Here is a 72,089-nt window from a genome sequence, read left to right as displayed (position 1 = left end):
TAGGTGTCGCTAGCTTACTCATAACAAAAGGCGAATCAAGTGCAGAGCTAGATGGCAGTTCCTTACCTCCCCTCGTAGTTGAGGGATAAATTGTTGTCTTAGCATCTTTCAAGTTCTTCATAGTGTCCAGCAGATATAAATCCCAAGTGACTCAAAGAATAGAGCTATGCACCTCGACAACGGCGCCAGAAAAAGGTCTTGATAACCCACAAGTATAGGGTATCGTAACAGTTTTCGAGGGTAGAGTATTCAACCCAAATTTATTGATTCGACACAAGGGGAGCCAAAGAATATTCTCAAGTATTAGAAGCTGAGTTGTCAATTCAACCACACCTAGAAACTTAGTATCTGCAGCAAAGTGTTTAGTAGCAAAGTAATATGATAGTGGTGGCAATGGTAGCAAAATAGTAGTGCAAGAAATAGTAAATATTTTTGGTATTTTGTAGTGATTGTAACAGTAGCAGCGGGAAAGTAAATAAGCAAGAACCAGTATATGGAAAACTCGTAGGCACCGGATTAGTGATGGATAATTATGCCGGATGAGGTTCATCATGTAACAGTCATAACATAGGGTGACACAGAACTAGCTCCAATTCATCAATGTAATGTAGGCATGTATTCCGTATATAGTCATACGTGCTTATGGAAAAGAACTTGCATGACATCTTTTGTCCTACCCTCCCGTGGCAGCGGGGTCCTATTGGAAACTAAGGGATATTAAGGCCCCCTTTTAATAGAGAACCGGAACAAAGCATTAGCACATAGTGAATACATGAACTCCTCAAACTATGGTCATCACCGGGAGTGGTCCCGATTATTGTCACTTCGAGGTTGCCGGATCATAACACATAGTAGGTGACTATAGACTTGCAAGATAGGATCAAGAACACACATATATTCAAGAAAACAAAATAGGTTCAGATATGAAATCATGGCACTCGGGCCCTAGTGACAAGCATTAAGCATAGCAAAGTCATAGCAACATCAATCTCAGAACATAGTGGATACTAGGGATCAAACCCTAACAAAACTAACTCGATTACATGATAAATATCATCCAACCCATCACCGTCCAGCAAGCCTACGATGGAATTACTCACGCACGGCGATGAGCATCATGAAATTGGTGATGGAGGATGGTTGATGATGACGACGTCGATGAATCCCCCTCTCCGAAGCCCCGAACGGACTCCAGATCAGCCCTCCCGAGAGGTTTTAGGGCTTGGCGGCGGCTCCGTATCATAAAACGCGATGATTTCTTCTCTCTTATTTTTCTCTCTCCGAAAGAGAATATATAGAGTTGGAGTTGGCATCGGAGGGTCTCCAGGGGGCCCACGAGGTAGGGGGCGCGCCCTAGAGGGGGGGGGGCGCCCCCACCCTCGTGGACAGGGTGTGGGCCCCCTGGTCTTCATCTTTGGCGAGGATTTTTTATTATTTTTTATAAGACAACCCGTGGAGTTTCAAGTCATTCCGAGAACTTTTGTTTTCTGCACATAAAACAACATCATGGCAATTCTGCTGAAAACAGCTTCAGTCCGGGTTAGTTCCATTCAAATAATACAAGTTAGAGTCCAAAACAAGGGCAAAAGTGTTTGGAAAAGTAGATACGACGGAGACGTATCACACCACCCTTATGAAGTGCGGAACACTGCACTTGTTACCTAATCTATGAGCTTTGCTCCTAGCAATAACACGTTTTGATTTTCCTCCTTTATTTGTAAGATCAACTAACTCGTTATCCAATGAAAAATCATCTTAATTAGCACACTTAGATCATTAACAAATTTTCTTAACAATGTTACCTCATGATATGTACTGCAATTGTGGGTCTTGGAGGTATGTAACTATAACCTCATGCAAGCCATGTGCGATGTACAACTAACGAGAGAACTCCTCTATCACCCCGACATATCCAGCCATCATTGTGTGGGGTTAGGTGCACACCTTTCGCATGACCATACCACTAAGTGACGAAAAGAAAAGGAAAAAATAGCTTCTATTCAAACTTTTTAGCCCACACAACACTAGATGTACATACCCATGTGAACATGTAACTGCTATTGCGCTTATCGAAGATGTGTACAACTATACTTTTGTGCTAGGCATGTAGAATGTACAACTAAGTGGAAAACATTTGCTTATGTATCAACCCATCTCACACATGCAAAACAAAAACCCTCTAACCATGGAGCCCAAGGTCAATGGGTTTTAGCCACCATATTAGAGGATTTCAGCGGTGTGCTCGGGTTATTGGATACCTCTCATTCAATTTAGAGGCTTGAAATGCTCAACATGGCCCAAGGTGTCATCTGCGCAGATCAAACAAATCAACTTCTGCTTGATGCATGGGTTCCGCCCTTGCGTGAGGTGCCCCATGTGAGTCATCTCTGTGGTGAAAACCCACGATCTAGCTACAATGGTTGGGTCTAGCGATGGTGATGCTCGTGCATTGTTGAAGCACTCATTCTTTTACCTGAGGTTGTCATCATTATTGGTTGTTGATGTTGTTTGCTGCAGTTGTTCTGTTGGTCACTTTTTTCCTTTTGCAACAATTTGATCATGTGCCCTCGATGTCTGGAGTAGCTTTTGAGTTAGTTTTGTGCAGAGGCTCGGTGATTGATATCTTCTCAATATTAATATATTCCTTTATCATATTCTTTTGGTTTGCAGGGTTCATTCAGATTGCACTTGTGTGTGTGTGTGTGTTTTGCCTTGGCATTGTTACAAACAGTGTGTGCGTGCGTGCGTGTGTGCGTGTGTCTTCAGTGCAGCTAGCTAGCACCTTACATTAACTCTGCGATATATGTTTAGTTACCATGTGTGCATGAGCACTGCATATGCCTGCCTGTTGAGGTGGAATATTTGAGAGGTGGTGTTATTGCAACTGATTAATGCAATTGAAATTGAAATGGTTCATGTTTGTGCTGGTGGAGTACATTGCCAGCCTGCCTGCCATTGCAGATTCAAACATTTTGCACTCGCGACTGGTCTGACCAAATGACCATGCCATGCCAACTTTAATTTGGTGCAAAAAGTCTACTACTAATTGGTTGGCACGTTGTGCTTTATGGCACAATACAATGGCCCCAATACAATACACGGATGCTCATCACTTGTGAAATGCGAGAGAACAGAGAAGTCTGAAGAGTTGCAGCAGAGCAAGAGCAGCAGGGCTCGATGGGCGCCTGTGTGAGCAGATGCTATCCTTGCTCTCCTCTGTCAGGACCCCGATTCCAAGTCACGTCGATCTAGCCGGTAACACTTCATATCACTTTGCGGCCTCACACACGGTATTCACACGGGTGTCATCTTACCATGGCCCGGGACCGTTTGTGCCTTTTGGCTCACGTATATGATAGTGTCGCTAGCATCCATATGACAGAGAACCCGGACCGACATGACTAGTCGTGAACCCAAAGTGGCACTAACTTACGGGGACAGGCATACATGAATCAACATCGAGCATGTCGGTCAGCAGTGTGCGAATCCAGGCTGTAGCACTGGGCTAACAGGACTTCGGTGAACCGGGCTGTAGCAGGCTAGGCAGGACTTCGGATGTCACCATGTGACATTTCCCCGAAGGGACAGACACAGGAATGAAGTGAATCACATGCCGGCCAGTCAAGTGTTCCGAAGCAGTATTGCTAGGCTACCAGGACTCCGGTGAACCGGGCTGTAGCGGACTACTATGGCTCATGGAAGCACAAGACTACATTTCCCCATAAGAGAGGCTACCAAGGATGAACAACTAGGTTGTCGGATCCCACACATACCAAGCATTTCAATCATACACACAATATGCTCGATATGTGTAAATACAAGATGGCATCACATCATAACTCTATGACTCAAGTATTTATTCATTAGGCTCCGAGGAGCCAAGTATTACAAACAGGGGTCTCATGACCCAACATTCAGAGCATACAAGCAACAAGCGGAAGCATTACATGTCTGAGTACAGACAACTACAAAAGAAAAAGGCTGAGAAGCCTGACTATCTACCAGACCCTCCCAAGGGTACAAGATCGTAGCTGAGGTAACAAGCTATTCGTCGAAGTCCATGCAGAACTACTACTAAGATAGAAGTATCATCTGCAAAAACATAAATTAAGCAACATGATTACAAAGGTACTCAGCAAGACTTACATCAGATCCTATCATACATGCATTAGTATCAAGGATGCAATGTGGGGTTCAGTTGCAGCAAGCCAGCTTTGACTCAGTGGCTAACCTATTCTACGACTATGAGTAACTTCTTTGAGGTAAGAAAGCGCACACGAGTCCACTAATCACCACCTCAATACACCACTATGGATTCATTCCCGTCTCACTACGAGAAGCCATCCATAGCACTCACACTTATCTTGAGCATTTTAGAGTATTGATACGTCTCCAACGTATCTATAATTTTTGATTGCTCCATGCTATATTATCTACTGTTTTGGACATTATTGGGCTTTATTATCCACTTTTATATTATTTTTGGGACTAACCTATTAACCGGAGGCCCAACCCAGAATTGTTGTTTTTTGCCTATTTCAGAGTTTCGCAGAAAAGGAATATCAAACGGAGTCCAAACTGAATGAAACCTTCAGGAACGTGATTTTTAGGAAGATTATGATCCAGGAGATTTGGACCCTACGTCAAGAAATAAAAGAGGAGGCCACGAGGTAGGGGGACGCGCCCCCCCAGAGCGCACCCTCAACCCTCGTGGGCCCCTTGTTGCTCCACCGACGTACTCCTTCCTCCTTTATATACCTACGTATCCCCCAAACGATCAGATATGGAGCCAAAAACCTAATTCCATCGCCGCAACCTTCTGTACCCACGAGATCCCATCTTGGGTCCTGTTCCGGAGCTCCGCCGGAGGGGGCATCCATCACGGAGGGCTTCTACATCAACACCATAGCCTCTCCGATGAAGTGTTAGTAGTTTATCTCAGACCTTCGGGTCCATAGTTAGTAGCTAGATGGCTTATTCTCTCTTTTTGGATATCAATACAATGTTCTCCCCCTCTCTCGTGGAGATTTCAATGTAATCTTCTTTTTGCATTGTGTTTGTTGAGACCGATGAATTGTGGGTTTATGATCAAGATTATCTATGAACAATATTTGATTCTTCTCTGAATTCTTTTATGTATGATTGGTTATCTTTGCAAGTCTCTTCGAATTATCAGTTTGGTTTGGCCTACTAGATTGATCTTTCTTGCAATGGGAGAAGTTCTTAGCTTTGGGTTCAATCTTGCGGTGTCCTCTCCCAGTGACAGTAGGGGCAGCAAGGCATGTATTGTATTGTTGCCATTGAGGATAACAAGATGGTTTTTTTTATCATATTGCATGAACTTATCCCTCTACATCATGTCATCTTGCTTAAGGCGTTACTCTGTTTTCATGAACTTAATACTCTAGATGCATGCTGGATAGCGGTCGATGAGTGGAGTAATAGTAGTAGATGCAGGCAGGAGTCGGTCTACTTGTCTCGGACGTGATGCCTATATACATGATCATACCTAGATATTCTCATAACTATGCTCAATTCTGTCAATTGCTCAACAGTAATTCGTTCACCCACCGTAAAATATTTATGCTCTTGAGAGAAGCCACTAGTGAAACCTATGGCCCCCGGGTCTATATTCATCATATTAATCTTCCAACACTTTGTTATTTCCTTTGCTTTTATTTTACTTTGCATCTTTATCACAAAAATACCAAAAATATTATCCTATCATATCTATCATATCTCACTCTCGTAAGTGACCGTGAAGGGATTGACAACCCCTTATCGTGTTGGTTGCGAGGAGTTATTTGTTTTGTGTAGGTACGAGGGACTCGCACGTAGCCTCCTACTGGATTGATACCTTGGTTCTCAAAAACTGAGGGAAATACTTACACTACTTTGCTGCATCACCCTTTCCTCTTCAAGGAAAAACCAACGCAGTGCTCAAGAGGTAGCAAGAAGGATTTCTGGCGCCGTTGCCGGGGAGTCTACGCAAAAGTCAACATACCAAGTACCCATCACAAATCCCTTATTTCCCGCATTACATTATTTGCCATTTGCCTCTCGTTTTCCTCTCCCCCACTTCACCCTTGCCGTTTTATTCGCCCTCTCTTTTCCGTGTTCCTCTTTCTCACTTGCTTGTCGTTATGGCTAATCCTCTATCTTCTCCGTTTTCTCCCAAGAATGAAGTCCTAAATTTTAAACAAAGGGGGGAGAAAATCTAAAAGACGCCTGGTACAGAATTTGCAATGCTCAAAATAGATCTACCAGGAAGCAATCTACTTCCGTTCTTCTCCGCAATTTTTATGTAGGTGCTAATCCTTGGTATAGATATATTCTCGATACCATTACCGGAGGGAATTTCTTGGGTAGCCATACTTTTGACTCTTATAATGCTATGATAGATTTATTTGGCTCACCACCTCTTTTGGTTAATGGAACTATATTAACTTTGGAGCATGTAATCCAAAGACTTGAAATTATTGAAAATAAAGTTGCTACCGTAGAGTTAATTGAAAATCTGGATAAAAAGATCCGCAACCAAATTACTCAATATGGATCTAAAGTAGGAGTTACTTTGAAAAATATTAAGGAGAAGGAACCCATAGTTAATGAGAGAATAAATCAAGATTCCACTAGAATCGATAAAATTGAGGGTATCATTACCAACTTGGGAACCGACTTTTCTTCTATAAAGAATACTCCAAATCCTCCTACTAAAATTTCCAAGCTTATGTATGTTCCTAAAAATAAGGGTGAATCCTCTAGTAAGGAAACTGCGGATCTTAAATCTATAAGTATTCATCCCAATCTTTTTGCCATCATTAAGGAACCATTTGCTACGAATGAATTTTTCGATCTTGTGCCTAAAAGTTTGATAATTACTAAAAAGAAAGAAATTCCTAAGTATGATAGATGTCTCATTGAAGAATTTCCAACCAAAGATGGCAATACCTAGATCTATCCTTGCTTTTATGGCTAACTAGGGACGTTAAACGATGGCGCTTGTTGGGAGGCAACCCAATTTTATTTTTAGATTTTTTTTGCTTTTGCTTCTGTTTAGGAATAAGTATTTGTTCTAGCCTCTGGTTAGATGTGTTTTTATGTTTTAATTTGTTTTTGTGCCAAGTTAAACCTATAGGATCTTCTTGGATGATAGTTATTTGATCTTGCTGTAATTTCTAGAAACTTTCTGTTCACGAAAACAATTGTTAAAAATCACCAGAACGAGATAAAATAATGATTACAATTGCTGCTGATCAATAAACAAATTTCCTAGGTCTTCCTATTTTGGCTGATTTTTTTGGAGTTCCATAAGTTTGCGTTAGTTACAGATTACTACAAACTGTTCTGTTTTTGACAGATTCTGTTTTTCGTGTGTTGTTTGCTTATTTTGATGAATCTATGGCTAGTAAAATAGTTTATAAACCATAGAGAAGTTGGAATACAGTAGGTTTAACACCAATATAAATAAAGAATGAGTTCATTACAGTACCTTGAATTGGTCTTTTGTTTTCTTTCGCTAACGGAGCTCACGAGATTTCTGTTGAGTTTTGTGTTGTGAAGTTTTCAAGTTTTGGGTGAATTTTTTTTGATGGATTATGGAACAAGGAGTGGAAAGAGCCTAATCTTGGGGATTCCCATGGCACCCCAAGATAATCTAAGGACACCATAAAGCCAAAGCTTGGGGATGTCCCGGAAGGCATCCCCTCTTTCGTCTACTTCCATCGGTAACTTTACTTGGAGCTATATTTTTGTTCACCACATGATATGTGTTTTGTTTGGAGCGTCTTGTATGATTTGAGTCTTTGTCTTTTAGTTTACCACAATCATCCTTGCTGTACACACCTTTTGAGAGAGCCATACATGATTTGAAATTTGTTACAATACTCTATGTGCTTCACTTATATCTTTTGAGTTATATAGTTTTGCTCTAGTACTTCACTTATATCTTTTAGAGCACGGTGGTGGATTTGTTTTATAGAAACTATTGATCTCTCATGATTCACTTAGATTATTTTTAGAGTCTTAAATAGCATGGTAATTTGCTTAAATAATCATAATATGCTTGGTATTCAAGAATAGTAAAAACTTTGAGTGTGTTGAATACTATGAGAAGTTTGATGCTTGATAATTGTTTTGAGATATGAAGATGGTGATATTAGAGTCATTCTAGTTGAGTAGTTGTGAATTTGAGAAATACTTGTGTTAAACTTTGTGATTCCCGTAGCATGCATGTATGGTGAACCGTTATGTGATGAAGTCGGAGCATGATTTATTTATTTTTTTGTCTTCCTTATGAGTGGCGGTCGGGGACGAGCGATGGTCTTTTCCTACCAATCTATCCCCCTAGGAGCATGCACGTAATACTTTGCTTTGATAACTTGTATATTTTTGCAATAATTATATGAGTTCTTTATGACTAATGTTGAGTCCATGGATTATACACACTTTTCTTCCATCCACCATTGCTAGCCTCTCTAATACCGCGCACTTTTCGCCGGTGTCATACACTTACCATATACCTTCCTCAAAACAGGCACCATACCTACCTATCATGGCATTTCCATAGCCATTCCAAGATATATTGCCATGCAACTTTCCACCATTCCATTTATTATGACACGCTCCATCATTGTCATATTGCTTAGCATGATCATGTAGTTGACATTGTATTTGTGGCAAAGCCACCATTCATAATTCTTTCATACATGTCACTCTTGATTCATTGCAAATCCCGGTACACCGCTGGAGGCATTCATATAGAGTCATATTTTGTTCTAAGTATCGAGTTGTAATTGTTGAGTTGTAAGAAAATAGAAGTGTGATGATCTTCATTTTTAGAGCATTGTCCAAAGTGAGGAAAAGGATGATGGAGACTATGATTCCCCCACAAGTCAGGATGAGACTCCAGACGAAAAAAGGGAAAGAGGCCATAAAAAAAGAAAGAGAAAAGGCCCAGATAAAAAAAATGAGAGAAAAAGAGAGAAGGGACAATGTTACTATCCTTTTACCACACTTGTGCTTCAAAGTAGCACCATGATCTTCATGATAGAGAGTCTCTCATTTTGTCACTTTCATATACTAGTGGGAATTTTCCATTATAGAACTTGGCTTGTATATTCCAATGATGGGCTTCCTCAAAATGCCCTAGGTCTTTGTGAGCAAGCAAGTTGGATGCACACCCACTTAGTTTCTTTTGTTGAGCTTTCATATGCTTATAGCTCTAGTGCATCCGTTGCATGGCAATCCCTACTCACTCACATTGATATCTATTGATGGGGATCTCCATAGCCCGTTGATACGCCTAGTTGATGTGAGACTATCTTCTCCCTTTTTGTCTTCTCCACAACCACCATTCTATTCCACATATAGTGCTATATCCATGGCTCACGCTCATGTATTGCGTAAAGATTGAAAAAGTTTGAGAATGTCAAAAGTATGAAACAATTGCTTGGCCTGTCATCGGGGTTGTGCATGATTTAAATACTTTGTGTGGTGAAGATAGAGCATAGCCAGACTATATGATTTTGTAGGGATAACTTTCTTTGGCCATGTTATTTTGAGAAGACATGATTGCTTTGTTAGTATGCTTGAAGTATTATTTTTTTTTATGTCAATATTAAACTTTTGTCTTGAATCTTTCGGATCTGAATATTCATACCACAATTAAGAAGAATTACATTAAAATTATGCCAAGTAGCACTCTGCATCAAAAATTATGTTTTTATCATTTACCTACTCGAGGACGAGCAGGAATTAAGCTTGGGGATGCCTGATACGTCTCCAACGTATCTATAATTTTTGATTGCTCCATGCTATATTATCTACTGTTTTGGACATTATTGGGCTTTATTATCCACTTTTATATTATTTTTGGGACTAACCTATTAACCGGAGGCCCAGCCCAGAATTGCTGTTTTTTGCCTATTCCAGAGTTTCGCAGAAAAGGAATATTAAACGGAGTCCAAACGAAATGAAACCTTCGGGAACGTGATTTTTAGGAAGATTATGATCCAGGAGACTTGGAGCCTACGTCAAGAAACAAAAGAGGAGGCCACGAGGTAGGGGGGCACGCCCACCCCCCAGGGCACGCCCTCCACCCTCGTGTGCCCCCTGTTGCTCCACCGACGTACTCCTTCCTCCTATATATACCTACGTACCCCCAAACGATCAGATACGGAGCCAAAAACCTAATTCCACTACCGCAACCGTCTGTACCCACGAGATGTTGGGTAACGTAGTAATTTCAAAAAATTCCTACGCACACGCAAGATTATGGTGATGCATAGCAACAAGATGGGAGAGTGTTGTCCATGTACCCTCGTAGACCGAAAGCGGAAGCGTTACCACAACGCGGTTGATGTAGTCGTACGTATTCACAATCCGACCGATCAAGTACCGAACGCACGGCACCTCCGAGTTCAGCACACGTTCAGCCCGATGACGTCCCTCGAACTCCGATCCAGCCGAGTGTTGAGGGAGAGTTTCGTCAGCACGACGGTGTGGTGACGATGTTGATGTTCTACCGATGCAGGGCTTCGCCTAAGCACCGCTACAGTATTATCGAGGTGGATTATGGTGGAGGGGGGCACCGCACATGGCTAAGAGATCAATGATCAATTGTTGTGTCTATGGGTGCCCCCTGCCCCCGTATATAAAGGAGCAAGGGGGTTGCAGCCAGCCAGGGGAGAGGCGCGCCGGGAGGAGTCCTACTCCTACCGGGAGTAGGACTCCCCACTTTTCCTTGTTGGACTAGGAGAGAGAGGGGAAAGAGGTGGAGGAGAAGAAGGAAGGGGGGTGCCGACCCTCTCTCCTTGTCCTATTCGGACTAGGGGGGAGGGGGCGTGGCCCTTGCCCTGGCCGCCTCCTCTCTCTTCCACCAAAGCCCACTAAGGCCCATTAAGTCCCCGGGGGGTTCCGGTAAACTCTCGGTACTCCGGTTATCCAAACATAGGATTCCAATATAGCAATATTCATGTCTCGACCATTTCGAGACTCCTCGTCATGTCCGTGATCACATCCGGGACTCCGAACAACCTTCGGTACATTAAAACATATAAACTCATAATATAACTGTCATCGAAACATTAAGCGTGCGGACCCTACGGGTTCGAGAACTATGTAGACATGACCGAGACACGTCTCTGGTCAATAACCAATAGTGGAACCTGGATGCTCATATTGGCTCCCACATATTCTACGAAGATCTTTATCGGTCAGACCGCATAACAACATACGTTGTTCCCTTTGTCATCGGGATGTTACATGCCCGAGATTCGATCGTCGGTATCTCAATACCTAGTTCAATCTCGTTATCGGCAAGTCTCTTTACTCGTTCCGTAATACATCATCCCGCAACTAAATCATTAGTTGCAATGCTTGCAAGGCTTAAGTGATGTGCATTACCGAGAGGGCCCAGAGATACCTCCCCGACAATCGGAGTGACAAATCCAAATCTCGAAATACGCCAACCCAACAAGTACCTTCGGAGACACCTGTAGAGCACCTTTATAATCACCCAGTTACGTTGTGACGTTTGGTATCACACAAAGTGTTCCTCCGGTAAACGGGAGTTGCATAATCTCATAGTCATAGGAACATGTATAAGTCATGAAGAAAGCAATAGCAACATACTAAACGATCGGGTGCTAAGCTAACGGAATGGGTCATGTCAATCACATCATTCTCCTAATGATGTGACCCCATTAATCAAATGACAACTCATGTCTATGGTTAGGAAACATAATCATCTTTGATCAACGAGCTAGTCAAGTAGAGGCATACTAGTGACACTCTGTTTGTCTATGTATTCACACATGTATTATGTTTCCGGTTAATACAATTCTAGCATGAATAATAAACATTTATCATGATATAAGGAAATAAATAATAACTTTATTATTGCCTCTAGGGCATATTTCCTTCAGTCTCCCACTTGCTCTAGAGTCAATAATCGAGTTGACATGACCATTTGATTTAATACCAATAGTTCACATCACCATGTGATTAACACCCATAGTTCACATCGTCATGTGACCAACACCCAAAGGGTTTACTAGAGTCAATAATCTAGTTCACATTGCTATGTGATTAATACCCAAAGAGTACTAAGGTGTGATCATGTTTTGCTTATGAGAGAAGTTTAGTCAACGGGTCTGTCACATACAGATCCGTATGTATTTTGCAAATTTCTATGTCAACAATGCTCTGCATGGAGCTACTCTAGCTAATTTCTCCCACTTTCAATATGTATCCAGATTGAGACTTAGAGTCATCTGGATCGACGTCAAAATTTGCATCGACATAACCCTTTACGACAAACCTTTTTGTCACCTCCATAATCGAGAAACATATCCTTATTCCCCTAAGGATAATTTTGACCGATGTCCAGTGATCTACTCCTAGATTACTATTGTACTCCCTTGCAAAAATCAATGTAGGGTATACAATAGATCTGGTACATAGCATGGCATACTTTATAGAACCTATGGCTGAGGCATAGGAAATGACTTTCATTCTCTTTCTATCTTCTGCCGTGGTCGGGCTTTGAGTCTTACTCAATTTCACACCTTGTAACACATGCAAGAACTCTTTCTTTGACTGTTCCATTTTGAACTACTTCAAAATCTTGCCAAGGTATGTACTCATTGAAAAACATATCAAGCGTCTTGATCTATCTCTATAGATCTTGATGCTCAATATGTAAGCAGCTTCACCAAGGTATTTCTTTGAAAAACTCCTTTCAAACACTCCTTTATGCTTTGCAGAATAATTCTACATTATTTCCGATCAACAATATGTCATTCACATATACTTATCAGAAATGCTGTAGTGCTCCCACTCACTTTCTTGTAAATACAGGCTTCACCACAAGTCTGTATAAAACTATATGCTTTGATCAACTTATCAAAGCGTATATTCCAACTCCGAGATGCTTGCACCAGTCCATAGATGGATCGCTGGAGCTTGCATATTTTGTTAACACCTTTAGGATCCACAAAAACTTTCTGGTTGCATCATATACAACTCTTCTTTAATAAATCCATTAAGGAATGCAGTTTTGTTTATCCATTTGCCAGATTTCATAAAATGCGGCAATTGCTAACATGATTTGGACAGACTTAAGCATAGATACGAGTGAGAAACTCTCATCGTAGTCAACACCTTGAACTTGTCGAAAACCTTTTGCGACAATTCTAGCTTTGTAGATAGTAACACTACTATCAGCGTCCGTCTTCCTCTTGAAGATCCATTTATTTTCTATGGCTTGCCGATCATCAGGCAAGTCAACCAAAGTCCATACTTTGTTCTCATACATGGATCCTATCTCAGATTTCATGGCCTCAAACCACTTTGCGGAATCTGGGCTCATCATCGCTTCCTCATAGTTCGTAGGTTCGTCATGGTCAAGTAACATGACCTCCAGAACAGGATTACCGTACCACTCTGGTGCGGATCTCACTCTGGTTGACCTACGAGGTTAGGTAGTAACTTGATCTGAAGTTACATGATCATCATCATTAGCTTCCTGACTAATTGGTGTAGGAGTCACAGGAACAGATTTTTGTGATGAACTACTTTCCAATAAGGGAGCAGGTACAGTTACCTCATCAATTTCTACTTTCCTCCCACTCACTTCTTTCGAGAGAAACTCCTTCTCTAGAAAGATTCCAAATTTAGCAACAAAAGTCTTGCCTTCGGATCTGTGATAGAAGGTATACCCAACTGTCTCCTTTGGGTATCCTATGAAGACACATTTCCCCGATTTGGGTTTCAGCTTATTAGGATGAAACCTTTTCTTATAAGCATCGCAACCCCAAACTTTAAGAAACGACAACTTTGGTTTCTTGCCAAACCACAGTTCATACGGTGTCGTCTCAACGGATTTAGATGGTGCCCTTTTTAACGCGAATGCAGTTGTCTCTAATGCATAACCCCAAAACTATAGTGGTAAATCAGTAAGAAACATCATAGATTGCACTATATCCAATAAAGTACGGTTATGACGTTCGGACACACCATTACGCTGTGGTGTTTCAGATGGCGTGAGTTGCGAAACTATTCCGCATTGTTTCAAATGAAGACCAAACTCGTAACTCAAATATTCGTCTCCGCGATCAAATCGCAGAAAAACTTCTATTTTCTTGTTACAATGATTCTCCACTTCACTCTAAAATTCTTTGAACTTTTCAACTATTTCAGACTTATGTTTCATTAAGTAGATATACCCATATGTGCTTAAATCATCTGTGAAGGTTAGAAAATAACGATACCCGCCGCGAGCCTCAACACTCATCGGATCGCATACATCAGTATGTATTATTTCCAATAAGTCAGTTGCTCGCTCCATTGTTCCGGAGAACTGAGTGTTAGTCATCTTGTCCATAAGGCATGGTTTGCAAGCATCAAGTGATTCATAATCAAGTGATTCCAAAAATCCCATCAGCATGGAGTTTCTTCATGCGTTTTACACCAATATGACCTAAACGGCAGTGCCACAAATAAGTTGCACTATCATTATTAACTTTGCATCTTTTGGCTTCAATATTATGAAAATGTGTATCACCACGATCGAGATCCGACAAACCATTTTCATTGGGTGTATGACCATAGAAGGTCTTATTCATGTAAATAGAACAACAATTATTCTCTAACTTACATGAATAACCGTATTGCAAAAAGATGATCCAATCATATTCATGCTCAACACAAACACTAAATAACATTTATTTTAGGTTCAACACTAATCCCGAGAGTATAGGGAGTGTGCGATGATGATCATATCAATCTTGGAACCACTTCCAATACACATCGTCACTTCACCCTTAACTAGTCTCTGTTTATTCTGCAACTCCTGTTTCGAGTTACTAATCTTAGCAACTGAACCAGTATCAAATACCGAGGGGTTGCTATAAACACTAGTAAAGTACACATCAATAACATGTATATCAAATATAGCTTTGTTCACTTTACCATCCTTCTTATCCACCAAATACTTGGGGCAGTTCCGCTTCCAGTGACCAGTCCCTTTGCAGTAGAAGCACTTAGTCTCAGGCTTAGGTCAGACTTGGGCTTCTTCACTTGAGCAGCAACTTGCTTTCCGTTCTTATTGAAGTTCCCCTTCTTCCTTTTGCCCTTTTTCTTGAAACTAGTGGTCTTGTCAACTATCAACACTCGATGTTTTTCTTGATTTCTACCTTCGTCGATTTCAGCATCACGAAGAGCTTGGGAATCGTTTCTGTTATCCCTTGCATATTATAGTTCATCACGAAGTTCTACTAACTTGGTGATGGTGACTAGAGAACTCTGTCAATCACTATCTTATCTGTAAGATTAACTCCCACTTGATTCAAGTGATTGTAGTACCCAGACAATCTGAGCACATGCTCACTGCTTGAGCTATTCTCCTCCATCTTTTAGCTATAGAACTTGTTGGAGACTTCATATCTCTCAACTCGGGTATTTGCTTGAAATATTAGCTTCAACTCCTAGAACATCTCATATGATCCATGATGTTCAAAACATCTTTGAAGTCCTGATTCTAAGCCGTTAAGCATGGTGCACTAAACTATCCAGTAGTCATCATATTGAGCTAGCCAAACATTCATAACTTCTGCATCTGCTCCTGCAATAGGTCTGTCACCTAGCGGTGCATCAAGGACATAATTCTTCTGTGCAGCAATGAGGATAATCCTCAGATCACGGATCCAATCCGCATCATTGCTACTAACATCTTTCAACATAGTTTTTCTCTAGGAACATATCAAAAATAAAACAAGGGAGCTAAACACGAGCTATTGATCTACAACATATATATGCTAATACTTCCAGGGCTAAGTTCATGATAAATTAAAGTTCAATTAATCATATTACTTAAGAACTCCCACTTAGATAGACATCCCCCTAATCATCTAAGTGATCACGTGATCCAAATCAACTAAACCATAACCGATCATCACGTGAAATGGAGTAGTTTTCAATGGTGAACATCACTATGTTGATCATATCTACTATATGATTCACGCTCGACCTTTCGGTCTCAGTGTTCCGAGGCCATATCTGCATATGCTAGGCTCGTCAAGTTTAACTTGAGTATGCATCAAAGATAAACATCACATGCAATCAATATAAGTGATATGATATGGCCATCATCATCTTGTGCTTGTGATCTCCATCTCCGAAGCACCGTCATGATCACCATCGTCACCGGCGCGACACCTTGATCTCCATCGTAGCATCGTTGTCGTCTCGCCAATCTTATGCTTCTACGACTATCGCTACCATTTAGTGACAAAGTAAAGCATTACAGGGCGATTGCATTGCATACAATAAAGCGACAACCATATGTCTCCTGCCAGTTGCCGATAACTCGGTTACAAAACATGATCATCTTATACAATAAAATTTAGCATCATGTCTTGACCATATCACATCACAACATGCCCTGCAAAAACAAGTTAGACGTCCTCCACTTTGTTGTTGCAAGTTTTACGTGGCTGCTACGGGCTTAGCAAGAACCGTTCTTACCTACGCATCAAAACCACAACGATAGGTTGTCAAGTTGGTGTTGTTTTAACCTTTGCAAGGACCGGGCGTAGCCACACTCGGTTCAACTAAAGTTGGAGAAACTGACACCCGCCATCCACCTATGTGCAAATCACATCGGTAGAACCAGTCTCGCGTAAACGTACGCGTAATGTCGGTCCGGGCCGCTTCATCCAACAATACCGCCGAACCAAGTATGACATGCTAGTAAGCAGTATGACTTATATCGCCCACAATTCACTTGTGTTCCACTCGTGCATATGACATCTACGCATAAAACCAGGCTCGGATGCCACTGTTGGGTAACATAGTAATTTCAAAAAAAATCCTACGCACACGCAAGATCATGGTGATGCATAGCAACGAGAGGGGAGAGTGTTGTCCAGCTACCCTCGTAGGTTGAAAGCGGAAGCGTTAGCACAACGCGGTTGATGTAGTCGTACGTATTCACAATCCGACCGATCAAGTACCGAACGCACGGCACCTCCGAGTTCAGCACACATTCAGCCCGATGACGTCCCTCGAACTCCGATCCAGCCGAGTGTTGAGGGAGAGTTTCGTCAGCACGACGGCGTGGTGACGATGTTGATGTTCTACCGATGCAGGGCTTCGCCTAAGCACCGCTACAGTATTATCGAGGTGGATTATGGTGGAGGGGGGCACCGCACATAGCTAAGAGATCAATGATCAATTGTTGTGTCTATGGGGTGCCCCCTGCCCCCTTATATAAAGGAACAAGGGGGGGGGGGTGCGGCCGGCCAGGGGAGAGGCGCGCCGGGAGGAGTCCTACTCCTCCCGGGAGTAGGACTCCCCCCTTTTCCTTGTTGGACTAGGAGAGAGAGGGGAAAGAGGTGGAGGAGAAGAAGGAAGGGGGGCGCCGCCCCTCTCTCCTTGTCCTATTCGGACTAGGGGGAGGGGGCGCGGCCCTTGCCCTGGCCGCCTCCTCTCTCTTCCACCAAAGCCTACTAAGGCCCATTAAGTCCCTGGGGGGTTCCGGTAACCTCTCGGTACTCCGGTAAAATCTCGATTTCACCCGGAACACTTCCGATATCCAAACATAGGCTTCCAATATATCAATCTTCATGTCTCGACCATTTCGAGACTCCTCGTCATGTCCGTGATCACATCCGGGACTCCGAACAACCTTAGGTACATCAAAACATATAAACTCGTAATATAACTGTCATCGAAACTTTAAGCGTGCGGACCCTACGGGTTCGAGAACTATGTAGACATGACCGAGACACATCTCTGGTCAATAACCAATAGCGGAACCTGGATGCTCATATTGGCTCCCACATATTCTATGAAGATCTTTATCGGTCAGACCGCATAACAACATACGTTGTTCCCTTTGTCATCGGTATGTTACTTGCCCAAGATTCGATCGTCGGTATCTCAATACCTAGTTCAATCTCGTTACCGGCAAGTCTCTTTACTCGTTCCATAATACATCATCCTGCAACTAACTCATTAGTTGCAATGCTTGCAAGGCTTAAGTGATGTGTATTATCGAGAGGGCCCAGAGATACCTCTCCGACAATCGGAGTGACAAATCCTAATCTCGAAATACGCCAACCCAACAAGTACCTTCAGAGACACCTGTAGAGCACCTTTATAATCACCCAGTTACGCTGTGACGTTTGGTAGTATACAGAGTGTTCCTCCGATAAACGGGAGTTGCATAATCTCATAGTCATAGGAACATGTATAAGTCATGAAGAAAGCAATAGCAACATACTAAACGATCGGGTGCTAAGCTAACGGAATGGGTCATGTCAATCACATCATTCTCCTAATGATGTGACCCCGTTAATCAAATGACAACTCATGTCTATGGTTAGGAAACATAACCATCTTTGATCAACGAGCTAGTCAAGTAGAGGCATACTAGTGACACTCTATTTGTCTATGTATTCACACATGTATTATGTTTCTAGTTAATGCAATTCTAGCATGAATAATGAACATTTATCATGATATAAGGAAATAAATAATAACTTTATTATTGCCTCTAGGGCATATTTCCTTCACGAGATCCCATCTTGGGGCCTGTTTTGGAGCTCCGCCGGAGGGGGCATCCATCACGGAGGGCTTCTACATCAACACCATAGCCTCTCCGATGAAGTGTGCATAGTTTACCTCAGACCTTCGGGTCCATAGTTAGTATCTAGATGGCTTCTTCTCTCTTTTTGGATCTCAATACAATGTTCTCCCCCTCTCTCATGGAGATCTATTTGATGTAATCTTCTTTTTGTGGCGTGTTTGTTGAGATCGATGAATTGTGGGTTTATGATCAAGATTATCTATGAACAATATTTGATTCTTCTCTGGATTCTTTTATGTATGATTGGTTATCTTTGCAAGTCTCTTCGAATTATCAGTTTGGTTTGGCCTACTAGATTGGTCTTTCTTGCAATGGGAGAAGTGCTTAGCTTTGGGTTCAATCTTGCGGTGTCCTTTCCCAGTGACAGTAGTGGCAGCAAGACACGTATTGTATTGTTGCCATCGAGGATAACAAGATGGGTTTTTTTAATCATATTTCATGAATTTATCCCTCTACATCATGTCATCACTACAGGAATCAACTACTTTGCCCTCTGCCACAGCAGACGGCAAAGGCATGAACGGCGGACGGCAAAAGGCTCTGGCAAAGTAAGGTCCGGCAAAGAGCTACTTTGCCGTCTGCTTTGGGCGGCTAACGGCAAAGAAAGCAGGCGGCAATAATTGCGTTGTTAGTCCGTTAGGTGGCTAACGGCAGGCCTTTGCCGTCCGCCGCTGACGGCAAAATTTGTCCTGCCTTTGCCGTCCGCCGTATGATGTCAGCTAGACGTCACTACACGACAGGCCTTTGCCGTCCGCCGCTGACAGCAAAATTGTTTACTCTTTGCCGTCTGCCACTGTAGGACTGACCAAATGGGTCAGCTCCCAGGAAGTACAGTTGGCTGCCACGTGGCTTCTTTGGCGTCCGCGGCTGATGGCAAAGAGCCTTCATGGCTCTTTTTCTGTTTTTTTAAATCCAACAATTTTCACAACAAATATATATGACATATATAGATATATTTCACAGGGCTATTTAATAGCAAACATATCACATATCCAGCACATAAGTTTCATCGTACATACATATATAGTTCCATCCATTCATACATAACCAAGTTCCATCAAGTTGCACATGGATACACTTGTTCCATCCATACATATTACAATGCAAAGTTTCATCAAGATAGCAAGTTCCATCATAGCAAGCTAGAAGAATACTTGAAGAGAATGAAAGAAAAAACAAGCACTCCATCATAGCAAGCTAGCTTCCATAAGTGAATGAAATCTGCAAAATGGCAAATAAGAAAGTTAGAAATAGGTGACTAGAAGAAGAAGACTAGAACAGGAAGAAGACTAGAACAAGAAGAAGACTAGAACAAGAAGTATATGTCATTTATGAGCTAACTTAGGTGAAATGGATCAAATATGAGCTAACTAAGTTGAAATGGGTCGTTTATGAGCTAACTAAGGTGAAATGGATCATTTATGAGCTAACTTAGTTGAAATGGGTCGTTTATGAGCAAACTAAGGTGAAATGGATCGTTTTTGAGCTAACTAATGTGAAATGGATCGTTTTTGAGCTAACTTAGGTGAAATGGATCATTTATGAGCTAACTTAGTTGAAATGGATCATTTATGAGCTAACTTAGGTGAAATGGATCATTTAAGAGTTAATTTAGGTGAAATGGATTGTTTTTAGCTAACTTAGGTGAAATGGATCGTTTATGAGCTAACTTAGTTGAAATGGATCATTTATGAGCTAACTTAGTAAAAGCATCATTTTAGAGCTAACCTAGGTGTGATGGGTCATTTTGGAGCTAACCTAGGTAAGATGGGTCATTTTGGAGCTAACCTAGGTGAAATGGGTCATTTTAAAGCTAACGTACGTAAAATGGATCATTTAGGAGCTAATCTAGGTAAAATGGGTCATTTTAGAGCTAACTTGGATAAACTGGATCATTTATAAGCTAACTAAGGTAAAATGGGTCATTTTAGAGCTAACTTAGGTAAAATGGATCGTTTATGAGCTAACTAAGCTAATTATGCAATTTTTGACATAAGTAAGCTAAGTATAGATCGTTTTAGAGCTAACTTAGGTAAAATGGATGGTTTTGGAGGTCAGAAAGCTTATTAAGTCATTTTTGAGGAAAAGAAGCTAAGTCTAGGTCATTATGGTAAGCATATTGGAGGAAATAAAGCTAAGTCTAGGTCTTTATGAATTTGTTAAGCAAAACACTAGAGAAACTTACCGTGATCATGGAGGTGTAGGAGCGGGTTGGATCATGCCGGTAGCTGGAGAAGGATCGTGCGATGCTTGTCTGGAGTTCCGCTGCACCAAAGATCATTTCCAATGTCTCGTTAGCATGATGACACTCAAATGTTAAGACTAGCAAGTAATGTCCATTCAAATTAAACTGACCGTGGTCCTAGGAGCAATCACTGGCATCGGCGGAGCGGTCTGACCAAACTTCTCGCACACAGACTGCACATTTGGTTTAGACAACACAATCATACTAGTTAGTAATGAGACAAACACTACATGAATGTTTTGGCTAATCTGTAGAAGAAACTTACCACAAGGAGCTCGTACATGGCCCTTGCCTGCATGTCATTCCGTGCCCTCTCCTCCTCCAACATCTTTGTCGTCCTCTCCTCCAACTCCCGCTGCCTCTCCGCCGCCTCCGCCAGAAGTTTCTCCGTTCTATCTCTCTCACTCTATATAGCAGCCTGCAACACCACTCACATGACCATTTGTAATTATTGATGGAAGCGCACACAATGTAATGGAGAAAGATAGCTGAGTACGTATAACTAACCTTGAAGGCGAGTTGGACTGGCCATTCACGAGGCCTTATCTCAGGAGCGGAGCTTGACTAGCGTGCCTTGATCTCCGGGAGAGTGCTAGGACAACGGATAAGTCAATCTCCCATGGCTATGGAGCCATGGGACCTCCCGCCACCAGATATCATTAGCAGCTCTGTATCAATGGGACCCTGGCTCGGGTTAAAGTCCTCCCCTTTCCTCGCCTTCCCCTGATCTCTATAGTGCACGAGCTTGTCGTGGGAGGAGATGTTGGTGAAGCTCTTTGGATCATCGAGGTCAGACGCAGAGAATGCCTTGACTTTCTTGTAAGGGCTAGTGTGGGCCATGACATACAGGTCGTACACCTCTGGCACCTTATCCGTCTTATTGTAGCGTGCCTGAAAGAGAGAAACAAAGTAAATTAGTAATTAAAGGGCTAAAGCTAGCATGATGAATGAATTGCATGAATCATGAAGCAAACCACATACCCAGTTCCGCCCGAACTGATATAAGTTGGAGCTGCCTTGATGGTGTGGCACGCCTTCCATTTTGGGCACGTTTGTCCTTGGCCTTGTTGTGGAGGGCTAGCCATTCTTTTGAGCACCACTCATTGACCAACACCTCCCAACAATCCATCCGATCCGCACACCATCTCGGAGGGGCCTAAGTTAGCAAACAGAAACTTGAGCGCTACAGCTATGAATTACTAAATGAAGGAAGTAAGTACAAGGCCTTAAGAATTACCTTCATGTACTGCTCCTTACTCAAGAACTTCTCGCGGCACGCCGGCTTGGTCTTCTTGATACCACGCGAGGCGTAGTAGTCTCGAACAGCCTGCACCCGAGCCTCGTGTCGTAAGTTCTGTAGTAGGCGCTTGCAGACGTTATCGATAACATTTGCCGCTTCCTCCTCGTATCCCTCCTCACACCTGTAGAATGTCTGCAATCAAATGAGACAATATTGATTAATACAATTAATAACTAGCTAGTTGAAGATTTTTAATTGTGTAAAGGAGAAATTACCTAGAACTTTCTGATCACCATGTCTGCCCTCGTCTTGCACAAGACACCGTCGATAATCTCACCCGGTGGGGCCGAGGCAGCCAAGTAGTGCTCCCAACTCAATCCAAGCTCTGGAAGCCGACCCTCACCAGGCAATGTGACAAACCCCGGGATGTTTTGCCGACAAAGAACTCCAAGGACAGAGTTGGGCCGGCGAACACTATGATGGTGCTCCCAACCCCTACAACATGACAAGGCCAACACATTAGTTATTTGAAGAAACATGAATGCAGAAGGTACAAAAATATTATATGCACTTACCTCTCCCCATCAGGGAAAATCAACCACCTCTACTCGCGGGTCGCCGGCACGGACGAGAGCCGTGTACAACCACGCTGGTAGATGGTGCCCCCTCCTCCTCAAAATCAGTCGGCTCCCCGCCATCATCAGCATGGCCACACGGCTCCTCAGGATGATCCGGTCAGGTACCCCATCCAGACGTGTGCTCCTCCGGGGTCTCGTGGGCCGAAGGCCCGTCGACCCGAGGCTCATGGGCGGAAGACCCGTGGACCGGAGGCTTGTGGACCGGAGTCCATGTAGCCTCCTCCTTAGATGACTCCACCCTAGCAGTCATGGGCTCGGGTGAAACAACTGTGGGTGGCGGCGAGGAAGGCGCCGTAGCAGTCACCCTACCTCCTCTCCCGCGACCACGTGCTCCAGCTCCTCTCTTCTTCTTACCTCGTCCCCTGCTGGGCACCGCGGTCGACGAAGAAGGGCCCGGCGGTGTCGCCATACTTTCTAGCAACGCTCGGCGGAGAGGTGCGTGTGGAATGGAAGACCTCACACCACGCGCCGACGAAGAAGGGGCCTCGGTGTGCTCCCGACCAGCGCCCACCATCTTTCAACACCTGCCATGACAAAGATTAAACGAAATTAGTATAACATAAAAAAAATACCGACATGAATAATAATATGTATATCACTTAAGTACAACATAAAAATATTGAATACATGACACTACTAATAATCTCGATCAGTATCATCAATAAATGCATAATCATCATCATAACTATAGTCAATGACGGGCTCATAGGGTTTAGTGGCATCAACATGTGGAAGGCCACCTTGACGTAATCGGTCAAGCATTGACAGGTCATCCGCAGCAGTAACCTCTTATTGTTCCGGCTCTTCTTGTTCCTCCTCTAGGGTGATGTCGGATTCACTGTCACTGTCTACTTCAATGTTTTAGGGTGAAGTATAGCGGTTCTTGAAATGCTTTTTTGAAAGACGTGTCTCTTGGAAGAATTCTCCTTCATATGTGTTTGGGTTAATGTGAGGTTCATAATCCTCTTCCTTTGGGGGAGATAGTCTAGCACATGGTGGCACTTCATAAACGACATCCCAACCTTTCAGATTTGGATTAGTTTGGCAGGCCCACGGTAGATAGAATACTTGGGTCACGTGTTGAGCCGTAATATAGACATCAGGAACATCTAAATGGGTGCTTTGGTTGATTTCAACTAGCCCTATATGTTCATGAGTCCTTCTAGTCTCCTTCGGCTGAAACCAATAACATTTGAAGACTACGACATTCGGTGGGTTTTCACCATAGAATAGGAGTTCATAAATTGTTTCAACTCTCCCATAATACTCGGTACCTCCTTCGCCGATAGCAGATACTCAACAATTTGTAGACTTTCGGTCGGCCATAGATAGCTCTTTGCCATAGGTACGAAAGCGATACCCGTTGATGTCGTATTTGTCAAATGAATGGACCTTATAGTCAAAACCATTAGTGACTTGTCTCAATTCGGCGTCCATAGACTCTGAATTAGCCTACAAGTTTCATATGAAAGGATTGTTGCATTACACACAAATTAGCGAATGAAATGAAATTGTCTAATAGAAATTACCGTTTGTTTGAACCAAGAGATGAAACCGGGATAGCCGCCTCCTTGCTTTGCGAGAACCTCATACTCTTCGACGGAATCCTTTTGGATCACCGCTCCATACGAGAATATGGCGACGTATCGACTATATGAAGTATCCAGGAATAAGAGCAGTTCAAAGGAAATAGAAGTTGCGAAACAATGTACCGAGAACTTACTCGATGTACGGCCGCACTTCTATCGGGTTGTTGAAGATATACAACGAAATGGTCCGCCATTCTTCGTTATCCAAAGATACTGGATTTGAAACACTGGCTAGTGCGAGATTCCCTTTGAATAGGCTGAGGTTGGATCCACCCTTTTTAGGGTCGTCAGCATTGTACCGAGGCTTCGGATTATGCAAATGACGATTTTTGGCTTCGCAGTGTGCTGTCACGAAGTTTGCCGCCTCCTCAATGATGAATGCCTCAGCCATCGATGCTTCAATTCTACGTTTATTTTTACATTTTTCTCGAAGCATCTTTTGCATCCTCTCAGTTGGGTAGCACCAACGATTTTGCATGCCCCCCCCCCCGATCTTGCCTCGGTCGGGAGATGCAAAATCAAATGCTGCATTGGATTAAAGAAGCCTGGTGGAAAGATCTTCTCTAACTTGCAGATCAACTCCAGTGCCAACTCTTCCATTTCTTCTAGCACGCCAGGCGATAGTTCTTTCGCACAAAGAACACGGAAGAAATAGCTGAGTTCTGCCAGTACTAGCCATTCATCCTCAGGGATGAAGCCATGCAACATCACTGGCATTACCCGCTCAATCCATATGTGCCAATCATGACTCTTGAGACCAAATATCTTCAATTTATCAAGACTCGCTCCCCTCTTTAGATTCGCTGCATACCCATCGGGGAACATCAACTGCATTTTCACCCACAAGATAATTTCCCTCATAGCTGGCCTTCCAAGATTGAACCATGCCTTTGGCTTCGTCCAGTTCTACTTTCCTTTCGGTTCTTTCATGTTTTGTAATGGCGTATCACATGGCGCCTCCAGATCGACTCTAGCCTTAGTATTATCCTTTGACTTCCCATCTATGACGAACAATGTACCAAAAAGTGCCTTGGCGATATTCTTCTCAGTGTGCATCACGTCGATGTTGTGTGGGCAAAGGAGGTCTTTGAAGTAAGGCAGGTCCCATAAGCATGTTTTGTGAGTCCAGGCGTGCTTATAGAATTATACCCCTTGAAGTACCCTGGACGCTCTGGATCTGGCTCGAGAGCATTTAACTGATCCAGGGTCTGTTGGCCTGTCAACACAGGTGGTGCAGAGTTTTTGACAACTCTACCTCTGATGAAGTTCTTCTTGTCTTTCCTGAACTTATGGCGAGGATCTAGGAACTGTCTATGCATGTCGAAGCAAGAAAACTTGCGACCGGCCTGAAGCCAACGAAACTCAAGAGCTCCCTTGCATGTTGGGCACGGGAACCTTCCATGCACACACCAGCCAACGAATAGCGCATACGCCGACAAGTCATGCGTCGAGTACATGTACCAGACACACGCATTATGAAGTTCCGTTTTCTATATGCGTCGTATGTCTTGAACCCATTATCCTAGGCTTCTTGCAATTCATCCTTAAGCGGCTGCATGTACACATTCATATTTTTCCCCGGATAGTTGGGCCCTGGAATTATCAACGTCAGGAAAATGTTCTTTCTTTGCATAATCTGTCTGGGGGGAGATTGAGTGGAAAGACAAATACGGGCCAACAACTGTATTGAGCTGCCATCATACCAAACACACTGAACCAATCCGTGCTGATGCCGACTCGAGGATGCCTCGGATCTGCCGCTTTGTCAGCATGTAATTCATCAAACTTTTTCCACGCAACACCATTCGATGTGTGTACCATTATCAGATTCCCATCTGCATCTATTTCGGTTCTTTTGCCTGTTTTGTGCCATGTCATCTGTCTGGCCGTCTCTTCCACCATGAAAAGACGTTGAAGTCTTGGTATGATTGGCATATACCAAAGAACACTAACGGAGATTTTGGTCTGTGTCTTCTGACCCATACCGTTGTCTACCACAACATACCTGGAAGACTTGCAAATGGGATAATAGTTCAAGTCCGCATAGTCAAGCCTAAATAAGGCACATCCTTTCTCACAGGCATGTATCTTCTCATAGGGCATCTTTAGTACACGGAGGATTTTGTCCGACTGGTACAGGTTTGCAAGCATTACATGGCCTTTGGGTAGAAAGCGTCCAAATACTGTCATAATTGCGTCCTAGCATTCTCTGCCCAAGTTGAACTGAGCCTTCAGAGCCATTACTTGTGAGATGGCATCCAACTAACAAAGCTCAGTGTGCTTGTGGAGCGGACGTTTTGAAGACTCCAACATTTCATTGAAGGCATTTACAGATTCCTCCATCTCCTCGTCCGAATCCCGAGCATCATCATAGTCTTGCACCATGTTTTCCATCCCGGTACCATGCTCATCGGTGCGACGACGATCCACCTCAGCTCGTTCACGTTGGGCAGACTCACCATGAAATGTCCACACCGTATAATCGGGCGTAAAACCACTCTTCTGCAGGTGTTTGCCCATTTCAGCCTCTGTCCTCTTTTCCCAATTGCCGCACCAGAAATAGGGGCACCAGGTTTTCCTCTGGCCATTTGCAAACGCGGCTTGCACAAACCCCTTGGTTTTTGTGAACCATTCAGCGCTCCATTTGTTCTGACCAGTGTGACCGGTATACATCCGCGCACGATCACTCATCTTGACTTTCAGAGCTACTAGACACACAACAAATATATATATAATTCACCATGTATATATTCATTAGTTGATCTACTTTGCCAATTTTATTACGTCCATGCAACCTACACTCTAATAGGTAATGATAGGTCCTAATCCCACCAGAGTATGTGTAGATTGGGTTCATTTTCCCATGCTATGCTCCAGATCCGACGCAAAATTTCGGCAGCACCTCCCCGCTGTTCTCCTGATACACGTCTCTGCAATAAACAGAGAGGATGTGTACCCGAAGAACAACAGGGGAGGCACTGACGAAATTTATGCGTCGGATCCGGAGCAAAGCATATGGGAAAACTAACCCAATCTACACATACTCGGGCTTTCCATGGATAGCGTTGGACAATTCGAAAGAATCAAGGTTATAAATATGCAAATGCATGCATATTTATAACTATGACGCTTTCGAACAGGAGACACATATTGGTTACGCATACTGATGATTCAAGACACATATATAGCTAGCTATCAAGTTTCATCAGCACGAACACCGGACAGAGCAAATAATTAATGGGGGAGGAGGACATGTCATTTGTGCTCACCCACGAATGAAGGGGCAGAGCTCGTCAAACGCATGAAGAGGTCGTCGAACACCAAACCTCACAGCGATGAAACAACTGCACATTTAAATCTACCCGATCAACACAATTATATATGATGTTTTTATAACAAAATCGAAAAATATATGACCTAACTAATAGTTCACAAATATATGACCCCGTCGGCCTCTGGAAGGCCAAAGAACACCTTTTCGGGAGGTGTCGGGGTCGGGGTGCTGTTTCGGGGTCGGGGGGTCCGGGTGTCGTGTCGGGGTTGGGGTGTCGGGGTCAGGGGGTCAGGGTGTTGGGGTGTGGTGTCGGGGTCGGGGTGTCGGGGTGTGGTGTCGGGGTCAGGGGGGTCAGGGGGTCAGGGGGTCGGGGTGTCGGGGTGTCGTGTCGGGGTTGGGGTGTCGGGGTGTGGTGTCGGAGTCGGGGTGTCGGGGTCAGGGGGTCGGGGTGTCGGGGTGTGGTGTCGGGGTCGGGGTGTCTGGGTCAGGGGGTCGGGGTGTGGTGTCGGGGTCAGGGGGTCGGGGTGTTTCCTTCTATCCTTCTTCTTTCTTTCTCTTCTTTTTCTTCTTCTTCTTCTTCTTTCATCTTCTTTCTACTTCTTTTACTTCTTTTCATTTCTTCTTTTCTTCTTCTACTACTTCTTCTACTTCTTTTCTTCTTCTTCTATTTTCATCTTTTTTCTACTTCCTTTCTTTTCTTCTTCTTCTACTTCCTCTACTTCTTCTACTTCTACTTCTCCTAATTATTTTTTAACACTAACACTAACACATATCTAGCACTAACAATTAAACATAAAAAAAATGAAAAAACAAAAGAAAAAAAATATATTGTCCCTCACCGGAGCAATGGGACGGTCAGGGCAGTGGGGCGGGTGGGCCGGCGATTTGGCGGCGCGCCGAGGCAGTGGGCGGTCGGGGCAGTGGCCGGGGCGGCAGAGCAACGGGGCGTCGACGGGTGGGGTGGGGGCGGCAGGGTGGTGGGGCGACGGGGCAAGCGGGGGCGATGGCGGGGGCAGCGCCGGGCGGCGGGTGGCGGGGCGACGGGGCGTTGGTGGGTGCGGTGGGGGCGGAGGGGTGGTGGCGCGACAGGGCAAGCAGGGGCGGGGGCGGCGCCGGGCGGCGGGGCGGGGGCGGCGGCGGGTGGCGGGGGCGGCGCCGGGCGGCGGTGGGTGGATCTGGTGGCGGGGCATCGGGGAGGAGGGAGGGAGAGAAGAGAGAGTAACAGGCGGGGGGGTGGGGGCCGTTAGTTAGGCTAGCCTTTGCCGTCCGTCGTGGCTTTGCCGTCCGCCTTTTTCTCTCTTTGTCGTCAACTAGCAGACGGCAAAGAGGGGGGCATTAAGTTTTTTCTAATCGGCTCGTTAGTGGGGGCCACCTCTCTCTTTGCCGTCAGCCAGCAGATGACAAAGAGCTGGCAGATGGCAAAGGCCTGTTTTGCCATCTGCTTTTTCATAGCTGATAGCAAAGACCTTCTTTGCCGTCCGCTAGAAGACGGCAAAGAGCTGGCAGATGGAAAAGTAGCTGATTCTAGTAGTGCATCTTGCTTAAGGCGCTACTTTGTTTTCATGAACTTAATACTCTAGATGCATGCTGGATAGCGGTCAATGAGTGGTGTAATAGTAGTAGATGCAGGCAGGAGTCGGTCTACTTGTCTTGGACGTGATCCCTATATACATGATCATACCTAGATATTCTCATAACTATGCTCAATTCTGTCAATTGCTCAACAGTAATTCGTTCACCCACCGTAAAATATTTATGCTCTTGAGAGAAGCCACTAGTGAAACCTATGGCCCCCGGGTCTATATTCATCATATTAATCTTCCAACACTTTGTTATTTCCTTTGTTTTTTACTTTTCTTTTATTTTACTTTGCATCTTTATCACAAAAATACCAAAAATATTATCCTATCATATCTATCAGATCTCACTCTTGTAAGCGACTATGAAGGGATTGACAACCCCTTATCGCATTGGTTGCGAGGAGTTATTTGTTTTGTGTAGGTACGAGGGACTCGCACGTAGCCTCCTACTGGATTGATACCTTGGTTCTCAAAAACTGAGGGAAATACTTATGCTACTTTGCTGCATCACCCTTTCCTCTTCAAGGAAAAACCAACGCAGTGCTCAAGAGGTAGCAAGTATCCACTTCAAGTTGTCTATGTACCACGCAAGCATCCAAGAAGTCCATAACCGCGGACCCGGCTATTCGAATAGATCATGTTAACCCTGCAGGGGTGTACTTCTTCACACATGCTCTCGCCACTTACCGCCATGTACACGTCATGTATCTCAGCAACCTTCAAGCGGAAGCCTAGCGAGGGAGTCAACCACGACCTAACTAACCACACAAGACTCTAGTCCAGGTTTATCGCCTATTCGGATTCCATCCGCAAGGAGATTCGGCCGGGGTTTCACTCACGGCCCCAAACGATGTGTGCAGGGTTTCCAAGCCCACCTCGCCGGATGGATCTACGCTTGGTACACCGTGCCACTTGTGCCTAGTCTGTCCCAAGCCCACCTGGCCAGGTGCCACTTGGTAGACTACTAACACTACCTACAAACACAAGAAACTATTTGCAACTCCTGGACCGAGATCAAGTTGGTTAATAAGTCGAGAGGGGCACTTAAGCATTCCAATGCGTGGTAGTAGCTAGTCATTGGACAACATACACAGAACTCAATGCTTAAGGGCGGTTCTAGTGAGACAACCCACCATGTACTCCTACATGGCCTCTCACCGCTACCTTTACCAAATCATGTACACACACTTAACTCTCAGCACCAGAACATATCATAACACTCCAATTCATTCCCGATGAATCAGACCTGACACAACTCTAAGCAATAACAGGCATGGCATGGTAGGAACACAACATGGCTCAGTCAACTCCTACACATGCTAGTGGGTTTCAACTATTTACTATGGCAATGACAGGTCATGAAGAGGAATGGGTTCAACTACCACATCATAAAGTAGCAGTTGAATCATTGTTGTCCTAATGCAATAAAAAAGAGCAGGAGCAAGAGAGTGGGATTGTATCGGAATGAACAAGGGGGGTTTGCTTGCCTGGTAGATCAACAGGGGGCACTGCTCCACAAACAGGTACTCTGGAGCACTCTCCGGAGCAGAACCTATCGAGAAGGAACGGTGTCGGCAATCAGGCACAAGCATATGCAACAATATTATGCATGAATATGGCATCAATATGTGATGTGTTTTGAGCTAATGCATTTAGCATTCAACTTGGAAGAGGTCCATTTGAACCAAAGGTTCAAATGCAACTCTAATTTAAGTCCCTTTAAATGCCATAAGTGTGTTTTCATATATACAGCATGTATAGGTTGGTTTGTCATGCATGAAAATGATACAGATGGATAGATTGAATTTTTCTGATCATTTTTCATATATAAATTATTTCAATCTGAGCTACGGTTGAATTTCTATGAATTTTTGAAGTTTATATCATTTCCTGGAATTTCCTGACTAAATAAAATCCAGGAAATGAATAACTGTGTCAGCACAATGTCATCACTACGTCAGCGAGTCAACATGGCTGTCCAGGTCAAATCTGACGTATGGGGTCCACATGTCCGTGTCATAGTTAGTTAACAAAGTTAATTAGTTGTTAAACTAATCCTAAACTAAAAATTAGCAGGGCTGGGCCCCACATGTCACTGACCCACACAGGTCAAAGCTGGGTCAACAAGGGAGTTAGACCCGGTCAATCCTGCCGGCGTTTAGCCGCCTGCGAGGCCAAACGCGGCGGAGGGGCTCGAGATCGTCGCTCCGGCGACCATTTGGGCGGCGGAGACCACGGGCGACGAGCCAGCACTCGTCCGCGTCATCTGGAGCAACTGGGAGAGGCGGGGACGGTCGGAGCTTGTTGGAAGCGAGCTCGAGGCAGCGGCCGGAGTTCGGCCGAGTGCGCGTAGGTGCTGCAGGGCACGACAGGAGCTGCGGGCCGCGGCGTTGGCCTTCTGGGAGGCTGCTGAGCGCGTCGGCATGTGCAGGCGCGGGCTGCGGTGGCTCTGGCCACGACGGGGAGGTACCACGGCGGCGCGACCGCTCGGGTCCAGCGGCTAGCGTGGCTACGGCACGAAATCGAGCGCGGGGAAGGAGGGGAAGTGGAGGAGAGCTCATGGTGGTCTCGATAGCGTCGTGCGTGAGCTCGGGGAAGCACTGGTGTGGCCGGAATGTCGTCGGCTATCTCGAGCGGCAAGAGGTGAAGACGACGTTGGTGGCGGCGATGCAGGCCATCCGGAGGTGCGTGGCTCGATGGAGAGGATGAGGGAGACGCGGAGAAGCTTCTGAGCTTGTCGGAGAGGCGAGGCCGTGGCGGTGGGCGAGGCAACGGCGAACGGCGGCGACGGTGGTGCTCGGGCGTCGCGCGAGAGAGTGAGGGAGAGGAGGGGAATGGGCACGGGAGAGTGAGAGGGGTATGGGGCGGCGCGTGGCTTCGTGCGGAGTATCCAGAGCGACGAGGGGAAGGACATGCAGGCAGGAGGTGACCGGACGCGTGCATGTGCGCCACGGGCACACGTCCCTATCCTGATGGCGCGGTGGAGACGACGACTGGCACTGGTGAGGGAGTCCTGGATTAGGGGGTGTTGGGCTAGCCGAACTATACCTTCAGCCGGACTCCTGGACTATGAAGATACAAGATTGAAGACTTCGTCCCGTATCCGGGAGGGACTTTCCTTGGTGTGGTAGGCAAGCTTGGCGATACGGACATGCAGATCTCCTACCATTGTAACTGACTCTATGTAACCCTAACCCTACCTGGTGTCTATATAAACCAGAGGGTTTTAGTCCGTAGAACAACATACACATCAACAATCATACCATAGGCTAGCTTCTAGGGTTTAGTCTCCTTGATCTCGTGGTAGATCTACTCTTGTACTACCCATATCATCAATATTAATCAAGCAGGACGTAGGGTTTTACCTCCATCGAGAGGGCCCGAACCTGGGTAAAACTTCGTGTCCCTTGTCTCCTGTTACCATCCGGCCTAGACGCATAGTTCGGGACCCCCTACCCGAGATCCGCCGATTTTGACACCGGCATTGGTGCTTTCATTGAGAGTTCCTCTGTGTCGTCGTCGTCAGGCTCGATGGCTCCTACGATCATTGATAGCGATGCAGTCCAGGGTGAGACCTTCCTCCCCGGACAGATCTTCGTCTTCGGCGGCTTTGCACTGAGGGCCAATTCGCTTGGCCGTCTGGAGCAGATCGAAAGCTATGCCCCTGGCCGTCAGGTCAGATTTGGAAGTTTAAAGTACACAACTGACATCCACGGGGACTTGATCTTCGACGGATTCGAGCCACTGCCAAGCGCGCCGCACTGTCACGACGAGCATGATCCAGCTTTGCCGCCGTACAGTGCCCTGGAGGCCGCACCCGCATCGGCTCCGACCCATAATTCAGAGCCGACTGCGCCGATCGAGGATGGGCGGTTGGACGCCACCTCGGGGGCTGCGACCCCAACGGTGATTGAGCCAAGCACCAGCCCCGTACTCTGCGAGACTTGTGACTCCAAGGAGCCGGACTCCTCTCCGGACTCCGAACCCTTCGCGCCCCTGCCGATCGAATCTGATTGGGCGCCGATCATGGAGTTCACTGCCGCGGACATCTTTCAGCACTCACCTTTCGGCGATATCCTGAAGACACTGAAGTCTCTCTCTTTATCAGGAGAGCCCTGGCCGGACTACGGTGAGCAAGGTTGGGGTACGGACGATGAAGAAATTCAAAGCCCATCCACCACCCACTTTGTAGCCACTGTCGACGACTTAACCGACATGCTCGACTTCGACTCCGAAGATATCGACGGTATGGACGCCGATGAAGGAGATGATGAAGAACCAGCGCCTACTAGGCCCTGGAAAGCCACCTCGTCATATGACATATACATGGTGGACACCCCAAAAGAGGGAGATGGCGATGGAACAGCGGAGGATGACCCCTCCAAGAAACAGCCTAAGCGCTGGCGTCAGCGGCGCCGCTCAAAATCCCGCCAAAACAAACACGGTGATTCCAGCACGGGAGATAATAATACTCCGGAAAGCGCCGAAGAAAACCCCCTCCAGCAAGATTTAGCACAGGAGGATGGAGAAACCAGCCCTCATGAGAGAGCGGCAGACAGAGAGGTCAAGGACGATAATTATATGCCTCCCTCCGAAGACGAGGCAAGCCTCGACGACGACGAATTCATCGTGCCAGAGGATCTCGTCGATCAAAAGCGTTTTCAATGCAGGCTTATGGCCACGGCAAGAAGCCTCGAGAAAAAACAGCAACAGCTTAGAGCTGATCAAGATTTGCTAGTCGACAGATGGTCTGAAGTCCTTGCGGCCGAAGAGCATAAACTCGAATGCCCCTCCAAGATCTACCCAAAGCGCAGGTTGCTACCCCGATTAGAGGAGGAAGCACTTGATGCGGCCGACCGGCCACCTCATGGTCGCGACAGAGAGGCCTCTCGGCCCTCCACTCAAGCCGCACCCCGTACCAAGGCACGGGAATATGCGCCGGACTTAAGAGACATGTTGGATCTACGGACCGCGTGGGCGCCCCACGGCTCGAGACGGTAACCGTCATGCCGACCACAAATTCGGCCGGGCCGAACACAGTAGACAAGGCTCATTGGAGCTACGTCACGATATAGCCCAGTACAGAGGCGCCACACACCCACTCTGCTTTACAGAGGAAATAATGGATCATCAAATCCTCGAGGGTTTCAAACCCGTAAACATCGAATCATATGATGGCACAACAGATCCTGCGGTATGGATCGAGGATTATCTCCTTCATATCCACATGGCCCGCGGCGATGATTTCCATGCCATCAAATACCTCCCACTCAAGCTTAAAGGACCAGCTCCGCATTGGCTTAACAGCTTGCCAACAGGATAAATCAGTTGTTGGGAGGACCTAGAAGCCGCATTCCTCGACAATTTCCAGGGCACTTATGTGCGATCCCCAGACGCCGATGACCTAAGTCACGTAATTCAGCAGCCAGAGGAATCGGCCAGGCAATTCTGGACACGGTTCCTAACAAAGAAAAATCAAATAGTTGACTGTCCGGACGGTGAGGCCCTAGCAGCCTTCAAGCACAATATCTGTGACGAGTGGCCGGCCCGACACCTTGGACAGGAAAAGCCGAAATCTATGGCAGCACTCACGACACTCATGACCCGCTTTTGCGCGGGATAAGACAGCCGACTTTCTCGTAGCAACAATATGACCAAGAACCCTGGTAATTCGGACACTAGGGACAGTAGTGGCAGGTCGTGTCGCAACAAGCAGAAGCGCCGCATTAACGGCGACAATGCTAAGGATACGGCAGTTAATGCCGGATTCAGAGGCTCTAAATCCGGTCAGCGGAAAAAGGCATTCAAAAGGAATCCTAGGGGCCCGTCCAGTTTGGACCGAATACTCAACCGCTCATGCCAGATACATGGCACCCCCGAAAAGCCAGCCAATCACACCAACAGGGATTGTTGGGTGTTCAAGCAGGCAGGCAAGTTAAACGCCGAAAATGAAGACAAGGGGCTGCATAGCGATGAAGACGAGGAGCCCCGGCCGTCGAACAACAGTGGACAGAAGGGTTTTCCCCCACAAGTGCGGACGGTGAACATGATATACGCAACTCATGTCCCCAAAAGGGAGCGGAAGCGTGCATTAAGGGACGTATACGCGGTAGAGCCAGTCGCCCCAAAGTTCAACCCATGGTCCTCCTTCCCGATCACCTTTGATCGAAGGTACCATCCCACCAGCATCCGTCATGGCGGATTCGCCGCATTGGTTCTAGACCCAATTATTGACGGATTTCATCTCACTAGAGTCCTTATGGACGGCGGCAGCAGCCTGAACCTGCTTTACCAGGATACAGTGCAGAAAATGGGCATAGATCCCTCGAGGATTAAGCCCACCAAAACGACCTTTAAAGGTGTAATACCAGGTATAGAGGCCAACTGTGTAGGCTCGGTCACACTTGAAGTGGTCTTCGGATCTCCGGATAATTTCCGAAGTGAGGAGTTAATCTTCGACATAGTCCCGTTTCGCAGTGCTTATCACGCACTGCTCGGGCGAACCGCATTCGCTAAGTTCAATGCGGTACCGCACTACGCATACCTTAAGCTCAAGATGCCAGGCCCTCGAGGAGTAATTACGGTCAATGGAAACACCGAATGCTCCCTCCGAACGGAGGAGCACACGGCGGCCCTTGCAGCGGAAGTACAAAGTAGCCTCTCCAGGCAGTTCTCCAGTCTGGCCACTAAACGACCGGACACCGTCAAGCGCACCCGGAGTAACCTACAACAAGACCGCCTGGCACGATCCGAGTAGGCATAGCAATGCAGCCCCAACCCCAACCCTCGCAAAAAGGCGACGCCAGTACTTCACGTACATAACTACGCTCTAGAGATACCATGGGCACAGGGGGAGGGGCACCATCACGGCACGCCCAAAACATGGCTTAAACCGTACCAGGGGCAGCCGATTTTTTAATTTTCTCTTACTTTCAGGACTTCATCCTTCGGAAGGCCTGTTCGGCAGTTCAATTGCCGCAAAAACGATGCAAGAACCAGGGAAGCAGACAAGCCACGCCGCACTAAGGAACTCCCAGGTGGTCTCTATCACGAGCAGTATACCCGTTCCGCATACTATTCCACAGCTGGCCCCTGGAACGGACATGTTAACTAGTCCAACCTTCCACTTATTGCATTACTTGTATCGTTCTGCCTTGATCGCACACCTTTTTAATAAACAATGCATAGCTTTCATCTATTTTTGCATTACCTTTTTTCTTTATATATGTTCCTTAATGACATGTTGCACCCATACACGTTGGTACGGCCAAAATACGCCAGGGGCTTTAGTACCCCTCAATATGGCGTAAGAAGTCCGAACACTTTAACAAGTGCGGCACCCCGAACTTATAGCATTATATGCATCGGCTCCGAATCATGTCTTGGGTCAATAGTTGGGTTTGCCCGGCTCCTATGTTTTGGTGCCTTACGTTCCGCTATATCGGCTAAGGTAGCACTAGGAGAACCACTGCGATTGTGCCCCAGTTGAGCTAGGTCGAGCACCTCAGTGGAGAAAGCTAAAACTGACTGTCATGATGAAGCGAGAGCTGGTCGCTGTTCGAGAGGTATTTCGAGTCCCTAAAGACTAATGCCGCTTAGGGCGAGGAGCCGGCTCTGTCCGGCCAAGGCGTGGATAGCGCCCCGAACTCGGTCTTCCGAATACCATGGGCTTCGCCGAAATTTAAAATTATAGAATTCTATGGCTAAGTGAGAGTGTTCACGCATTATAGTCCGATTGCCTTGTTCGTTGGGCTAAGCGCCTCCCTCGAAGGACCCAAACATGGGAAAAAGAGCGCTCAGGTTTATCCCCGAACACCCCAGCACTAGTGGCACGGGGGCAGAAGCCGACGACTCGCCATCTCTCATAATTGATAAACAGCCGCACAAAAGGTAATATTTTAAATTCCAACAGCATTGCTTAGCGCATATAAACAAGTTTTCAGCGCACAGGACAAAACAAGCAAGTTTCACTCAAAAATTACATCCCTAGAACATTCATCCGCCACAAGGCGGGCACCCTTCAGAACACCCTTATAGTAATTGTCGGGCTTGCGATGCTCTTTCCCCGGCGGTGGCCCGTCCTTCATAAGCTTCTCAGCATCCAGCTTGCCCCAGTGCACCTTAGCACGGGCAAGGGTCCTACGGGCACCCTTAATACAGACGGAGCGCTTGATGACTTCGAGCCTTCGACAGGCCTCCACCAGCCGCCGCACCAGCCCGAAATAGCTCCCAGGCAGAGCCCCTCCAGGCCACAGCCGAACAATCAGGCCCTTCATGGCCTGTTCGGCTGCCTTGTGGAGCTCGACCAGTTGCTTCAGCTGGTCGCTCAGGGGCACGGGGTGTCTGGCCTCAGCGTACTGAGACCAGAACACCTTCTCCATTGAGCTGCCCTCCTCGGCTCGATAGAATGCGGCGGCATCGGACACACTCCAGGGAAGATCTGCGAACGCTCCTGGAGAGCTCCGGATTCGGGTAAGTAACAAGTAACTCACGTTCATGTGTTTGCTTTGCATAAGGAATGCCTTACCCGCCGCTATCTTCTTCACCTCATCCAACTCCTGGAGGGTCTTCTGGGATTCGGCCTTGGCTGACGTGGCATTTTCAATAGCCACCACGAGCTCGGACGCTCGCGTCTTTGAGTCAAGCTCCAAACTCTCATGTTTTTCCATGAGAGCCTGGAGATCTTGCCGTACCTTGCCAACCTCGGCCTCATACTTCTCCGAGGCCGCCTTCTTCTCAGCCTCGACCAGCACCTGCTTAAGGGTCGCCACTTCAGACGTGGCCCCTAAAATAGCCACGATAATCCTGTCATTCTTTGCAATTGCACCTTTATATATATATTTTAAAACAAGGTACTTCTTACCTTCATTGTCCTTGAGCTGCTTCTTGGCATGCCCGAGCTCTTGCTCGGACCGCTCGAGGTCCTACTTCAGTGTGTCCACTTCCGCAGTCAGTGCGGCAGACGCAAGCAGGGTAGCCTGCACATGCATATTGACTCATTTTTGTTAGACTCATGCGAATTCTATTTGATCCTCTATTCGACTTTTCTTCCCGAACGCCAAACAGAGCATCAGGGGCTACTGTCTATGTGGTACTATTATTTACACTTTCTTTACTTACCTCAAAGCATGTCAAAAGGCTAGTACAAGCTTCAGTCAGTCCGTTTTTGGCGGACTGAACCTTCTGGACCACTGCACCCATAATAGCACGGTGCTCCTCGTCGATGGAGGCGCCTTGGAGCGCCTCCAACATATTGTCCGGCGCCTCCGGTTGGACGGGGGCCGCTGGCACGGTGGATTTACTCCTCTTGGAAGGAGGTCCCCCGCCGGACTCTGGAACCTTTGAAGGTTCCGGAGCGGTGTCCGGCCTAGAGCTGGACTTGGAGCCCCGGGGGGTTTCATCCCCTTTACTCCTCGAGTCCGGGAGGTCGCCTTGCGGCGCCTCCAGGACCACCTCCTCCCGGCTTGGAACCTGTTGGGACAACACTTCGGTGTCGTCCGTAGGGCGGGGGGAGGAAGCCGTCGGAAGCGAGTTCACATCCGACGAGTCCAGTGAGCCGCTCGACGACACGTCGAGCCGGTCTTTGGGTGGGCTGTATAAACATATTCGACGTAAGGGAAAGCTGTGCAATAAACGAATACTATGAATTACTCTGGTATCCGGATACTTACGATTTTGCCAGGGGCTTGGCCCTGGGCTGCCACTCCTCTCCTCCACCGCCGGTGTCGGTGGAGCAGTCCGGAGGAAGGGTTTTCCCCTTCTTGGACCCTCCGGCCTCCCCCGAGAGGGCGGCCTTCCTTTTCTTCTCTCCCCCCGCTAGAGGGGGAGAGGTCTCTTCTTCTTCCTCCTCGTCTTCACGGGAGGAATGCGCCTCGGAACCGTCGGATGATGGATCCGACACCTCCTGGCACCGGGCACTCTTTCGAGTCCCCGCGGCCTTCTTCTCCGGCACCACATAGGGTGCCGGAACTAGCAGCTTCGCCAAGCGAGCATCCGCTGGGCCTTCGGGCAAAGGAGCCGGACAGTTGATCTGCCCGGATGTCACCTGCCAATCCTGTCAAGGGTAAGGGAGTTTAGATCCCGCATGGAGTCAAACTATGAAAAACTGATACCCTGTAAAAGGAAAAAAAATAGCTTACCGCGAGAGCATGACACTGTGCACTGAATCCACGATCCTCGGTAGAGGATGCGGGAGCCTCGGCGCCCTTGAAAAGCACCTTCCAGGCATCTTCATACGTCGTGTCAAAGAGCCTGCTCAGAGTTTGGTGCCGCGCGGGGTCGAACTCCCACAAGTTGAAAGCCCGTCGTTGACACGGGAGGATCAAGCGGATGAGCATAACCTGGACTACGTTGACAAGTTTGAGCTTCTTGTCCACTAGGGTTTGGACGCATGTCTGGAGTCCGGTCAGCTCTCCCTTCTTACCCCACGATAGGCCTCTCCTTCCAGGAGGTGAGCCACGTAGGGGGTCTGGATCGAAACTCAGGGGGTGCGACCCATTCGGCGTTGCGCGGCTCGGTGATGTAAAACCACCCCGATTGCCACCCCTTCAGGGTCTCCACAAAGGATCCCTCGAGCCATAGGACGTTGGTCATCTTGCCCACCATGGCGCCTCCGCACTCCGCCTGGTTGCCGCGCACCACCTTCGGCTTGACGTTGAAAGTCTTGAGCCATAGGCCAAAATGGGGGCGGATGCGGAGGAAAGCCTCGCACACGACGATAAATGCCGAGATGTTGAGGACGAAGTTCGGGGCCAGATCGTGGAAATCCAGGCCGTAGTAGAACATGAGCCCCTGGACAAATGGGTGGAGAGGGAAGCCCAGTCAGCGGAGGAAATGGGGGAGGAACACCACCCTCTCATGGGGCCTAGGGGTGGGGATGAGCTGCCCCTTTTCGGGGAGCCGGTACGCGATGTCGTTAGACAGGTATCCGGCCTTCCTCAGCTTTTTGATATGTCCCTCCGTGACGGAGGAGACCATCCACTTGCCTCCCGCTCCGGACATGGCTGGAGAAGGTTGAGGTGGGGAGTGCGGACTTGGGCGCTGGAGCTCGAGTGCGCAAGAATGGATAGGCGAAGGAGGAAGAAGGCGTAGGTGAAAAGGTGGATCTTTATCCTCTTATATGGGCGGACGCAACTACATGTCCCCACCAGCCTGGTAAAACTCGCTTATCTCTAAGCGCCGTAATCAATGGCGCGGTTGGGTTACCCACGCCCGTATTGATGAGAATCCCGGGATAAGGGGACACGATCTCTGCTTTAACAAGACGTGCCAAGGAAACCGCCTCGCATGACGCGCTGAGATGGGACAGTAAAACGGTTAGAATAAAAGCTTGGCCGTGGTGTGATATCACACTACGAAATACGTCAGCAGATTAGATTTGTGTAAATATTATTCTCTCTATGGCAATATGTGGAAACTTATTTTGCAGAACCGGACATTATCTTTGTGTTCAAAATCTTCTATGAAGTACTTGGAGGAGGAACCCGCCTTGCAATGCCGAAGACAATCTGCGCGCCGAACTCGTCATCATTGAAGCCTGGTTCAGGGGCTACTGAGGGAGTCCTGGATTAGGGGGTGTTTGGCTAGCCGGACTATACCTTCAGCCGGACTCCTGGACTATGAAGATACAAGATTGAAGACTTCGTCCCGTGTCCGGGAGGGACTTTCCTTGGCGTGGAAGACAAGCTTGGCGATATGGATATGCAGATCTCCTACCATTGTAACCGACTCTATGTAACCCTAACCCTACCCGGTGTCTATATAAACCGGAGGATTTTAATCCGTAGGACAACATACACATCAACAATCATACCACAGACTAGCTTCTAGGGTTTAGCCTCCTCGATCTCGTGGTAGATCTACTCTTGTACTACCCATATCATTAATATTAATCAAGCAGGACGTAGGGTTTTACCTCCATCGAGACGGCCCGAACCTGGGTAAAACTTCGTGTCCCTTGTCTCATGTTACCATCCGGCCTAGACGCACAGTTCGGGACCCCTTACCCGAGATCCGCCGGTTTTGACACCGACAACTGGCCAGTCGGCTGGGCCGGCCTGTTGGGCTACTGGGCTGCCAGGTAAGAAGCCCAGGTAAGTTTCCCCTACCCTTTTTTTCTCTACTTTGTTTTGTTTTCTATTTTCTGACATTTATTTCTGCTTAAAAATAATACTAAACTAATTTATTTTCTTATGCCAATTTTTGTAGGAGCTAATGGTATTATTCCAGAGCTTCTCAACAACTAGCATAATTTTTGGACATGTATTATATAATATATATATATATATATATATATCCAATGCAAATAATTATGCATTAATTTCAAATGGTCAAAATAAATATTTATGAGCTCCTAAAAATATTTGTTAGAATTTTATCTCTGACCAATATTTTCATAGAGCAACATGAACATTTTCTTGGACCCTTTTGAAGCAATTTTTATCTGGGTTATTTTCAAAAATGATCTCTGAGGGTTTCACAAATCCCCATTTTAAATTTAAATAAAATTTAAACATGATGCACACATGACTAGCTAGTTTAGGTTATACCAGAACTAAGGATGTGACATCCTTCCTCTCCCACCGCCGGTGACGATGGCCACTCCTTGTCTTTGTGCGGCGGCGGCTCTCCGTCTCCGACCGCGAGGAGCGCCGCAAAGCACGCCGTCGCCGTGCACCCGCTCCCACTCGCCTCCAGTTCTGCTGCCGTCTCCACATCAACCTCCTCCTCCTTGCTGTCGGCCGCAACAAGCTCCTCCATCTCCATATCTACCACCTCCACCTCCTCGTCGGCTGCACCTAGTCATTCCTCCTTTTCGTCGTCGTCGTCGTCGTCGTCGTTAGGCACAGGTCCCTTCTCGGCTGGCTACCTCAAGGTCCGCGCCTGCAGGGACATGAACAACATGGAGGTCGTCGTGCTCGACCCCGACGGCAACAACAGGAAGAAGAAGAAGAAGCTCCCCCGGCCGGCCTCGGCCGCTCGACGTCCGCTGTTGTTGCCAAGAACGCCGCCGGCTCTGTCCGTGGTAATATCTCCGACGAAGAAGAAGCATGGCACCAGCAGCAACAACCGCCGTATAGCTCCGGCGACGACAGCGGCAGCGAGGCGCGTGCGGCCGCTGCCCCCTCGGCGGCAGCCTACGGGAACAGGGGCAGGAGGCTCGGGGTCCTACAAGAACAAGAAGACGCCTTCGTCGTGTTCTTCTTCCTTGTCGTGCCGACCAGCAGCAGATTCAGCCGGGAGGAGGAGCGCCGGGGCAACGACGGGCCACGCCGGCGGTGGGGGTGGCGAATTGGTGGATGACCTCAACAACCCCCTCATGTCCATGGACTGCTTCATCTTCCTCTGACTTTGGTCCTATCCATTTCTCACCATGCATGCATCTACTGTAATTGTCGTCTGAATCGAATCTGTATCTTCTTCTCCCCTCCCCTGGATTGTGTGATTTTTAGTATGTGCACAGTAGAAGTAACCGGCTGGTCTTGTAATCAATTTGTTAGTAGAATTTGTAATGAACTACATATATTTGTCGTTCCTATCACCTCGTCATCTTCTTTCCAGTTTCATTCTTCTTTGGTGACGCCTTTTCTCCCTCCCAGGAATTCTTCTCTTCAAGCCTGACAAGAATAATACTATTAATTGTTTTGACCCTGAACTTGCTACATTCTTCTCAGCATACTACAGATAGGCAAAAGTGCATAACCCAAGTGGTGCACTGCATGTGCATCCAGGGGAGTTTTTCCATTTTTTTTCATAGATCTATTTTGTCAAAATGTTCTATCTCTTGAATCATTTTCATCGTTGGATTTCTCGCGTCGAAATCTCTGAAACTAGATTCATGTTAATAGGTTCCACAAAAAAAAACCAGAAGAAAAAAACCCGAAGCCGAAAGCAGGTGATCCCTCAGTTTTTCCCCTTTTCGAGAGGCATAGTTGTGTCCTAGAGGAAAATCTATGTGTCCACGAGAAGCAAATACAATCTGTTGTTGCCGTCGCCACCCCCAACGCCTATTTGCCGCACGTTGCGGCAATGTCGCCGCAACGCATAGGCACCACTCGATATCGAGCACACTGGACCGGCCCATTTTGTAGCTATACGGGAAGCCTTCAGTTTCTGGTTTCGGGAACATTCTGGAGGTTCCCGGCAAGGTTTTCCTGGTTTTGGGAACCTTCTAGAAGGTTCTTGAACCTTTTTTTTATGTTTTTTCCTTTCTCTTTTATTTCCTTTTTCTTTTACTGTTTCATTTTTCTTTTCTTTCCTTTTTCTTTTTCAAGTTTATTTTTTCCAACAAATGTGCAGAAATTTTAATAATGTTTGCATTTTCCAAAATTTATTCATTTTTACAAGAAATGTCCCTGTTCTTAAATTTTGCTCAGAAATTCCAAAAGGTTTAGAATTTAAAATTGGTTTGCTTCAAAAAATGTTCGAAACCTCAGAAAAGTTTAGAATTTCAAAAATTCCAAAAATGTTCGCATATTTTAATTTTTTCAGAAACTGAAAAAATGTTTGTGAGTTTTGGAATATATTCCGCGATTTGTTCACAAATGTCTTGTTATTTGTTCTCTAAAATAACAGGAGGGATCGAACACATGACTTCTTTGTGGGATTAATCCCTCCAGTTCACGTACTTATTTGTGGGTTGTTTTTCTTTTGTAAATTAGTGTTTAAGTTTTGTCGTTGTCGTTTGTTTCTTTAGCATCAGGCTGCAAATCTTTCACTAGGGTGAACTGGTTCTGATGGCAGCAGCGCGGGCGGATGTGACGATTTTTCGCTGTACCCTACCGCAAATGGGCCGGCCCCGGTCAGCTATCCCCTGTACGAATCCACGACTCTTTGCGGGTTTGCATGCCCAACGCACATAAGTGACTATAACCACTTCAGTCCACGAGAAAAGCGATCGTGGAGGCGATCGCATCTGAGGCCAACTCCACCTGCCGCCGCCGGTCCCTGCCTCTTCCGTTTGGCCACTCCGGCCATGCGAGTAGGTGGGGACCACGGCGCTTCGACGCCGGCCTGTAGTTAGGATTTGTCTAGTGTCTCCTTAGGGCGCCATTGGGGTGGTGGGAGCGACGCCCGGGCAAATAAATCTGCCTCAACTCCACTCCCACACCGGCGGCGATCTTCACGGCGGCGTCTCGGAGTTGATGGCAACAAATGTTGTTCGATCCTGTAGACCGGCAGCTTAGTCTTCTCGTCGTTCTTCAGATCTGGCGATGAATAAAAGTATTTCAATTTCTTCCCCGATGCGGTGTTCTACACTGTGGTCGGTGAGGGATCTGGACGGAAGTGTGTCCAAGCGGGGATGGTGTGGCGGTGGCATCTTCCCCGTGGTGGACTTGTGTTCTGGGGTTTCGTCGTTGCGACGACGTTTTCTCCAACGTCTGAGTGGAGCCCGGGAGGTCGTCCAGGAGTACGCACAGACTGCTGTTTGCGCATGTCACAACTGGAAGATGGTGTATCCTGTGCTGGTTTTGTGGTTGGAGGCTGACAGTTCTGGTTTCTTCTTCCGACGTTGTAGTCGTGCAGGGATGTCAGTTCTGGAGCTTGATGGCGTGTCCGGGGACATGTTGCCCCGGTCTGATTCGTTCAACGACAATGATTTTGCTTCTGGCAAACGACTTTGGAGGTCCGTAAAGCTGCTGATCAGCGATGGAGCCGCGTCGAGCTCGGGTATAGAGGTGATCTGTCTTCCGTCCCTTTGGTGGTCGCTTCGGCAGTGTCGAAGGAGGGAGATAGGCGCTGGTTTTTTGCATAGGTTTATCCTATCTTTTCAGGTCTGTAAGGTCGGTGTGTACGTGCCTTGTAACTTGATTTCATCTTATAAATGAGACACGTATTACCATGTTAAAAAAACGCACATATACTGCAGGATGCGTGCGGCTGAAATGGATGGAGATGGAGGCTGGAGCTAACTAAATAACCGTGCGTCAGATTACAGTGTCATATCATCACCGAAGAAGGGAAAAAGATTACAATGTCATAGGTGAAAAAAAAGGGCCCGTGCTATATTCCAGGGAGCACATGGATCGCATGATAACGGCGGGTCCTAGCCTCATCGGCTGCGTACGCACGCAGGAGGAGGCGGCGGCCGGGCGCCCGGCCGCCGCACGGGCGATTTGTTAATGGACGATTTGTTAGGCTGCCCGTAATGGGAGTATCATAGGTAGTATCATGCATGCCAACTAAGCAATTTTGATGAGGTGGCATAAAATTAAATGAAGAAAGAGAGGCTTGAGTATCATATCATGATACCGTATCATATTAAATGATGTGCTACTTTGTGTCATGCATGGCAATAAATGTAGTCTTCTATGATACCAACATATGATACTATGCATTAGGGATGTAGTATCATAGACTAGTATCATATGCATGATACTAGTATATGATACTCCCCATTACAACCAGCCTTACGGGATGCAAACCTGTAGTAGCAGCCGGACGTAGACAACCAAGGCATCATTAATACGGCGGAGCCGTCGAGGCGGGAAGACCAAATGGACTTTTTTTCCCCCTCCGAAGCAAGGTTCAAATGATGGGGTAGCCTTGTACCACGATACCCTTAGGCTGGTTGTAATGGGTAGTATCATAAGTTAGTATCATGCATATGATACTAGTGTATGATACTACCTCCCTAATGCATAGTATCATATGATAGTATCATAGATGACTTTATTTATTTCCATGCATGACACATACTAGTGTAGCATTTATTATGATACGGTATCATGATATGATACTCAACCTTCTCTTACTTCATTTAATTCTATGTCACCTCATCAAAGTTGCCTAGTTGGCATGCATGATACTAGCTATGATACTCCCATTACAACCAGCCTTACCAGCAACGTCCCAACCAGATAATCTGCGCGAGAGCGAGACACGCTAGGATGACAGTGCCACCGATCTGCCAACTGCCAACGATATATATCTGCCTCGCATCTTTTCTCGATATAACAGGGGCACACGGCTTCCATTTTCATTATACGTCTTTCCTTTTGCAGGGAAAGAGCAACAACAACTTACTACATCTCTGAAACGTTATTGTTGGATCGTCAAAGTTGTCTCAGCCTAAAACCACCGAGCGTTTATCATTAGAAAATCAAGACACCCATATCGTGTGATCACGTCATGATGTTAGTCAACCCTGACCCTCAATCAGACCCATACTTAATAAAGGAGTTTGTCCTAAGCTATCTGCCAAAACAGCGTTTCTCATTAAAAAATCCAGACACCCATATCGTGCTATCACCTTATGACGTTAGTCAACATAGACCCTCAATCAGGCCCATACTTAATAAAGGAGTTTGTCCTAAGCTGTCTGCCAAAATGAAAAGAAAATCTAGTTTAGTTAATAAATTATGGACGATTTCTAGATTTTTTAGGTGTTTTGAAATGTGAGAGCATAGAAACAAGTGGTTTTCAGTCCAAAATTTGCATTTAGCTGGTGTGGTAGAGAGAAGAGAGAAGGTGGCGTTATGGTATGTCAAAGTCAGGTTCAATGCTAGTATTTCTTGCGGGGTTTAAAGCTAGTTACCATGAAACATCCGATCCTTTTGTAGACGATCCTTTGTAGTGCAAAGATCATCATCACACTTTATTTCTTGATTAATTAAACCAAAAGATGCTCATTATTCCATCTGTACTAGAAAGAAAAGTCTCTGGCTTTTAACAAGACACATCTCATGTAATATGACCAGCCAGTTAACATCCCCTCAACTTTGGACCTATATAAGGCGCTGGTAGACACATGGAAACCTCAAATTGAAAAGGCACACAACGTATATATATGGCTGCGTCACCACTGCCGAGATGGGCCCCGACGCCGAGCCCCACCAGGCCACTACAGTCGACGACGTCGTCGAGCACTGCTAGGGTTTCATGGCGCGGCTGGTCGGCCTGGCCGTCAAGCCCCATCTTCTTCCCACGTTGTCTCTCTAACTCGGAGCCATGGGAGGCTTCGCCGGCCGACGGGGTAGTGGACAATGTGGAGCCCGGCGTTGCCGGGGTATTTCTGAAGTGGCGGGATCTATCGGTGACGGTCATAAATGGGAGAAGGGGCCATGCTGTGATCCTTGATGGGCTTAGTGGGTACGCGCGCCCTGGCGAAGTGCTGGCTCTTATGGGTCCTTCGGGCTATGGCAAAACTGTTAAATTGTGATCCAAATTCTAGTACCGTATTGGACTAGACGTAGTACATACGGTGTGGGCCTTTTGCGTTGGTACCGACGCGTACGAGTACAACTCGTTTACTTGTTCTACAAGGACTCCTATGTGTTGCCCCTCTTATATAACCCATGTAGTCGCACCTTAGACGGCCTGTCGTCTCGTGCTTGTAATACTCCTCCTCATAATGATCGTGTCTTCGTGCGTCTGTGGTTTTCTCCCGCAAGGGTTTCCACATAAAAATCTGTATGCTCTCGTGTCTCTTTTATCTCGTTATTATCTAACAAGTGGCATACAGAGCTGAGGTTGCAGATACGAAATACGAGTTCGAGGAGATTAGGGTTGCGTCGGCTGCGCCCCCGCAAGTCGGGATTTTCCGCTGCCGCGAGACCGATAGGTTTTTACCATTGCGCTGCGATCTGCTGTCCGAGATCGATCAGTGCTAGGCTTCAAGTCCCGAGGCTGCTCCTTCACGTGGTCAAGCCAACGCCACAAATCGTTAGGCTGGTCATAGTGGGGAGTAACTTAGACTAGTAACATACATATGTTACTAGTCTATGTTACTACCTTCATAGTGTGTAGTGTCATAGGCGTGGTAACATAGTTGCCTTCATTTATTACTTTGTAGACTCATTATGCTTTAGAAACCGCTATGTGATGGTAACATATTATGTTACTCTATTTGCCTCTCTCCTCATTAACTACTTGCCACATTATCATTTTTGCTTATGTGGCATCTATGTTACTACCCATGTTACTCCCACTATGACCAGCCTTAGGCTGGTCATAGAGTAACATAATATGTTACCATCACATAGCGGTTTCCAATGCATAATGAGTCTACAAAGTAATAAATGAAGGCAACTATGTTACCACGCCTATGACACTACCCACTATGAAGGTAGTAACATAGACTAGTAACATATGTATGTTACTAGTCTAAGTTACTCCCCACTATGACCAGCCTTAAGCCATATCGGGAGGAGCGATCCACGCATTGGCCAAGTCGCCGAGTTGTCGCTGCTGCTCCGTACGCAGCGCCCCGTGTGCTGCTCCCGTGTACAGGATCAAGTCCCGAGGTACAAGACTGGTTTGTGTTTTCTGCTGCTTCACGTGGTCAAACCTACAAACCTGCTGGTGCTACTACTGTTGCTACCTGAGACTAGTAGTAATTCATTACTACTTGCTACGTCCATCCGAAGCCACCAGGTCCTACTGTTTCTAATTCCGTTTGATCTGCATATTAAATTCTACCAAGAATTTTTTCTATCAGATTGCACTACTTTGTGTACACATATTTATCTACTCATGGCATCCATGAAGTATGACTTTCCGCTGGTGGACCGTGACACAAGGTTTACCCTATGGCAAGTCAAGATGCGGGCGTTGTTGGCACAGTCCGATTATGATGAAGCACTGGATATTTTTGGGAAGAACCGAATTCAAGATTGGACTGATGAGGAGAAAAGAATTGATTGTAAGGCTTTGTCACAAATTCAACTCCATTTGCATAATAATATTTTGCAGGAAGTTTTGAGTGAGAAAACTGCCGCCGCTCTATGGTTAAAGCTGGAAGGGATTTGCATGACTAAAGATCTCACCAGTAAGATGCATCTGAAGCAAAAATTATTCCTGCACAGGTTACCCGAGGTAGGTAATGTTTTGAATCATATTTCAGAATTTAAGGATATTATATCCGATCTAGCTGCAATGGAGGTGAAGTATGAAGAGGAAGATACTGCTTTAATGTTACTTTGTTCACTGCCAAGTTCTTATACCAATTTTAGAGACACCATATTATACAGTCGTGATACTCTCACACTTAATGAAGTTTATGAAGCTTTAAACTCTAAGGAGAAGATGAAACTAATGGTGCCTTATGATGGTTCAAGTTCATCCCAAGCAGAGGGATTATCTGTTCGTGGCAAGACAAAGGAGAAGAACTCCAATAATGGAAACAGAGGCAGAAGTAAAAACGGCTACAGGGGCCGGTCACAATCCAGAGACAAGAAATATGCAGATATTGCAAGAGAGACGGGCATGACATCTCAGAGTGTTTCAAGTTGCAGAATAAAGAAAAGAGGAAAGGTAACAAACAAGGTGAAAATTCTGCTAACGTTGCTCGTGATGATAGTTCCGATGATGCTCTTGTCGTTATTGCTGGATGTGCTGAGACCAATGATGAGTGGGTACTTGACACTGCATGCACTTTTCATATGTGTCCACATAGAGATTGGTTTAATACTTTTGATTCCACTACTTCTGCTGGTTCCGTTTTGGGTTTTGATAATTCACCATGCAAGATTGAAGGCATAGGTTCTATTCGAATCAAGATGTTTGATGGCATAATTAGAACTTTGACAGATGTTCGGTATATTCCGAAGATGAAGAGAAATCTTATTTCTATGAGTGCTTTTGATGCAAAGGGATACAAGTATTCAGGTGGAGATAGTGTTTTGAAAGTCACCAAAGGTTCCCTTGTTGTGATGAAAGGTGACTTAAGTTCGACCAATGGTCTTTATTACCTTCGAGGTTCTACAGTTTCAGGTAACGCTACTCCAGTTGTTTTAAAGAATTCTGATTGTGATGCTGCTAACCTTTGGCATATGCGTCTTGGACATATGAGTGAACTTGGTTTAGCAGAGTTAAATAAGAGAGGTCTTCTTAATGGATATGAACCTGGTAAATTGAAATTTTGTGAGCATTGTATCTTCGGCAAACACAAGAGGGTGAAGTTCAATACTTCGACCCATACAACTGAAGGTATTCTTGATTATGTGCATTCTGATTTATGGGGACCATCTCGCAGAAAGTCACTAGGTGGTGCTAGTTACATGTTGACCATTATTGATGATTATTCGAGAAAAGTTTGGCCTTATTTGTTGAAGCATAAATATGAAGCATTCTCAGCTTTTAAGGAGTGGAAGATTATAATTGAGAGACAAACTAAAAAGAAGGTAAAAATACTTCGCACTGATAATGGTATGGAATTCTGTTCTAAGCAATTTAAGAATTATTGCAAGTCTGAAGGCATTGTCAGACACTACACCATTTCTTATACTCCTCAACAAAACAGTGTTGCTGAGTGCATGAACAGGACCATTATTTCCAGAGCCCGTTGCGTGTTGTCCAATGCAGGTTTGCATAGGCGTTTTTGGGCTGAGGCCGCTTCCACTGCTTGTTATCTCATTAACCGTTCACCATCTATTGCTCTTAATAAGAAAACTCCAATTGAGATATGGTCTGGTTCACCTGCTGATTATTCACAGTTGGGAGTTTTTGGTTGCACTGCTTATGCTCATGTTGATAATGGAAAATTGGAGCCTAGGGCTGTTAAGTGCATCTTTCTTGGTTATAAGTCTGGTGTTAAAGATTTTAAATTATGGAATCCTGAAACCCAGAAGGTTGTTATTAGCAGAAATGTTATCTTTAATGAATCTGCTATGTTACATGATGTTTCATCTACTAATGTTCCCGTTGAGAGTGAACAGCAGCCTATTGTTCAGGAGCCTACTGTTCAGGTGGAGCATGTTATTGATTCAGGTGATACATCTCGTAATGAAATTTTTGATGCACATGATGAACCCGTCGTTAATGATGATCATGTCACTCCCACTCCAAATCAGCCTATTGTTCCGCCCAGTTGGAATCTCGCACGTGACAGAGTTAGACGGGGTATTAATAAACCTGACAGGTTAATTGAAGAGTGCAATATTGTTTCTTTTGCTTTATCTGTTGCAGAAGAAATTGAAGGTAATGCTGAGCCTTCTTCATATTCCGAGGCTATTATTTCTAGTGATAGTAATAAGTGGATGACCGCTATGCATGATGTGATGGAATCACTTGGAAAGAATGGCACTTGGGATTTAGTAAGATTTCCTAGAGAGAAGAAACCTATTCGTTGCAAGTGGGTTTTCAAGAGGAAAGAAGGTGTTTCTCCTAATGATGAGACAAGATATAAAGCAAGGTTAGTTGCTAAAGGTTACAGTCAGATTCCAGGTATTGACTATAACGAAGTCTTTTCTCCTGTTGTGAAGCATAGCTCTATTCGCACTTTACTCAGTATTGTTGCAATGCATGATCTTGAGCTTGAACAATTGGATGTTAAAACTGCATTTTTACATAGAGAATTAGAAGAGGATATTTATATGGAACAACCTGAAGGTTTTGTTATTCCTGGAAAAGAAAAGCTTGTCTGTAAGTTAAAGAAATCTCTTTATGGATTGAAGCAATCCCCGAGGCAGTGGTACAAGAGATTTGACACATTTATGCTCTCTCAAGGTTTCAAAAGGTCTAATTATGATAGTTGTGTTTATTTGAAAACTGTCAAAGGTTCAACTATTTATTTACTCATTTATGTTGATGATATGCTAATTGCTGCAAATAGTATGTCAGAGATTAATGAACTAAAGAAGCAATTGAGTAATGAATTTGAGATGAAGGATTTGAGTGCAGCAAAGAAAATACTTGACATGGAAATATCTAGAGATAGACCATCTGGAAAAGTATATCTAAGTCAGAGAGGATATATTGATAAAGTTCTTCGTCGTTTTAATATGCATAATGCCAAGCCGGTGAGTACTCCGTTAGCTGCACACTTCAAATTATCATTAGCTTTATGTCCTAAGTCAGATACAGATATTGAGTACATGTCTAGAGTTCCCTATTCGAGTGCAGTTGGTTCACTTATGTATGCCATAGTTTGTTCTCGTCCTGACTTATCATATGCATTGAGTGTTGTCAGTAGATACATGGCTAATCCTGGAAAAGAGCATTGGAAAGCAGTTCAGTGGATTTTCAGATACCTGCGTGGTACTTCTAATGCTTATTTACAGTTTGGGAAAACTGGAGATGGACTTGTTGGTTTTGTTGATTATGATTTTGCTAGTGATTTGGATAAGAGAAGATCACTCACAGGTTATGTTTTCACCATTGGTGGTTGTGCTGTGAGTTGGAGAGCAACTTTGCAGTCTATTGTGGCTTGTTCCACTACTGATGCCGAGTATATGGCTATTTCTGAGGCATGCAAAGAAGCTATCTGGTTGAGAGGTTTGTATTCTGAGCTTTGTGAAGATTCATCTTGCCCTACCGTATTTAGTGACAGTCAAAGTGCTATATATCTTACAAAGAATCCAATGTATCATGAGAGGACAAAGCACATTGATGTCAGATTTCATTATATTCGAGATGTTGTTGCTGAAGGCGATTTGAAGGTATGCAAGATAAGTACTCATGATAATCCAGCTGATATGATGACAAAGCCAGTTCCGACCAATAAGTTTGAGCTTTGCTCAGGCTTAGTTGGTATTTCTCACTAGTCCTATGGACTTTGACGCACAAGGTGTTTAAGCTGATTTGGATGGAGTTATTCACTTTCTTCGACTACTGGAAGGAATTTGGCTCAAGGTGGAGATTGTTAAATTGTGATCCAAATTCTAGTACCGTATTGGACTAGACGTAGTACATACGGTGTGGGCCTTTTGCGTTGGTACCGACGCGTACGAGTACAACTCGTTTACTTGTCCTACAAGGACTCCTATGTGTTGCCCCTCTTATATAACCCATGTAGTCGCACCTTAGACGGCCTATCGTCTCGTGCTTGTAATACACCTCCTCATAGTGATCGTGCCTTCGTGCGTCCGTGGTTTTCTCCCGCAAGGGTTTTCACGTAAAAATCTGTGTGCTCTCGAGTCTCTTTTATCTCGTTATTATCTAACAAAAACTACTCTACTACCTCTCTCTCAGTTTACAGGGCGTGTGTGTGCCCCTAGGTCGTTAATTTGACCAACTTAATACAAGTCATATATTACAAAAAATATACCAATATAAACTTCAGATGCTCTATTTTCAAACCGTATAATTTTTGTGTTATATAGTTTATATTAAGGTGATAAAATTGGCAACCTAGGTATACGTGTAGGACTTATAAACTGAAACGGAGATAGTACTTGATGCCTTGGCTGGTATAACTTTCCTACCTTTCAAAAAAGCTGATAACTTGAAACATCCATCTTCTTTAAAGTTACACTCTATCTTTTGTTCAGAAAAACTTATAATCTATTTCTAAGATATGAATATTTTTTTTGTATTCCAACTGTAATTTATTTTTGATTTTGCTAGTGTTCTTTTTTCATAAATAAGTTTGGGTTGCTTACCACATATAACACGTGGTAATTTCGCTAATGTCCTAGTTAGCTATTTTAAACGTGTTGCTATCTTTAGTTTTGTTTCATTTTGCTACTAGGAACTTCGTAAGTTGTTTGGCGGTTTCTTCAATGAAAATAGACGAGGGCTCATTTCTTTAAAAGATATCCACTAACATTACATGTGTGTGTGACACAAAAATACATTAAAAAATCACTAGAAATTTGTACAATAAAATAAATATCAGTAAATAGTTCTGCTCTTATCATGTGTTTCTATTAAGTGCATGGCTAATTTTGTCAGAAAAAAAGTGCATGGCTAACACGCTCCTACTTGGACGGCTGTGCCCCTTGTGTCAACGTCAAAAAAAGTGCCAATGTGAAAAAGGGTAATTGATATGGGCAACCATAATTTACAGTGTGATCGGTTAATTGGTGCAATATGATGCAAACATAAGCTCACCGATGTGAAAAGGAGTAATTGATATGTTGCATCCAAGGTGATGCCACATAGCTCATGGCTCATGCACCAATGTTTCTTTAGACAGAGTAATCGCACCATCTTCCCGTCTCTGCATCTATATGATATGGACAACCATAATTTCCAGGATTTAGAAAAAGACATATTGTACGAGAGAGGTTAATTAATTATCCGCTAATTTCTTGGTCTATGGGTATATATGAGTAATGCTACACCTACGTAAAAAGTTTTACTTAACTTATGTAATGACTCGCGTGGCATTTTTCTGTTGGATAAAATTAAGGGAGCAGGCCCTACCCACTTGAAATCAGGGGAGTCGAGAGGTTTGTTAGGAAGGTTACGTAGAGGGAGTACATAGGATTACCTAGGTCTAGCACTTTTTTTTGAGACGAGGCAAAAGACTTGCCATTTTCATTGATTAAGAAGAAGTCATAATTGTCCGGTTAATTGACGGAAAACCGGGCTAAAACCGATACAACCCAACCCATATAACATGGGCACCACCGGCCAACCTGGCCACCGACATGAAACATGAGCTGCAAAGAAGAAAAGACATCCGCTAGGGAGTCGCAAGCGTCATCGTCATCATCGGTTACCTCCGAACGGGCGACTCCGACTTCACCATAGAGCTCCAGCAACGAAGCCGCCCCTCACAAACAGCTACACAGAGCAATGACGACACATGCCAACAGATGGCCACACGCGCCAACAACCGACAACTCCGACTTTGACGACGAGCCTCACAAGGGAAATATGCAGGACTTGCGCCGACTGTGCCCTAAAGAGCACCTCGGGCACGTTGGGAAGATCCGTCTACCAAAGCCCGAGCTGCGACCCAAGCTCCTCTTGACGCCATCATCGTTGCCAAATAGAAATCGGCGCCCCCGAAACGGCCGCCTCAGCAAACCACGTGTCCGTCTAGCACTTTTGGGTATATATACCCTTGCATTTTGTGATATTACCTGAAAAATAACATGCCTGCAGATAGATCGCAAAATACATCAAATGAATTTTTAACCTTTAGTTTGGTTAGTTCAAATCTAAAGTTTGGTTAGTTCAAATCTAAAGTTACACACACGTTTTTTTCTTTTGCACACAAGGTTTTAATATATGCAAGCATTTTCTGTAAATATAGAAAGATGATCAGATAGCCGATGTAGAAATAAAGATGTCATAGTCCACTTTGAAAAAAAGAAATAACCGCTTCCACATTTCTATGCATAAATAGTCTTGAATAAAATTCAGATGTGCGAACCAACCCGGCCTCATGATTGTCGAACGAGAAACACGCTTTCTAGTACTCCTGCTTGGATTTCGCTATCTGTCATCTTCTTCCCATAATATTGTGGGCGGCACTTGTTACTTCATCTAAACCATACTGATTTTGGACAACGTTAATGTTTGGTTTGTCAATACATTTCTCCTTTACTTATGATCTGTACTTACATATACATATATGTATATGCTTAAACAGGACGACTCAGACCTAACATGAAAGGGACGGGAGACATCTTGATCAATGGTTGCCGTCAGAAGGTTGCATCCGCAACCTCCGTAAGTTCCATATATATATATATATATATATATATATATATATATATATATATATATATATATATATATATATATATATATATATATATATATATATATATATATATATATATATTCGCATGCCCGACATTGATAGATGTGTAATTAAACTTCGACGTTTGCGTGTAATTCCCTAACAACCTCCGATCACGTGCATGAAATGAAGGCGTATGTGACCCAAGAAAATGTGCTGATGGCGACGTTGACGGTGGCGGAGGCGGTGCACTACTCGGCACAGCTTCAGCTGCCGGACTCCTTGACGCCGGCTGAGAAGCGGTCGTGGGCCGACGATGTTATCCGGCAGATGGGGCTCGCCACGGTGGCCGGAACTCGGATCGGCGGGCGCGTTTGCAAGGGCATCAGCGGTGGCCAGCGGAAGCGAGTGAGCATCTGCATTGAGCTGCTGGCGTCGCCGGCGCTCATCTTCCTTGACGAGCCAACAAGTGGGCTTGATAGTGCCGCGTCGTACCACGTAATGAGCCGCATCGCCGGGATCGCCGGAAGGAATGGGACGACGGTCGTCGCAGCCATCCACCAGCCAAGCACAGAGGAGTTCGAGCTCTTCCATGGCCTCTGCCTGTTGGCCAATGGGAGGGCGGTTTATTTTGGGCCAGCTTCCAAGGCAATAGAGGTACGTGTGCGTTAGTCAGTTAATGTTTTTAATGGTTGGTGGCCCTGCTATTAGTGTTAGTATTACTTATGATTTATGAAAACATATCTAGTTCAATGTTGTGAAAACATATCTAGTTCAGTGTTGTGAAAGCATATCTAGAAAACATTGGTCCTGGTATTAGTGTTAGTTTTACTTATGGTTTGTGAAAGCATATCTAGTGCAATATTGTGGCCTGAATTGCAACATAACCAATGTCCTCAAATGTTTCTGAGCGAGTGATAGGCACATGGTGCAGTGTTTATATATCCAGTATTACTCAGGATAGAGAAACCAAACCGCAAATACAGGGGCTTATAGGCTCCGTTTGGATAAATTCAGCCGTCAGTGGATTGCCCAAAAATTGGTTACTTAATAGGGAGGAGCCACAGGGTATAGGGCGAGCCAAAAATCAGACCCCATCCAAACAGATGCCTTAGCTGCTGTCAACGCCAAAAAATTTAGCCAAGAGGAACCGGGTGCGATCCAAACAGATCGATAGTAATTTGACCCGAAATATCGAGCAAATGTCAGATTTTTAGGCCTGGCAAATCAAACAATTTTCATAGCAAATTATGTTCGCGGAGAATGACAAGTTTAGCTGACGAGCATGATAAATCCATCTTAGCTCATTTTTTTGCCAGGAAATTGCCGTGCTTACAAACTAAATTTACCATATTCACGCCAATATAAATTGCCATGAAAAACGTTTGATTTACAATGCCTGAAAATCAGACGTCAGATTTTTAGCATTTTTGTAGTAATTTGATCGCCCCTCCCCCTCAGTGCGAAAAAAGTAATAAAATTTGGCCTAGAATTTAGGAAAAAAGACATCTCCACTTTTAACCTCTACGACTGTTGTGTGCTTAGCTATTCAGCATAGCCACACCACCATCATCATAATCTGAAATCTGATTACATGCATTTGAAAAACATCGGGTGGTAAAATCTCGAGATATTTTGGTGGCCATGTACCTTATACGGGTTCTTTCTTTGTCCAAATGCCATCCAAATCCTCTATCTTACAAAAATATTGCTTAGCTAGCGTGCTAATGTACATTTTCTATATGCTGCTCCCTGAATAATACTTTGACCTTAAAGACCTCATTACAACTAGTAAAATGTCATATCCATTACATAAACATATTTAATGGAAAGAAGAAATGATAACTATCTATATCCCAATTAATGACATGAAACTAACAGTAGAGGTTTTTAGAACCATTATATTTCCTTTGTGGTCCATTTTATAAAGGCTAAGGTTGCGGAATGTCATGAGGGTGATAGAAAATCCAGCATTTAGTACGGGTTTCACATCGCTCATTACTATTGCCGAGAACGTCAATATTCTTGAGTATCTATTCTCTAAATTGCACATCACCATGTTTGAGAGTTGTCCCCAACTCCACTTACACGACTACAATATTTGGAAGTTTCATATGGGAAAAAAATTGTATATAATAGGCCAGTAATATAATTGCATTAAATCACTGCACGAAAATTGAAACATAGTTAAATCACTGCAGAAAGAAATAACAGCTTGGGGGCATGAGAGACTAATTGACACTTTAACTAAGATAAACTGGCAAGCTAAAACAATTTATACTCCAACAAGATAGCGATGGCAGGATGCTCTTGATTTGCTAAACATGTGCATTCTAATCATTTCTACATAGAAAAGGTGTGTATCAGATTGAACATTATGATTCTTATGACGGAAAGTATAGACTTGCCAACGTCAAATTTGACACCCACATGTCTAACAAACTAATTAACACCGAGCAGATACAATTATTAAGAAAGTTGCTTTAGCACACAGGACAAGTGTGCATACAAAACTAATGAGCTTACGACTTAAAAAACTAATGAGCTTCATACCAGTCGATTGTTAAATGCAAGTGCAACTTAAATGTCTCTTTGTACAATAAATAGCAAACACTTGAAATATTTACTTCTGACTTGAAAGCACGTACACTATTGACTAATGTAATTCAGTACCACAAAATACCACATCAAGAGCATTGGGAACTCCTATCACATACAGTTTGCTAAACTGTTTGGGACAGAAGCTAGTGGTAACAAAAATATCATCAGAGGTTTTGTAACTGCCTATGACACCCGAATACCACAAACAACTATAGTTCCAATCCATCCGTGACTCACTTTTCGGTTGTAGCAAGAATTTCTTGGATACTCTTGCAACCCATAGCTACTGGCAAGTACATCCTGGCATCGAGTTTCGGGTCCACACCTGGATCTCCTTGTCAGTCTCGCCATGATGTCATGATTAAAGGGGTGGACAAAGAATCCACCCAGTAACAAAATAAACACTTCTTATGAATATTTCAAACATAATGAAAGGCCGAGTCTTTCAATTACTTATAGCCTAGACTTTCTAAGTAATTCCAATGTCTGTAGGAGTTCAAACGTGTGTAAAATATATTCACACAGTCTTACAAGTCACATATCTTTCTCTATTTTAGCGGTTAATGCAATTATTCTAGTCTTCTTTTGTTATTTATATTCTCTATGTTTATGAGGTAGAAAGTCAGTACACACCAGATACCTTCACATGGATATGTGTGAGGTATCACTAGGTTATATATTTTTTTCATGAAAGATTATTTCTACAGTGTGTACATAATCATCCATGCTCATTTGGGTAACTTGGAGTTCTTTGATGCTAATGGCTTCCCATGCCCATTGAGGAGGAATCCTTCTGATCACTTCTTAAGGATGATAAACACATACTTTGAGGTATGAAGGTGCTCTCTCAAGGCTTTGTTTTTTATGGAAAATTTAACTCGAGTGAAAATGAAAGGCGTATACATCATGTTCGTGTAGGAAGCCGAGGAAGAATCAGCTATAAATTTGGCACATGCTGCAAAAGTAATCCAGACTCTAGTAGCTTCTTCTGGCTCTCTTGCTATTTTAGGAACTGAAATGGAAGCAAGCAAAACAATTAAGCAGGTCTCTTCTTTATATGGACTAAGTTGATGCATTGGGTTGAGTTTGTGAGATTATATATGTCTCACTTATATGCTTTTGCATCTCCATTGTTTTTGTTTTAGGAGGGTGACCATGTACTTCAACGAAGGCAAGCAACCTTTTGGACCAAATCAATTGTCCTAACTAAAAGATCAATGGTTAACATGCACAGAGACATAGGCTATTATTGGTTACGTTTTGTTATCAATATCGCACTTTCTCTAATCATTGGGACCATTTTCTTCAATGTTGGTGACAATTATGCATCAATCCAAGTGAGTAGTCAATTTCTAATCTATAGAATAAAAAGTGAAATTATAATCTATAAAATAAAAAGTGAAAATAGTAAGTATCAGTAGGTTGACTTACTACTCCTTGTATGTCGACCATTTTAGGAGCGAGCATCTATGCTTATGTTCACATCAACCTTCATGACAATGATGGCAATCGGAGGTTTTCCATCATTTGTAGAGGATATGAAGGTGGGTATCATTATTCTTTCCAAAACAAGTCTAATTTGTTTTTGTTGATTTCTATTACATGATAATTTGGAAAATGCAGATATTTGAGAAAGAGCAGCGGAGTGGACACTATGGGCCATTGAATTTGTAATAGCCAACACACTTTCATCAACTCTGTACTTGGGCCTCATCTCTGTACTACCTGCCGCAATTGCTTATTACCTAACTGGACTTCAAAGAGGAATAGAACACTTCTTCTTCTTTGTTGCCACTCTATGGACATGCACAATGTTGGTTGAGGGTTTGATGAAGATTGTTGCAGCAATTGTGCCCGATTTTATCCTAGGTATAATTATGGGTTCTGGAGTACAAGGGTTACTAATGCTAAACGCTGGTTTCTTCAGGCTTCCAAATGACCTCCCAAAACCAATATGGAAGTACCCAACTTACTACATATCTTACCAAAAGTATACAAATCAAGGATTGTACAAAAATGAATTCTTGGGCTTGGTCTTCCAAGATTTCGGTGTTGTCGGGGGCATTGACATTGGTGGCCAATATATCCTAAAGAACAACTTACAAGTGGAGTTAGGTTACTCAAAGTGGGTCGATCTTGCGATATTACTTGGAATGGTCATTATATATAGGGTTCTTTTCTTGGTCATTATAAAGGTTTCAAAAATGGCAAAACCATTCATAAAATGTCTAATAGCAAAAGTGTAATGATACCTTGTGTATGAAGGGTAAAATAGGTGTTTGTTATCCTATCATACATGTATGTTGTTTGCCATATTTGTATGGGACCATTGAGATAATTGTACTCTTATAATTTTATGAGATCTCGAGTAATTTACCATTCTACCCCTCGAATAATATATTAAATCGATTACAACTCACTTGGTTTGAAACTCTTGTTGAAATATGCCCTAGAGGCAATTACAAAGTTGTTATTATTCTATTTCCATATGGATAATTAAGTTAGAATTGCAATGGTTCTTGAATGTGAGATTTGCAGTAAAACCTAGTTGCATTCATTGAAACATAAACGACAAGCATATCCTTAGTCGGGCCTCTCGACCAACTAATGTATTATTGATGGTTCTGTTTTCCTGACCATGGGCATTATAAATGTAACAAGGGTGCTTGCAGTAACGAGAACACATTGTTGTTGTAACAATGTGAAGGAAATATGCCCTAGAGGCAATAATAAAGTTTTTATTTTATATTTCCTTATTCACGACAAATGTTTATTATTCATGCTAGAATTGTATTAACCGGAAACTTGATATATGTGTGGATACATAGACAAAATACCGTGTCTCTAGTAAGCCTCTACTGGACTAGCTCGTTAATCAAAGATGGTTAAGTTTCCTAACCATAGACATGTGTTGTCATTTGATGAATGGGATCACATCATTGGGAGAATGATGTGATGGACATGACCCATCCGTTAGCTTAGCATATTGATCGTTCAGTTTTATTGCTATTGCTTTCTTCTTGTCAAATACATATTCCTTCGACTATGAGATTATGCAACTCCCGGATAACGGAGGAATACCTTGTGTGCTATCAAACGTCACAACGTAACTGGGTTATTATAGAGATGCTCTACAGATATCTCCGAAGGTGTTTGTTGGGTTGGCATAGATCGAGATTAGGATTTGTCACTCTGAGTATTGGAGAGGTATCTCTGGGCCCTATCGGTAATACACATCATAAGAAGCCTTGCAAGCAAAGTGACTAATGAGTTAGTTGCGGGATGATGAATTACGGAATGACTAAAGAGACTTGCCGGTAATGAGATTGAACTAGGTATGAAGATACCGATGATCGAATCTCGGGCAAATAACATACTGATGGACAAAAGGAATAACGTATGTTGTCATAACGGTTCGACCGATAAAGATCTTCATAAAATATGTAGGAGCCAATATGAGCATCCAGGTTCCGCTATTGGTCATTGACTGGAGTGGTGTCTCGGTCATGTCACATAGTTCTCGAACCCGTAGGGTCCGCACGCTTAACGTTCGATGACGATTTTGTATTATACTAGTTATGTGATTTGGTGACCGAATGTTGTTAGGAGTCCCTGATCAGATTACGGACATGACGAGGAGTCTCTAAATGGTCGATAGGTAAATATTGATATATAGGACAATAGTATTCGGACACCGGAAGTGTTCCGAGGGTACCAGCTACATATCGGGTCACCGGAAGGGGTTCCGGGCACCCCCGACAAAAGATATGTGCCTTATGGGCCAAGAGGGGAAACACGCCAGCCAGAAGGGGCTGGTGTGCCCACATATGGGCCGACCTAAGTGGAGAAGGAAAAGGGGAGGATGAAAGGAAAGAGAGGGAATAGGATTCCCCCATCCTTCCCCATCTCCCCTCTTTCCTTCCCCCTTCCGGAAATAAGGAAGGGGGGAGGCCGAATTGGAATAGGGCCCCCAAGTAGGATCCGTCCTACTTGGGGTGCCCAAGGATGTTCCCCTCCCCCTCCAACCAATATATATGTGGGGAGGGGGCGCCTAGAACACACACCAACAATTGTTAGCAGTGTGCGGCCCCCCCTCCACAGTTTACGCCTCCGGTCATATCTTCATAGTGCTTAGGCAGAGCCCTACACAGATCACTTCACCATCACTGTCACCATGCCATCATGCTGACGGAACTCATCTGCTTCCTCGACACTTTGCTGGATCAAGAGTTCTAGGGACGTCATCGAGCTGAACGTGTGCAGAACTCGGAGGTACCGTACGTTCGGTACTTGATCGGTCGGAACGAGAAGAGGTTCGACTACATCAACCGCGCTGTCAAACGCTTCCACTTTCGGTCTATGAGGGTACATAGATACACTCTACCCCCTCATTGCTATGCATCTCCAAGTTAGATCTTGTGTGATCGTAGGAAATTTGTTGAAATTGCATGCTACGTTTCCTAACAGTGGCATCCAAGCCAGGTCTATGTGTAGATGATATGCACGAGTAGAACACAAAGAGTTGTGGGCAGTGATCATCATACTTCTTACCACCAATGTCTTATTTTGATTCGGCGGTATTGTTGGATGAAGCGGCCCGGACCAACCTTACATGACCATGTTCATGAGACCGGCTCCACCGACAGACATGCAACTAGTTTTGCATAAAGGTGGCTGGCGGGTGCCTGTTTCTCCAACTTTAGTTGAATCGAATTTGACTGCGGTCGGTCCTTGTTGAAGGTTAAAACAGCAAACTTTATAAATCACCGTTGTGGTTTTGATTCGTTGGTAAGAACAATTCTTGCTAGAAGTCCGTAGCGGCCACGTAAAACTTGCAACAACAAAGTAGAGGACGTCTAACTTGTTTTTGCAAAACATGTCGTGATGTGATATGGTCAATACATGAGCTGATATACGTTATTGTATGAGATGATCATGTTTTGTAAAGGTTATCGGCAACTGGTAGGAGCCTTATGGTTGTCGCTTTATTGTATGAAATGCAAAAGGCATGTAATTGCTTTACTTTATCACTATGCGTTAGCGATAGTTGTAGGACCAATAGTTGGTGAGACAACCACGACGCTACGATGGAGATCAAGGTGTCAAGCCGGTGACGATGGAGATCATGACAGTGCTTTGGAGATGGAGATCAAAGGCACAAGATGATGGCCATATCATGTCACATATTTTGATTGCAGGTGATGTTTATCTTTTATGCATCTTATTTTGCTTAGTACGGCGGTAGCATTATAAGATGATCCTGAAGGAAATATGCCCTAGAGGCAATAATAAAGTTGTTGTTTATGTTTCCTTATATCATGATAAATGTTTATTATTCATGCTAGAATTGTATTAACCGGAAACTTAGTACATGTGTGAATACATAGACAAACAGTCACTAGTATGCCTCTACTTGACTAGCTCGTTAATCAAAGATGGTTAAGTTTCCTAGCCATGGACAAACAGTTGTCATTTGATGAACGGGATCACATCATTAGAGAATGATGTGATTGACTTGACCCATCCGTTAGCTTAGCACTTTGATCGTTTAGTTTACTCCTATTTCTTTCTCCATAACTTATAGATGTTCCTATGACTATGAGATTATGCAACTCCCGAATACCGGAGGAACACATAGTGTGCTATCAAATGTCACAACGTAACTGGGTGACTATAAAGATGCTCTACAGGTGTCACCGATGGTATTTTTTGAGTTGGCATAGATCGGAATTAGGATTTGTCACTCCTTGTATTGGAGAGGTATCTCTGGGCCCTCTCGGTAATGCACATCACTATAAGCCTTGCAAGCAATGTGACTAATGAGTTAGTTACGAGATGTTGCATTACGGAACGAGTAAAGAGACTTGCCAGTAACGAGATTGAACTAGGTATTGGGATACCGGCGATTGAATCTCGGGCAATGTAACATACAAATGACAAAGGGAACAACGTATGTTGTTATGCGGTTTGACCGATAAAGATCTTCGTAGAATATGTAGGAACCAATATGGGCATCCAGGTTCCACTATTGGTTATTGACCGGAGATGAGTCTCGGTCATGTATACATAGTTCTCGAACCCGTAGGGTCCGCACGCTTAACATTCGGTGACGATCGGTATTATGAGTTTATGTGTTTCGATGTACCAAAGGTTGTCTGGAGTCCCGGATATAATCACGGGCATGATGAGGAGTCTCGAAATGGTTGAGACATAAAGATTGATATATTGGAAGCCTATGTTTGGACATCGGAATGGTTCCGGATGAGTTCGGACATTTACCGGAACCCCCTCGGGAGTATATGGGCCTTATTGGGCCTTTGTGGAAAGAGAGAGGGGAAGCCAGGGCAGGCCGCGCGCCCCCTCCCCCTTGGGTCCGAATTGGACTAGGGAAGGGGGCGGCACCCCCTTTCCTTCTCCATCTTTCCTCCTTCCTTCCTCTCCTACTCCAACTAGGGAAAGGGGGGAATCCTACTCCCGGTGGGAGTAGGACTCCCCCTAGGGCGCGCCATAGAGAGGGCCAGCGCTCCCCTCCTTCACTCCTTTATATACGGGGGAGGGGGGCACCCCATAGACACACAAGTTGATCTCTTAACCATGTGCGGTGCCCCCCTCCATAGATTTCCACCTCGGTCATATCGTTGTAGTGCTTAGGCAAAGCCCTGCATCGGTAACTCATCATGACCGTCATCACGCCATCGTGCTGACGAAGCTCTCCCTCAACACTCAGCTGGACCTAGAGTTCGTGGGACGTCACCGAGCTGAACGTGTGCAGATCGCGGAGGTGTCATACCTTCGGTGCTAGGATCGGTCGGATCATGAAGATGTACGATTGCATCAACCGCGTTGTCATAACACTTCTGCTTACGGTCTACGAGGGTACGTGGACAACACTCTCCGCTCTCGTTTCTATTCATCACCTAGATGGATCTTGCATGTGCGTAGGAATTTTTTTGAAATTACTGCGTTCCCCAATAGTGGCATTAGAGCCAGGTCTATGCGTAGATGTTATATGCACGAGTAGAACACAAAGGAGTTGTGGGCGTGGGTATATACATATTTCTTGCTGTCACTAGTTGATTCTTGATTCAGCGGTATTGTTCGATGAAGCGGCTCAGACCGACATTACGAGTATGCTTATGCGAGACTGGTTCTGCCGACGTGCTTCGCACACAGGTAGCTAATGGGTGTTAGTTTCTCCAACTTTAGTTGAATCGGATTCAATGAACATGGTTCTTTCTGAAGATAAAAAAGAAATCACTATACCGCGTTGTGGTTTTTGATGCGTAGGTAAGAACGGTTCTTACTCAGCCCGTAGCAGCCACGTAAAACTTGCAACAACAAAGTAGAGGACGTCTAACTTGTTTTTGCATGGCATGTTGTGATGTGATATGGTCAAGACATGATGCTAAATTTTATTGTATGAGATGATCATGTTTTGTAACAGGGTTATCGGCAACTGGCAGGAGCCATATGGTCGTCGCTTTATTGTATGAAATGCAATCGCCATGTAATTGCTTTACTTTATCAGTAAGCGGTAGCGATAGTCGCAGAAGCAATAGTTGGCGAGACGACAATGATGCTACGATGGATATCAAGGTGTCAAGCCGGTGACGGTGGTGATCATGACGGTGCTTTGGAGATGAAGATCAAAGGCACAAGATGATGATGGCCATATCATATCACTTATATTGATTGCATGTGATGTTTATCCTTTATGCATCTTATTTTTCTTAGTTCGGCAGTAGCATTATAAGATGATCTCTCACTAAATTTCAAGGTATAAGTGTTCTCCCTAAGTATGAACCATTGTTACAGTTCGTCGTGCCGAGACACCATGTGATGATCGGGTGTGATAAGCTCTACGTTCACATACAACGGGTGCAGGCCAGTTTTGCACACGCGGAATACTCGGGTTAAACTTGACGAGCCTAGCGTATGTAGATATGGCCTCGGAACACTGAGACCGAAAGGTCGAGCATGAATCATATAGTAGATATGATCAACATAGTGATGTTCACCATTGAAAACTACTCCATCTCATGTGATGATCGGACATGGTTTAGTTGATATGGATCACATGATCACTTAGATGATTAGATGGATGTCTATCTAAGTGGGAGTTCTTAAGTAATAAGATTAATTGAACTTTAATTTATCATGAACTTAGTACCTAATAGTATTTTGCATGTCTATGTTGTTGTAGATAGATGGCCCGTGCTGTTGTTCCGTTGAATTTTAATGCGTTAATAGAGAAAGCTAAGTTGAAAGATGATGGTAGCAATTACACAGACTGGGTCCGTAACTTGAGGATTATCGTCATTGCTGCACAGAAGAATTACGTCCTGGAAGCACCGCTAGGTGACAAACCCGCTGCAGGAGCAACGCTAGATGTTATGAACACCTGGCAGAGCAAAGCTGATGAGTACTCGATAGTTCAGTGTACCATGCTTTACGGCTTAGAACCGGGACTTCAACGATGTTTTGAACGTCATGGAGCATATGAGATGTTTCAGGAGTTGAAGTTAATATTTCAAGCAAATGCTCGGATTGAGAGATATGAAGTCTCCAATAAGTTCTAAAGATTCGAAATGGAGGAGAATAGTTCTGTCAGTGAACACATACTCAGAATGTCTGGGTACCACAACCACTTGACTCAGTTAGGAGTTAATCTTCCTGATGATAGTGTCATTGATAGAGTTCTTCAATCACTGCCACTAAGCTACAAGAGCTTCGTGATGAACTATAATATGCAAGAGATGGATAAGACAATTCCCGAGCTCTTTGCAATGCTAAAGGCTGCGGAGGTAAAATCAAGAAGGAGCATCAAATGTTAATGGTTAACAAGACCACCAGTTTCAAGAAAAAGGGTAAAGGGAAGAAGGGGAACTTAAAGAAGAACGGCAAGCAAGTTGCTGCTCAAGTGAAGAAACCCAAGTCTGGACCTAAGCCTGAGACTGAGTGCTTCTACTGTAAAGGGACTGGTCACTGGAAGCGGAACTGCCCCAAGTATTTGGCGGAGAAGAAGGATGGCAAAGTGAAAGGTATATTTGATATACATGTTATTGATGTGTACCTTACTAATGCTCGCAGTAGCGCCTGGGTATTTGATACTGGTTCTGTTGCTAATATTTGCAACTCGAAACAGGGGCTACGGATTAAGCAAAGATTGGCTAAGGACAGGGTGACGATGCGCGTGGGAAATGGTTCCAAAGTCGATGTGATCGCCGTCGGCACGCTACCTCTACACCTACCTTCGGGATTAGTTTTAGACCTAAATAATTGTTATTTGGTGCCAGCGTTGAGCATGAACATTATATCTGGATCTTCTTTTATGCGAGATGGTTATTCATCTAAATCAGAGAATAATGGTTGTTCTATTTATATGAGTAATATCTTATGGTCATGCACCCTTGATGAGTGGTCTATTTTTACTAAATCTTGATAGTAGTGATACACATGTCCATAGTATTGAAGCCAAAAGATATAAGTTTAATAATGATAGTGCAACTTATTTGTGGCACTGCCGTTTAGGTCATATTGGTGTAAAGTGCATGAAGAAACGCCATGCTGATGGGCTTTTGGAATCACTTGATTATGAATCACTTGATGCTTGCGAACCATGCCTCATGGGCAAGATGACTAAGACTCCGTTCTGCGGAACAATGGAGCGAGCAACAGACTTGTTGGAAATATTACATACTGATGTATACGGTCCGATGAGTGTTGATGCTCGCGGCATGTATCATTATTTTCTTACCTTCACAGATGATTTGAGCAGATATGGGTATATCTACTTGATGAAACACAAGTCTGAACATTTGAAAAGTTCAAAGAATTTCAGAGTGAAGTGGAAAATCATCGTAACAAGAAAATAAAGTTTCTACGATATGATCATGGAGGAGAATATTTGAGTTATGAGTTTGGTCTTCATTTGAAACAATGCGGAATAGTTTCGCAACTCACGTCACCTGGAACAACAACGTAATGGTGTGTCCGAATGTCGTAACTGCACTTTATTAGATATGGTGCGATCTATGATGTCTCTTACTGATATACCGTTATCGTTTTGGGGTTACGCTTTAGAGATGGCTGCATTCACATTAAATAGGGCACCATCGAAATCTGTTGAGACAACACCTTATGAACTGTGGTTTGGCAAGAAACCCAAGTTGTCGTTTCTTAAAGTTCGGGGATGCGATGCTTATGTGAAAAAGCTTCAACCAGATAAGCTCGAACCCAAATCGGAGAAATGTGTCTTCATAGGATACCCAAAGGAGACTATTGGGTACACCTTCTATCATAGATCCGAAGGCAAGATATTCGTTGCTAAGAACCGATCCTTTCTAGAGAAGGAGTTTCTCTCGAAAGAAGTGAGTGGGAGGAAAGTAGAACTTGACGAGGTAATTGTACCTGCTGCTTTATTGGAAAGTAGTTCATCATAGAAATCAGTTCCAGTGATTCCTACACTAGTAAGTGAGGAAGCTAATGATGATGATCATGAAACTTCTGATCAAGTTACTACCAAACCTCGTAGGTCAACCAGAGTAAGATCCGCACCAGAGTGGTACGGTAATCCTGTTCTGGAGGTCATGTTACTTGACCATGACGAACCTACGAACTATGAGGAAGCGATGATGAGCCCAGATTCCGTAAAATGGCTTGAGGCCATGAAATATGTGATGGGATCCATGTATGAAAACAAAGTGTGGATTTTGGTTGACTTGCCCGATGATCGGCAGGCCATAGAGAATAAATGGATCTTCAAGTAGAAGACTGACTTGACGGTAATATTACCGTCTACAAAGCTTGACTTGTTGCAAAAGGTTTTCGACAAGTTCATGGTGTTGACTATGATGAGACCTTCTCACCCGTAGCTATGCTTAAGTACGTCCGAATCATGTTAGCAATTGCCGCATTTTATGATTATGAAATTTGGCAAATGGATGTCAAAACTGCATTCCCTAATGGATATCTTAAAGAAGAGTTGTATATGATGCAACCAGAAGGTTTTGTCGATCCAAAAGGTGCTAACAAAGTATGCAAGCTCCAGTGATCCTGAGGGAGTCCTGGATTAGGGGGTGTTCGGGTAGCCGGACTATACCTTCAGCCGAACTCCAGGACTATGAAGATACAAGATTGAAGACTCCGTCCCGTGTCCGGATGGGACTTTCCTTGGCGTGGAAGGCAAGCTTGGCGATGCGGATATTCAAGATCTCCTACCATTGTAACCGACTTTGTGTAACCCTAACCCTCTCCGGTGTCTATATAAACCGGAGGGTTTTAGTCCGTAGGACAACTTCATCATACAACAATCATACTATAGGCTAGCTTTTAGGGTTTAGCCTCATTTATCTCGTGGTAGATCTACTCTTGTACTACCCATATCATCAATATTAATCAAGCAGGACGTAGGGTTTCACCTCCATTAAGAGGGCCCGAACCTGGGTAAAACATTGTGTCCCTTGTCTCCTGTTACCATCCGGCCTAGACGCACAGTTCGGGACTCCCTACCCGAGATCCGCCGGTTTTGACACCAACATTGGTGCTTTCATTGAGAGTTCCTCTGTGTCGTCGCTTTCAGGCCCGATGGCTTCTTCGATCATCAACCATGATGCAGTCCAGGGTGAGACTTTTCTCGCCGGACAGATCTTCGTCTTCGGCAGCTTCGCACTGCGGGCCAACTCGCTTGGTCACCTTGAGCAAATCGAAAGTTACGCCCCTGGCCATCAGGTCAGGTTTGGAAGCCTAAACTACACGGCTGACATCCGCGGGGACTTGATCTTCGATGGATTCGAGCCACAGCCAAGTGTGCCGCACTGTCTCGATGGGCATGATATAGCTCTGCCACCGAACAGCGCCTTGGAGGCCGCACACGCATCGGTTCCGACCATTGATTCGGAGCCCACTGTGCCAATCAAGGATCAGCGGTTGGACGCTGCCTCAGGGGCTGCGATCTTAGAGGCGATCGAGCCAAACTCCAGCCCCGCACTCCGCATGGCCCGTGACTCCGAGGAGCCGGATTCCTCTCCGAACTCCGAGCCCCCCGCACCCCCGCCGATCGAGTCCGACTGGGCGCCGATAATGGAGTTCACCGCCGCGGACATCTTTCAGCACTCGCCCTTCGGCGACATCCTGAATTCTCTAAAGTCTCTCTCTTTATGAAGAGAGCCCTGGCCGGACTACGGCCAGCAAGGTTGGGATATGGACGATGAAGAAATTCAAAACCCACCCACCACCCACTTCGTAGCCACTGTCGACGACTTAACCGACATGCTTGACTTCGACTCCGAAGACATCGACGGCATGGACGACGATGCAGGAGACGAACAAGAACCAGCACCTATAGGGCGTTGGAAGGCCACCTCGTCATACAACATATATATGGTGGACACTCCAAAGGATGGAGATGGCGATGGAACAGCGGTGGACGATACCTCTAAGAAACAGCCTAAGCGCCGACGTCAGCGGCGCCGCTCTAAATCCCGCCAAAGCAAAAACGGTGATTCCAGCACGGGAGATAATACTACTCCGGATAGCGCCGAAGAACACCCCCTCCAGCAAAATTCGGCACAGGAGGACAGAGAAGCCAGCCCTCACGAGAGGGCGGCGGACCAAGAGGTTGAGGACGATAATTATACGCCTCCCTCCGAAGATGAGGCAAGCCTCGACGACGACGAGTTTGTCGTCCCAGAGGATCTTGCCGAACAAGAGCGTTTTAAATGCAGGCTTATGGCCACGGCAAGCAGCCTCAAGAAAAAGCGGCAACAGCTTAGAGCTGATCAGGATTTGCTAGCTAACAGATGGACTGAAGTCCTTGCGGCCGAAGAGTATGAACTCGAACGCCCCTCCAAGAGTTACCCAAAGCGCAGGTTGCTACCCCGACTAGAGGAGGAAGCACCTACATCACCAGCACATGACATGGCCGACCGGCCACCTCGTGGCCGTGACAGAGAGGCCTCTTGGCCCTCCACTCAAGCCATGCCCCGGCACCGTGTCAAGCATATTAAGGCACGGGAAAATGCACCCGACCTGCGCGACATCCTGGAGGACAAGGCAAGGCAAACAAGATCGATCTACGGATCGCGCAGGCGCCCCACGGCACGTGATGGTGATCGTCACTCCGGACGCAATGAATCCGGCCGGGCCGAACCCAACAACAAAGCTCCTTCGAGCTGCGTCATGATATAGCCCAATACAGAGGCGCCACACACCCACTATGCTTCACAGATGAAGTAATGGATCATAAAATCCCCGAGGGCTTCAAACCCACAAACATTGAATCGTACGATGGCACAATAGATCCTGCGATATGGATCGAGGATTATCTTCTTCATATCCACATGGCCCGCGGCGATGATCTACACGCCATCAAATACCTCCCACTCGAACTTAAGGGACTAGCCCGGCATTGGCTTAACAGCTTGCCAGCAAACTCAATCGGTTCTTGGGAGGACCTGGAAGCCGCATTCCTTGACAACTTCCAGGGCACTTATGTGCGACCACCGGACGCCGATGACCTAAGCCACATAATTCAGCAGCCAAAAGAATCAGCCAGGCAATCCTGGACACGGTTCCTAACAAAGAAAAACCAGATAGTCAACTGTCCGGACGCAAAGGCCTTAGCGGCCTTCAAGCATAATATCCGTGATGAGTGGCTGGCCCGGCACCTGGGACATGAAAAGCCGAAATCTATGGCAGCCCTCACGACACTCATGACCCGCTTTTGCGCGGGAGAAGACAGCTGGCTAGCTCGCAGTAACAACTTAACCAAGAACACTGGTAATTCGAATACCAAGGACAAAAGTGACAGGTCACGTCGGAACAAACAAAAGCGCCACGTTAACAGCGACAACAACGAAGATACGGCAGTCAATGCCGGATTCCAAGGCTACAAATCCGGTTAACGGAAACAGC

General features: G+C 45.0%; 1 pseudogene; it reads left to right on the top strand.

Annotated features, from left to right (window-relative positions):
- Positions 1–47,029: 47,029 nt before the first annotated feature.
- LOC123184751 (ABC transporter G family member 1-like) lies at positions 47,030–60,421 on the top strand (annotated as a pseudogene).
- Positions 60,422–72,089: the final 11,668 nt, after the last annotated feature.

The sequence above is a fragment of the Triticum aestivum genome, chromosome 2A (genome assembly GCF_018294505.1).
Source record: "Triticum aestivum cultivar Chinese Spring chromosome 2A, IWGSC CS RefSeq v2.1, whole genome shotgun sequence".
NCBI lineage: Eukaryota > Viridiplantae > Streptophyta > Magnoliopsida > Poales > Poaceae > Triticum > Triticum aestivum.
This window is presented reverse-complemented; position numbering and strand designations above follow the sequence as displayed.